This window comes from Zea mays, chromosome 5 (assembly GCF_902167145.1).
Source record: "Zea mays cultivar B73 chromosome 5, Zm-B73-REFERENCE-NAM-5.0, whole genome shotgun sequence".
NCBI classification, from domain to species: domain Eukaryota; kingdom Viridiplantae; phylum Streptophyta; class Magnoliopsida; order Poales; family Poaceae; genus Zea; species Zea mays.
This window is the reverse complement of record NC_050100.1, coordinates 86473498-86545586: the sequence shown is the minus strand read 5'-3', so window position 1 is coordinate 86545586 and position 72089 is coordinate 86473498. Positions and strand designations below refer to the sequence as shown.

Here is a 72089-nt window from a genome sequence, read left to right as displayed (position 1 = left end):
GCGTTGGACGTCCCGGGCCCGATGATGCGCTTCTCCGGTGAGTGCTCGGCCTGCCCACTCCTGCTCGATGTTTTGCCGGAGCTGCACAAGTTGCCCTGCTTCCTCGTCGAGCTTGGCTTGCATCTCGTAGATTTGTTCGAGCTGTGTGTCCTGACCCCCCACAGGGACTGGGACCACAGCTAGCTCCCGCGGGATGTCAACGCGAGACACAGGCCCAGGGGGATCGTCATCCTCCGGCATACCGAGGTGGTTGCCTTCGTCGCGACCCCCTAGATCGACGTGGAAACATTCGTGACTTGGGCCACAACCCTTGTCGTCAAGGCTGTGGCCATCGTCAGAGCAACCGGAGAGGCAGTAGTCACATGCAGTCATGAAGTCTCGCATGGCACTAGGATCACGGAGCCTGGAGAAATCCCAACCGGAGTCGGGGTCGTCTTCTTCCTCGGAACTCGGGGGCCCATAGGTTGAGACGGTCGTCAGTCAATCCCAAGATGACCACATATGGTACCCCGGAAGGTTAGGATATGCCTTTACGAAAGCGCTCACCGAAGCGGGGTCGCTTGGTGGATCGAAGCTGAATCTAAAAGGCACAGGGTGGAAAACGGACGGTACCTCTTGGTCGATGGACGGTGGTGAAGTCGCGTCGGGGATGGAATGCACCGTCATCTTAGGTACGAGGTTAACGCCCAGCAAATCCTTCGCGAGAGTGCTGGCATCATCAGTCCGCTTGGGGTTGGCACGTTGCGGGGAAACGACATCTGTCGTTGTCTCAGGTGCGAGGACAACGCCCAACATGTCCCCCACTGGGGTGCCGGCGTCGTCGACTCGCTCTAGACCGATAGCCGACGAGGTGCCGCCTCCTGCCTGGCCACGGTTGCCCCGTCTCCTCCTCCTGCGGCGAGGAGGGTGGCGGGACAAACCTGGATGCTGCTCTTCCGCCATGGGGGGAAGACGTCGTCGAGTTCACCGCCGCTGGGCGAGCTGACAACCGTCGTTGTTGCTGTCGCGCTGCGGGGGGAGGAGTACCATGTCGTAGCTGCCGTCGAGGGACATGAACTCGAGACTCCTAAAGCGGAGCAGCGTCCCCGGCTGAAGAGGTTGCTGAAGACTACCCATCTGGAACTCAACGGGAAGGTGTTCGTTAACACGCAGCAGGCCCCTACATGGCGCGCCAACTATCGGCGTTTCGGACCCGGGGGACCCTCAACCGAGCCGACCAGTGAATTTATCGCTGCGTGTCCCTGCCCAGATGGGTTGGCGCAAGATGGAACACAAGGGGGGAATGCGGCTTGTATTATCTCGCACCGGGGGTGCTCGTAGTAGGGGTTACAAGCGTCGAGAGAGAGAGAGAGTGAGCCTGTTCGTTTGCTCGTTCCCCCGCGCGACCCCCCTCGCAGGAAGGCCCTGGACCTCCCTTTTATAGATGCAAGGAGAGGGTCCAGATGTACAATGGGGGGTGTAGCTATGTGCTAACGTGTCTGGCAGAGGAGTGCCTGAGCCCTGTGTACATGCCAACGTGGCTGTCAGAGAAGTGCTTGAGCCCTGTGTACGCGATAACGTGGCCGTCGGAGAAGTGCCTGGGCCCTGTAGAAGCACAGCTGTCGATGCTGCTGGGATCCTGCTGACGTCTCCTTGCTTCCGTAGGGGGCTGAGAACCACCGACGTCATGGACGCACGCGGGGAACCATCATTACCTGTTACCGGGGCGAGCCAGATGGGACGCCGGTCTTGTTCCCTCGTAGCCTGAGCTAGCTAGGGTAGGGTAATGATGTATCCCCTGTGGCGCGGTCGGTCCGAGCCCAAGGTCGGGCGAGGCGGAGACTTCTCCTGAGGCCGAGACCGGGGTTGGGTGAGGACGCGATTCCTCCCGAGGCCGAGGCTGAGGCCGAGCCCTCGGGTCGGGCGAGGCGGAGACCTCCTTCCGAGGCTGAGGCCTAAGGTCGGGCGAGGCGGAGCTTCCTGTTGCGCCCGAGGCTGAACTCGGCTGTTGTCAGTCTCACCCCGGTGGGTGGCACAGCAGTCGGAGCGGGGCGAGCGGCGCTATTTTCCTGTCAGGTCGGTCAGTGAAAGGGCGAAGTGACTGCGGTCACTTCGACCTTGCCGACTGAGGCACGCGTGTCAGGATAAGGTGTCAGGCGATCCCCGCATTAAATGTGCATGCGATACGGTCGGTTGGTGAGGCGATTTGGCCAAGGTTGCTTCACAACGAAGCCTGCCCGAGCTGGGCTTCGGGCGAGTCGAGGGTGTGCCCACCGCCTGAGGAGGCCCTCGGGCGAGGCGTGAATTCGTCCGGGACTACTGTTCCCGCCCGAGGCCGGGCTCGGGCGAGGCGAGATTGCGTCCCTTGGTAGACGAGGCCTTGACCTGAACCGTGCCCATCAGTCTTTGCGGTTTGTGCTGAGGGTGGTTACCAGCCGTGTTTGGGAGTGTTGGGGGTACCCCTAATTACGGTACCCGATAGATATTGTTACACTATCTCCAACAGCTTACTTATCTCCATCCCAATATTTAAACTACACTCTATAAACAGTGTAATTAACAGTACAAAACAATATTCGAGTGCTGGTTAGCACGGTCTGTTTGAAGTGTGTTTAGGTTTGCCACCGGAATCAATCAATCACAAAATGTGGACCATCTGTTTGGAGATTGGCTCCACGGTTTCAACAGTGGGATAAAAACTGTGTTTCTACTAGGAGCGAATGTGATGTGCCGGGCGCTCTGACTGTGGAGGAAGCGCCCGGATTATTCCAACTTAAGTGCCTAAGTCCCGCCTTAGAGGCTAGACCACACTTAAATGGGAATAACACGCCAGTCCCTCGGATCTAGTCCGACGAGGCCACTAACAGGATCAAGTACCACATACTCACTCGATGGTGAGGCACAGAGCAAATACAATAAAGCATAAAACCATACATTAAGGAGTATTAAATTTATTACATCATCATCGGAGTTTTGGCAAAAGTAGTCATCATTGTTCGGAATGCAGCGGAATAAAACTAACGATAAATAAACAGAGAGATGGGGAAGCCTGTCCCATCACTCCTCATGCTCCTCCTTAGCCGAGGTAGGGTCCCACTCGACTGTCCAACCCGGTGGCAAGATGGACGGCCAAGTCACTCCAGCAACCATGTCCTCCAGAGAACCTGTAAAATTATGCCACAAGCAAGGCTGAGTATACTAATACTCAGCTAGACTTACCCGGTGTGAGGAGTCTACTCCTCTACCTCTAGACATGCAACTGTTTGGCTCGGGGGTTTGGTTGCCAAAAGCACTAGCTGAGTCTATAAATCAAGTTTTAGCATTTTCAAGTTTTAGTGTGACTCTCTTAAGACTAAATGTATACCTATCTAACCATACATGGTATCAAACATTTAGCAATCAACAACTTTTGCCAAGTCATCACATTTTCACTTGTTACTCAATGTAGCAGCATGGATCAAGCAGTCTCATTAGCTGCGAGAAGCAGACGATTCGAATCGAGTTTTTAAACCTTGCAAGGTAAACCTAAACACATGACATGGCGAGGCACTCCGTCTCCACACACATCAACCGTCCCCATTGATTCCCCGTCAGCAGAGAGGGGCTCACCGCCTTGGCGTACAATGTCTCACTGACCCCGACTGCCGTCGTGCAGTGACCGCACTTGTACCCACCATAACCAGAATGGGAGACCACGTCTCAGGTCGCGTGAGGAGGGCAATCTGCTGCCAGGTTCACTCAGGTACTAGGCTTACCAATTTACCATATTTCTCGGCATGTGCTTAGTACGTTCAAACGCTTGACACACGGTACCACACCTTAATCCTTATTCCAATTTCCGTCTCGGAGACAACGCATCCCCATGGACCGTCGTCAACAGACCATCATCATTCCGATATAAAATGGATACAATCAATTCCTGACCTCGCGCGAGTGCTAGAAAAATCACTCGACTTCTACCGAGATCCCTAATTAGTAAAGCAACTACTCGACCTAGCATACTAGTATCCATCTCAAAAGGAATCCTGAGTTAATGCAACTAAGGTTTCAGTCAACTCCTACACTTAAGTGCACGGTACAAGCCTACAATCATTAAGTGTAGTAAAATAGCATATATAAACGGTTATGCATAAAACCGTGGCTTGCCTTCCAAAGCTGGGGCAGGCTCTGGTGCTGGATCCGGGGCTACCTCCTGAGCAGCTCCTTGCCCCGGCACGAGGATGTACTCTCCGTCCGCGAGGTTACAATCTATCGAATGCAATGAATAATATATATGTATGCTATGACTTAGGGTTTAGTAACAATTATGCTTAGTGAAGAAAACTAAGTTAGTTAATAACTTAGGGTTTCCTTGTTATAAGAGGCTCTTAGGGGTTTATGCTTATCAATTTAGGTTTGAGGTTTTGCCTAGAGATAAGCATAATGGATTAAGACTTGGATTGCCCCTTAAATGTTTTAGTAGGCACTCAAGGGGTTTTGCTGGTTTGGTTAGGCTAACATTAGTCTCCACTATTAATTTCCCTTTTCATTTTCTATTTATGATTTTAGGGTGGGTTTGAACTACAACAGTGATTTAAATTTTTTCAAAAATTCTGTAAAAATTACAGTGGGTTACTATTGGTCATTGCAGTCTGTCCTATAAATTTGAGCCCAGAATAATTAGAACATGCCTTGGACAAAAATAACAACAGTAGGGGCAAAAGGGTCACTTTGTACTACAAATCTTATCTAGGGGTGGGTTCTGTACTAAGAGTCTTTTTTGTTGGTATCTATAGGTAATAACATGCTTCTGTGCAAAAAATCACAGAGGGCTACTTAGTGGTTATTTAGTTATGATTTTCTAAAGTTTAATGCTAAAAAGACACTTACAACTAACTTGTTATTTGAAAAATGTCAAACAGCAGAACTCATAACTTTTCTATGTTTATAATAACAAAACATTAGTTATCCCAAGGTTTGGGGTGTTTTCTCCTCATGGTTATTTTTCTAGGGTTTTTCTAAGTTTTCCTTGTTTTCCTAAAATAAAAGGTATCCATTTCTTTTGTACTAAACAAAGGTCTAACAAAATTTTCTAGTGAACTATACTGAATAAGGGAGCTAACAAAAATGTGGGTGCTCCCTAGTTTTTATTCTAAACTACATATTATATTTTCTTTAACTTTAAGCTGAAAATGATTTAAATGGTAAACTCTACCTTAATTTGGTGTACAGAGGGGTTTATTATTTTTAAACATGTTAGGAAGTGATTAAGTACTTCTCTGAATTTTCTTAATCCCAGTCTAATAGTGTAGCTATTTTTCCCTATTTCATTTAGCTTTTGACCAGTTAATCATTTAAATCAAAACTTTGAAGTTTTTTTTGCAACACTTAGGGGTTTTATATTTTTTCCTAAGTAGTTTACAATATTTAGGATCTGGCAAAATTGGTTTGACTCGATTTGGGTGAACAAAACTGAAGTTATGAATTTTTCAAGTTCTGTTTGCATTTAAATCAGAAATATTAAAAAGGTTTTCTGGAAAACTCATTTGCATCGAAGACCCTGGGTTCTTTCTAAAACAATCCCTTCAGTTATACCCCTGCGCCACTATTCCTTTGAGTCGCTGACAATATAAAAATCCCCCTGCCTTTCCCTCTTATCCCCCGAGGTCCCTCCCCTTATTTAAAAAGTACCCGCGGGAGTAAACAGGGCTGCGCGGCTTACCGGCGGCGAGGGAGGTCCGGTGAAGGGCGGGGTTGGCTCCGGGAGGTTCTTGCGGTCACAGCGAGGTACGGCTCGACGGCAGTGGTGACCGGAATCAGTCGGTCCACATGCGCAGGTGGGTGAACTCGTCGGCGGCGAGTGCTCCGGCCTAACCACGGCGATACCGGTCAACCCAAGGGCACGGGGAGCTTCACGGGATGTCAAGCAATCGACTCGTGTAAGGAATCGGAGAATGACTTACCGTGGCGCTCGGTCTACGCTTGCCGGCGGTCGAGCGAAGTCCGGCGACCGTGAACTGGCTTCTTCGGCGAGGCAAAGTTCGATTCCTCGCTCGGGGAGCTTCACCGAGGCACGCAGGGCCTACTCCGTGGGTCGGACGGGGTTGGGAGAGGCTCTGCTGGCCGGTCTACGGTGGCGGGGGATCGGGTGGCCGCGGGCACGCCGTGCGCGGGGCAACGCCGGTGATATAGTGCTCCGGTGGGTCGAGCGCGTGCGGGGGAGTACGGTTGAAGTCTCGAGTGGCTTTATAGGAGCGGACGCGGCAACGGCGCCGGCTCAGCTTGGCGCGACACGGGGCACACGAGGGCAGGCGTCGGGCGTCCTCTGGCGAGCCCAGGGCGCGTCGAACACGTGGCTCTTTGTTTCTGCTCTTGTTCTATCCCTTGCTGAGCAGCCAAACATGCGAATCTTGCCCTAAGACCTTTGAGAGATCTCTTCTCTGCACCTAGGGCTACCTAGTTCATGTGAGTTCCAAGGGGAGATGTGGTCGGGTTAGAGAGATATGGGGGTGGGAAGTCGGCTCTGTCAGAGCTATCCACACCGAGATAAAACTTGTGCCAAGTTGTGTCAAACGACTTAGGGTTGGGTTCAAATTTTTCCAGGGTGTTCTAGAGGTCTTTAGGCGCCACTTTGTCAATTGGGTCAAATGGTTTTGAAGTTTGAAAAAGGGTGAACATGCTTGATCTTTGGAAGAGGGTTGGTTTTTGTGGGGGACAGATATCCCCCGGGTCCACTGGAAGAGTAAAAGACCTCACGAAAGGCCCAAGGGCCCAATAAATCGTAAGGTCATTCCTTCGTGGGCCTGGGGAGGGGCAATCAGTAAAGCAGGTTGACGTAAGGCCGGATTGGTGCAAGCCCGGATGGCCCACAACGTTGAGCGAGCGACCACAACAGAGATCCGACTTTCCCGCGCTGGAGCTCCCATGCAACAGGAGCCATGCGAGGATAGGTCGGCAGAACTATAGGGAGATAAACTCAAACAGTTCACTATCTTTTAGTTACACATTGTTATCGTATCCACGTGTATTGCCCCACGGTCGAGTATATAAGGCCTAGGGGGCACCCCTTCAGAACGATCGACCATATACTCAGCCACCCACCTTAACTCTCTGCGTTCTCAATTCAGAGAGCTACCTTGTAACCTCATTCACCAAGCATACTTACCAGGACGTAGGGTGTTACGCAACTCCAAGCGGCCCGAACCTGTAAACATTGTTCATTGTCCCTCGTGCATCTGGCACGAACCATTTTGCTACAGTCGGCGACACCGTCCTACTCCTAAAAACACCTTGAGGGGCAACCCCGGGTGTGCGGTCGGACCCAAAACACCGACAGCTGGCGCGCCAGGTAGGGGGTGTGTTGATGATCCAAGCTAGCTCAATGGCCGTCACCTTCCACAGCAAGATCATCCTCCGTCCCGGATCCGTATTCTGCTTCGGAACAATCTCATCCGTAGCAGATGAAGAGGGAACTCTACACCGCATTGCAGATCCACCGAAAAAGAAGTCTCCTCCAACAAACTCCGAAAATATCGGAGAGGCGCAACCTCCAGCTCTCCGGGAAAAGATCGCTTTCAGAAAGTCAGGGGCCGAGAGCCCATTGACCCGGAGAACTCCACTATCTACTTCCCCGACAAAAGAATGGACACAGATCGCGAGGAAGAAGGAGACCAAGGGGAAGCAAGTTGTTCTTTCCGTTCCTCCACCCTCAAAGGAGAACGGAAAGAAGGTCGCCACGACAGCAGCATCATTCTATCCCAACGTCCTCTTCATCGGGAGAGTGGAGTCGCCTCCCGTCTCCAACGACGAGCCGACCGCACCCGGAGAAGAACCACCTCAATGAGAATCCCGCCGACGGAGAAACCGGCGTCGGAATGTTCGGCGACATCACGAGGCCGGAGAACAGAATCCGGAGCAACCTGTCTCACGGGACGAGGTCTCGGAGATAGGAGAAACTCTGGAGGAACGCGTCTTCAGAGAACGAAGGAACTCCCGACGACGTGATCGCCGCCGAGCTCAAGAACAGGCTGAGCAAGACGCAAGGCAACGCCGGGAGAATCCACTCTTCGGGCGCAACCTGAATCCCGACTTCGCCCGAGCCATGAACACGCCGAGCGAAGTTGGGGGAGTACTAGCTCGGATAGCTGATGGACTCCCTCGGACTCCCGACACCGAGGGCTACCGACGACTGTTCACCTAGGCAGCCAACCATCTTCTACCGCTTGCTCACCCGCCGAACGATCTACGACACGCCATCAACAGTTGCCGAGACGTGCGAAGCTCCATCAATGCTTCGCGTGAACGATGGCACGAGAACGAGATCCGCCGCCGGGAGGAGTACGACAGGGATCATGGCATCCTAGCTCGGAGCCAGGCCACCAGAACTAAGTCGGCAACGGCCTCAACTAGCGGTACTACCCGGGGACGGTCGAGGAACCACAACAACTACTCCCCTCCCCGGGACAGACATCATCCCCGACGACAGGAGGACACGTGTGGAGTGTCTGCTCTTACTCCACGCCTCAGGGCCATCCAATGGCCTCCTAACTTCAAGGTATCCAATGTCGATAAATATGAACCTAAGCAGGATCCAGGGGGCTGGCTAGCCGTCTACACCACCGCTGCTCGAGCTGCCGGGGCGTCCGAAGACGTGATGACCGCGTACTTACCCATTGTCCTCGGGCAAGATGCGCTGCAATGGCTGCGACATCTACCCTGACACTGCATCGACGACTGGGGCGACTTCAGTCGACGCTTCACCGCTAATTTCCAGTCCCTCTCCGACAAACTGGGGCAACCATGGGACCTCAAATCCATCAAGCGCCGGGGAGATGAAACTCTCCGGTCATACCTCAAAAGGTTCTAGACCATGAGAAATCGTATCCCAGAGGTCACGGAGGCGGCCTTGATCGAGGACTTCTACAGAGGATCCAACGACTCGGCTTTCGTCCGAGCCATATTACAGAAGGCGCCGACCACCTTCGAGGAGCTATTCCGGGAAGCCGACCTCTACATCACCGCCGACGAGCGAGCCCAGGACCTCATCGGGGGAGCAAAGCCCGCGCCGGCAACACCACGACGTGACGCAAACCAGCAACCCGACAAACGCTGGGAGAAGAGACCCGCGAAGAAGTACACGCCGCCGGGCCACCAGCCTCTCGCGCCCGAGGAGGACCTCACGGAGGCGAGCGCACGCTGGACGACATCCTTGACGCCCAGTGCCTGTACCACAAGGACATGCGCCACACTCTTCGGAACTGCCGGGACTTCAAGCACTCCGTCGGACACGGCCGACCCTTCCAACCTCTACCTCCTCCTCCACCGAGGGGAGGGCCAGAAGAACCACGACAACCCCAGCAGCAGGAGGAGGGAGGAGGAGGAGCTTTCCCGCGCGTTGACAGGGAGGTCAACGTCATCTTCGGCGGACACGGGTCGCAGGAGAACAAAAGACAACAAAAGCTCAACGATCGCCAGATACTGGTGGCGACCACCGATCCTCCCGCCCCATACCGGTGGTCGGAGCACCCGATCACTTTCACTCGGGCAGATCAATGGCTCAACTTCGACCACCCAGGCAAATACCCGCTCCTCGTCGATCCGGTGATCCGAGAGAGCCGGGTGAAGAAGGTGCTAGTGGACGGGGGGAGCAGCATCAACGTCACCTTCCCCCGGACACTCCAAGGCTTGGGAGTTCACCTCAAAGAGCTCCACGAGTCGGACACTCCCTTCTTCGGCATCGTGCCGACTGAAGGGGAATACCCGCTGGGCCACATCTACATGTCTGTCACCTTCGGAACTCCGGAGAACTACAGAACCGAGTTCCTGAGGTTCGAAGTGGCGAACTTCGACTACGGGTACAACGCCATCATCGGGAGGCTGGGATTGGCCAAATTCATGGTCATTCCTCATTACACGTACATGATACTGAAGATGCCAGGACCACAAGGAATCATAACTATGCGCGCCGACTTCCAAGGCGCCGCAGAATGTTTCTGAGTGGCCATCCAAGCGGCCCTCACCACCAAGCCGTCGACGATTTCTTCAACACAGGCGAACTCTAAGCCTGAGGAGGACCTTGCGGTACCGGCAAACGAAGCTCAGGCTGCGACCTCTATGCGGCCGACTGAAGAAACTAAAAGGATCAACCTGGGGTTCGCTGATGAACGCAAGACTGCCATCATCAGCTCCAGCCTGGACGACAAATAGGAAAGCGCGCTCATCCAGTTTCTACAAGATAACCGAGATGTATTCGCATGGCAACCTGCGGATATGCCGGGAGTCCCAAGAGAACTGGCCGAGCACAAACTGAAGGTCTATCCCCAGGCAAGGCCGATTCGGCAAAAACTACGTCGTTTCACGCCCGACAAGAGAGAGGCCATTCGTGCCGAGCTAGCTCGCTTGGTCGCGGCTGGATTCATTAGAGAGGTGTTACACCCCGAGTGGTTAGCCAACCCTGTTCTTGTACTCAAAAAGAATAAAGTGGATTGGCGCATGTGCGTCGACTATACTGATCTCAACAAACATTCTCCAAAGGATCCCTTCGGGCTCCCGAGGATAGACCAGGTAGTGGACTCCACCGCTGGATGTTCTGTGCTGTCTTTCCTGGATTGCTACTCCGGATACCATCAGATTAGTTTGGCAAAGGAAGACGAGGAAAAAACAGCGTTCATCACTCCGTTTGGTGCTTTCTGTTATACCTCTATGCCGTTTGGCCTCAAAAACGCTGGAGCGACTTATCAGAGAGCCATTCAAACATGCTTAGCCGATCACTGGGGCAAGCGTGTGGAAGCCTATGTAGATGATGTGGTAATCAAAACGGAGAACTCGGAAAACTTCATCGAAGACTTACAGCTGGTTTTCAACAGTCTGAGGCGGTATCGATGGAAGCTTAATCCCAAAAAATGTGTTTTTGGGGTACCAGCAGGAAAGTTACTCGGGTTTATTGTCAGCCACTGGGGAATTGAGGCTAATCCGGATAAGATTGAAGCTATCATGAAGATGGAAGCACCTCGATCACAAAAGAAGGTTCAACGACTTACTGGATGTATGGCAGCTCCGAGCAGATTTATATCCAGGCTGGGAGAAAAAGGTTTACCATTTTACAAGCTACTCAAGAAAGTGGATAAGTTTCAGTGGACTTCAGAGGCACAGGAAGCTCTAGATGCACTAAAAAGGTTCTTGACAACACCGCCAGTACTGAAGCCGCCACGGCGAGCCACATCAACTCAACCGGCTGAAGATCTGCTGCTGTACATCTCTTGCACGACTCACGTGGTAAGCACCGCGTTGGTAGTTGAGCGAGCAGAAGAAGGACATACCTACCTAGTGCAACATCCTGTTTACTTCATCAGTGAAGTTCTGGGTCCCTCGAAGAAAAAGTATCCTCAAGTTCAGAAGCTATTGTATGCAGTACTTCTAACTGCCCGCAAGCTACGTCACTACTTTGATGACCACAAAGTCATAGTAGTCACTGGTTTTCCGATAGGGGATATTCTTCACAACAAGGAAGCCATTGGCCGAATAGCTAAGTGGGCTTGCGAGCTGGGATCTCATGACATCGAATTTCGACCTCGCACTGCCATAAAAACTCAAGCATTGGTTGATTTCGTATCAGAGTGGACTGAACAGCAAGTACCAGATAACCCAGAGACTGCAGAAGTATGGCAAATGTATTTTGATGGCTCGCTGAATCTGCAGGGAGCAGGAGCGGGAAATCTCTTCGCCGCACCTGGAGGCGAGCACCTCAAATATGCCCTCCAGTTGCTGTTTCTGGCCTCCAACAATGCAGCCGAGTATGAAGCTCTGATCCATGGATTGAACATCGCCATATCATTGGGCATCAAGAGACTGATGGTGTACGGAGACTCTCTGGTAGTCATTAGCCAGATAAACAAAGAGTGGGATTGTTCAAGCGATTCAATGAGAAAGTACTGCACTGCCGTCCGAAAGCTGGAAGATAAATTTGAGGGTCTGGAATTTCATCATGTAGAAAGAGATCGGAACATGGCAGCCGATGTATTGTCCAAGCTAGGATCCAGTCGAACTCAGGTCCCACCTGGAGTCTTTGTACAAGAAATACTACAGCCGAGCATCTCAATGGATCAAGCAGAAGAGTGTAATATTATAAATCAACCCGAGTCAGACTCTGATGACTGGAGAAGGCCAATCATCAGGTATATAAAGAATGAAGAGGAACCAGATAACAAAAATTCAGCCGAGCGCATCGCCAGACAGTCGGCTCACTACACACTCATTGGGGAGACATTATACAGAAGGGGTGCATCAGGCGTCCTCATGAAGTGCATTCTCTCATCTACTGGGAGGCGACTTCTGGAGGAGGTCCATGCCGGGCAATGTGGAATACATGCGACGTCCAAGACACTAGTCGGGAAGGTTTTCAGGTCAGGATTCTATTGGCCAACAGCGAAGAGTGATGCAGCCGAGTTAGTTTAGAGGTGCGAAGCTTGCCAGTACTTGTCAAAACAACATCTACCAGCACAGCAACTGCAGACCATACCAGTGACTTGGCCCTTTGCATGCTGGGGACTGGATATTGTTGGGGACTTGTTCTCAAATGCTAAGAATTAAGAACAAGGCAACACAAAAAATGTTAAGTGTTAAGGCCCTTCGTCCTCCATAACGATATATCCCTTCGGGATATAAAGCATCTCGGACGAAGGTTACGAAGGACATACCTTCGTAAGCATAACAACGAAGAATGAAGCATTCACATAAATCATAGAATATGAAATAAACATTTAAATATTGTCATAGAATTATCTCTATTTGTACCATTGAATATAAATGACTTTGAATTACAAATGTACCTTCGGTCCTGCGGAAGGCAAAAGTACAAGCGTGATGCGAAAGCAAATGACAAGTTAGCGTGAACAGTACGGGGGTACTGTTCACCTATTTATAGGCACGGGGTACAACCCATACAAAATTACATACATGCCCTTTACATTTGGTGATAATTCTATAGCATTCTATCGAGGTCTAAATGGCCTTTTCATCTTTAAGTCGGTTCCCCTTTCTGCGAACATGCCGAAGCTTTCCTGCTTCACAGCTTCGGCACTGTGTCAACCTTCGTATCTTTTGAGCTTCTCCCTTTCTGATTCAAGTCCGAAGATACCTGTTCACACATTATACTCCAGAAACATTGTTAAATCATGTTTTTGAGGACCTTCGGAAGCCGAAGGCCCCCAACAGTAGCCCCTCGCAATATTAATTTGTTTGAAATAATAAATTCAGATTGCGATATGGACGAAGGCCTTGAGCCGAAGGTCCGAAAAAACACCTTCCCTTTGCTAGAATAGCAACATTCACTGACAAGCGGGGCCTTTTAACTTTCAACGCCCTAGGCGTATAAATAGGAACACATCGTGAATTCATTTGGTACACATGCTTGCCTTTTGCTTCGGCCCACTAAAAATTTTTAGCTCTTGCTCATTGAGACTTGCTGGTCTTTTTGATTTCGAAGCTTCGGCCTTGGGAACAAATTTTTAGTGTTTCCGAAGATGTCTGAAGACAAGAAGATCCCTGCTGAGACGAAGCTGAGTCTCGAGGAGGAGAAGAATCTGGGGTTCCTGATAGCGATGGCAGAGACTAATACAGAGAAAATCACGAAGGAGATTCTTGAAGGTTTGTCCGAAGATACTGATGACAGCGACAGCTATGATGTGGAAAGTGATGGGGAAGAGGCCGAAGATCGACCGTGGCGACCAAGTCACTCAGTTTTTGGGAAAACAACCATCAAGCAGAGTCACATTGATAATATGAGGGGGCGATACTTCCGAGACATATCTATTGTGAGAGCTGACGCCGGGGAAAAGACTTCTCCCACCCCTGAAGAGGATGAAGTTGTGATTTTCCGAAGCCTCCTCAAGGCTGGGCTTCGATTCCCCCTGAGCAATTTTGTTATTGAGGTACTGAAAACATTCCAAATCTACCTTCATCAACTCACTCCCGAAGCTATTATAAGAATGGGGATTTTTGTCTGGGCTGCGAGAAGCCAAGGTTTGGAACCAAACGCTAAAAGCTTCTGCAACATACACGAGTTATTGTACGAGACGAAGCCCTGGGGAAAGGAGCAATACCACAACAACTTTGGGTGCTACAGCTTCGGCGCCCGCTCCGGGTCAAGCTACCCTGTGCCAACCTTTCGGAAGAGGTGGCCCGGAGCCTGGATGTCTGAATGGTTTTATGTGAAAAATGATCTAACAGCGCAAAATAATGTCAAAAGTATCATTATGTACCCAATTTGGCAACGCTTCGGGCTTCGAAGGCCGAAGGTTGAAATGGATGAAGCAGCCGAAGAATGCCAAAGAGCCTTCGGCGCAGTCTGCTCCTTCATTGGGACAAGGGACTTGGTCCAGGAACACATTGCCTTCAGGGTATGGCCACTTGCAGAAAAGTGGGAAATGCCGAAAGAAACCATCAAAGAGTCCGACGAAGGCGGACTAGTCAGATTAAAATACACATTCAAATATGCAGATAAATTTATTGAACCTGATGATGACTGGCTGAAAAGCATTGAAACATTAAGTGATGAATTACTTGGGGCATTCTCGAAGGCTGAAAATACTGCACTATCAGCAGCCTTCGGAGGCCGAAAAAAGAAGAGACTGAACCGAGTGTTTGATGCAATCGGGTTCTTCTACCCTGATTATTGTTATCCCATCCGAAGGCAAAAAAGGAAAAACATAACCTCTGAAAAAGAAGAAGCTGGAACCGCTCCTAGCGAGCCAGAACCAAAAGGAAAAAGGCTGAAGATCTTCACACACCGACCACGCCATATTGAACCGGCTTCGGTGCCTGAGTATACTGGAAGAACTCCTTCGGCCGCTGAAGGTGAACGGCCACTCTTATTGCCAGAAATTGCAGAGATGGCCGAAGCACCATCGACAGAAGAAATGGAAGAAGCGAAAAATGTGACTAAGGAAAAAACCTCAGAAATTTTAAGTCCTGCAATAAACATTGAAGCAACAAAAATCCAAAAGGCTCCAATGGTGACCCCAAAAAGGAAAAGAATGGTAAATGTACTAGATGTCTTGGAGACAATTAAGTCTTCAAGCACAACTCCAAAAAAGAGTGTTGAAATTGCTGAAGCTTCCTTTGAAGCTCCGACACAACAAACTGAAGCTGAAGCTGGGCCTTCAGAGCCCTTCAAGGAAGAAACTTTGGAAGCCGAAGCGATAAAAATACCAGAACCAATTTTAGTTGAAGAGACGGACACTGCCATCCCCGAAGCGCCTGCCAGCATGTGTGATTACATCATACGACATGCTTCGGGAAAAAAGCTATCTGAGGAAGAAACTCATGAAGCCATCCATTATGCAAAGGAGCTGAAATATCCGAAGGGGGCAGTAATATTCAATGGAACAAATGAAGATGACTTCTTATACTGCCTGCCTGATAACAAAGAGCTATCCGTCTGCCGAGAGATGGCGAGAAGCATAGGCTTTCCGAAGCTTGAAGCTGGGTTAAGTGCCATGACGAAAGAGGATCTCGCAGACAGCCTCGCGTACAATAGCCTGAAGGTACGGGAATTAAACACTTGAATTCTTTTTACGCAACCCCCTATTTTTTTACGCAACGCATTCCTTTTTTCTTATATGAATTCTTTTTGCATATAGGGCCTGGTCCTAAGCAACGCGTTAAGAGCGCAAAAGAACGCCGAAGATGAAAGTTATGAAATTGCGTTTAATAATTTACGCTCCGAAGTTATCAAACTGAGAAACGAAGCTTTGGAAAAAGATAAAATTCTACTTACACTGGTAGATAAAGTGAAAAAAGACGAAGCTGCTTCAAAGGCCCAGGCCGAAGCTCAAAAGCGCGAGATTAAAGATCTTCAGAAACAGCTGGCTAGAGCTAAAGAGGAGCGCGTGCTTGAGGAAACGAAACGAGAACTTAGTGATTTTATGGTCAACAAATTGGAATCAAAAGTTAAGGAGCTTCGCACATCTCAGGGGAAATGCTATGTCAAATCTGTAGAATGTGTGAATAAAATCAAATCCAGCTTCGCCAGCGTAGGCGCCTTTTCCAGCGAAGAGAATTTCTCTCGAGGCAATCCCGAAGGTCCGCTGGAATGGATTAGCCACGAAGCAGAGGCCTTCGAAGAGATTCTGAACAGTCGTGGCGACATATGTGCTTTTTCGGGCGCCAGAGGAATTGCTTCCGTCCTGGAGAAGAAAGGTTGCGAACATGTAAAATTTTTAGCTCAATCCGAAGCTACCTTATCTACCGAAGACATCAAGGACCCCTCGGCCGAAGCGAGCGTGGTTGGCGGCAAATTTTTTACTGATATCTGGAACGACGGCGGCCGAGGAATGGCGCGAGAGATCATTGAAAGAAGCGAAAAAGGCATTCGCGATGCTAGAAGAGTAGCAGACGCTGCCGAAAGGAGTAGGGAGCCCGAAGGACAGTTAGGTACCAAGTAGTCGTTCTTGTTGCGTTGTAATTTTCATTTTAAACTTTGCTCACGATTTGTAAAAGTACTGAAGAAGTGTTTTCTTCGCTCAGAAACTGTTGGACGATCTGCCGACCCCCACACAAAAGGGGATGAAGAAATTAATCAAATGGCCGAAACTATCATGGACAAGGTTGTTGACCAACTTCTGAATGAAGCCGCCGAAGCAGTATTGAGGGAAGATTAGGTGCTATTTGGAAAAAACATTTAAAGTGTAATCTATGCAACACTTTGTACATTTGAATGTAATATACAAGTCTCTTTTCATTATTGAATTCTTTACGATGCATGAAACTTTAAATACATACCACTTTTGAGCCTTCGGCGAAAAAACACCTTCCCTTCTTTTCATGCGTCGTGAAGAAGATAGCCTTCGTCAAAATTATTCTGATGAATGACATCGATGCCTCGTGAAAACATTTTCCGAAGCTATTTTCCGAAGCTATGCAACTTTGATATTGATCTGATAAAGTTCGCCCATGTTTCATGAAAATATTCCCCGAAACTGTATTCCGAAGCTATACAATTTCAATGTCACTTTTTCGAAGCATCGCTTCGAAGGTTGAGAGTGTCCCCTTCTCTTGCCAAATGCGATATGATGTATGATGCTTATGCTATGCAAAATGATGTGATGATGTTATGTTATGCATGTGACATTTGTTCCGAAGACACACATAAAATATATTCGTAAGCTCTGCATTCCCTTAGGAACGTCTTTGGAGCTTCTTCGTCTTTTACTTAGACGGCATCAGCGTTGACTTTTCGCTGTAAGTCTCCCTTAGGAGCTTCTTCGTCTTTTACTTAGACGGTATCAGCGTTGATTTTTCGCTGTAGGCTCTGCATTCCTTTAGGAACGACTTCTGAGCAGAAAACTTACGCTGCGCTCCCCTTGGAACGACTTTTTGTGACTTTATAAACTTACTCTGCGTTCCTTAGAACGACTTTTTGTTACTCCGAAGGATTTTTAGTCCGAAGGTCCTTCTTGGTAACGGAAGAAATTTTAGGCTTCGGTAACTTAGGCCTGTGAATCAAATAAATTTTTCTCGTGGAAACAACGAAATTATTACATGGAAACTATCAATGTTTTTTGCTTCACAGAAAATAAAACTGAATAGAAAAGACTGCTATCAAAGGTAGGATATGTCAATAGATGTGCTTCGACTCAGGCACAGTGCTGTTGACTGTGCGAGCTTCGGACTGTTCTCTGAAGTCCCTCTGCTGTGGAGCGTATTGACTCCCTTCTGGCTGTTGACCTTGCTGCAATGGAGGTGGAGGCGGAAGCTGCTGCCAGGAAGCTTGAGGTTGACTTGCCGAAGCTACAGAAGCCGCAGGGTGGTTGTCTATGTATTGTGGGACATAAGGCGGATGAAACGAAGCGGTATGCATAACCTGCTTCGACTGAGCTTGTTGAGATGCAGCTTCGGCTAGTTCCTTTTGCTTCTGGATTGTAACATGGCACGTCCTAGTGGTGTGGCCCTTGCCCTCTCCACAGAATAGGCAAAACAGTCTCCTTGGCTGATCTCCGAATCTTCCGCCGAAGCCCCTGGCGCCTCTGCCTCTTGGAGCTGGTGGCCGAAAGGAAGTTTGTTGTTGCCCCAAAGCCTGTGAGGAGCACTGCGGCCTGTTTTGCTGACTCCCCTTATCATCATTCTGAGTGCTGTGAATGGAACGGACATGCCTCGGGTAGTATCTTCCTCCGAAGCCCCTGGTCATCTCAGAAAATCTGAAGGCCTCCTCCCTTCTCTGGCGAAAGTCATTGTCGGCACGAATGTACTCATCCATCTTTTGGAGCAATTTCTCCAAGGTCTGAGGAGGCTTCCGAGCAAAGTATTGAGCTGCAGGTCCAGGACGAAGCCCCTTGATCATGGCTTCGGTAACGATTTCATTGGGCACCGTTGGTGCCTGCGCCCTCAATCGTAAGAACCTTCGGACATACGCCTGAAGGTATTCTTCGTGATCCTGAATACACTGGAAGAGGGCTTGAGCTGTAACCGGCTTCGTTTGAAATCCTTGAAAGCTGGTCAGTAACATATCCTTCAGCTTCTGCCATGAAGTGATTGTTCCTGGCCGAAGGGAGGAATACCAGGTCTGAGCAACATTCCTGACGGCCATGACGAAAGACTTCGCCATGACTGCAGCGTTGCCCCCGTACGAAGACACTGTTGCTTCGTAGCTCATCAAGAATTGCTTCGGGTCGGAGTGGCCGTCAAACATGGGGAGCTGGGGTGGCTTATAGGATGGAGGCCAAGGAGTAGCCTGCAGCTCAGCAGACAGAGGAGAAGCATCATCAAAAACAAAATTTCCCTGATGGAAATTATCATACCAGTCGTCTTCGTTGACGAAGCCCTCCTGATGAAGGTCTTTCTGATGAGGCCTTCTGTTCTGCTCATCGTGAGTGAGATGACGAACTTCCTCAGAAGCTTCGTCAATTTGCCTTTGCAACTCAGCTAGGCGGGCCATCTTCTCCTTCTTCCTCTGCACTTGTTGATGTAGCATCTCCATCTCTCTGATTTCTTGGTCTAGCTCTTCTTCCTCAAGCGTCGGGCTAGCAGCTTTTCTCTTCTGGCTTCTGGCCTCCCGAAGGGAGACGGTCTCCTGGTTGTGGTCCAGCGGTTGTAGTGCTGCAGCCCCAGCCGCTGAAGCTTTCTTCGGTGCCATAGCGAAGGTCTATAGCTTCCGAAGGTGTTCACGAAGACTCGAAGTGGAAGTGAGTTCACCGGAGGTGGGCGCCAATGTTGGGGACTTGTTCTCAAATGCTAAGAATTAAGAACAAGGCAACACAAAAAATGTTAAGTGTTAAGGCCCTTCGTCCTCCATAACGATATATCCCTTCGGGATATAAAGCATCTCGGACGAAGGTTACGAAGGACATACCTTCGTAAGCATAACAACGAAGAATGAAGCATTCACATAAATCATAGAATATGAAATAAACATTTAAATATTGTCATAGAATTATCTCTATTTGTACCATTGAATATAAATGACTTTGAATTACAAATGTACCTTCGGTCCTGCGGAAGGCAAAAGTACAAGCGTGATGCGAAAGCAAATGACAAGTTAGCGTGAACAGTACGGGGGTACTGTTCACCTATTTATAGGCACGGGGTACAACCCATACAAAATTACATACATGCCCTTTACATTTGGTGATAATTCTATAGCATTCTATCGAGGTCTAAATGGCCTTTTCATCTTTAAGTCGGTTCCCCTTTCTGCGAACATGCCGAAGCTTTCCTGCTTCACAGCTTCGGCACTGTGTCAACCTTCGTATCTTTTGAGCTTCTCCCTTTCTGATTCAAGTCCGAAGATACCTGTTCACACATTATACTCCAGAAACATTGTTAAATCATGTTTTTGAGGACCTTCGGAAGCCGAAGGCCCCCAACAGATATGATTGGACCTTTCAAGAAAGCTCAAGGAGGATACACTCATGTACTGGTAGCAATCGACAAATTCACTAAATGGATAGAATTCAAACCCATTGCCTCTTTGACCTCAGCTAAGGCCGTGGAATTCATACAAGACATAATATTCAGATTCGGTATACCAAACAGCATCATAACTGACCTAGGATCCAACTTCACAAGTTCAGAGTTCTTCGACTTTTGCGAGCAAAAAAGCATTCAGATCAAGTATGCTTCTGTAGCACATCCAAGAGCCAACGGGCAGGTTGAGCGAGCCAACGGGATGATACTGGAGGCACTCAGGAAAAAGGTCTTCGATAAGAATGAAAAGTTCGCAGGAAAATGGATAAGAGAATTGCCCTATGTCGTCTGGAGCCTAAGAACCCAGCCTAGCCGAGCTCTGCATGGAAACACTCCTTTCTTCATGGTCTATGGGTCAGAGGCAGTATTACCAGCCGACCTCAAGTTCGGAGCGCCAAGGTTGATCTTCGAAAGCATAGCAGAAGTCGAAGCCACCAGGCTGGAGGACATTGATGTACTCGAGGAAGAACGGCTGAATGTAGTAATCCAATCAGCACGATACCAGCAGACTCTAAGGCGCTATCACGACAAGGCCGTGCGGCAGCGATCCTTCTCAGTAGGAGATCTCGTCCTCCGCCGAATTCTAACGGGGGAGGGACGGCACAAGTTATCACCCTTATGGGAAGGACCCTTCATAGTAGCAGAAGTCACTCGACCAGGATCATATCGTCTCACTCAGATGGATGGCACAGAAGTCGGGAACTCCTGGAATATAGAACACCTCAGGAAGTTTTATCCCTAGCTGTATTTCAAAAGCTATCGGGACGACGATGTACTTTGTAAAATGGAAATATGTCATCAATAAAAAAAGGGGGGCTTCAAAGATACTCAGTTTGTTCATGATTAACTTGCATTCTTACTTAACTTGGGGTGACCACTATGCCCTGCTAACGGAGCAATCGGCTTAAGTCGGCAACGACTTAAACCGGTGCAACATGCTCACGCTTACTTAACTCGGGGTGACCACTATGCCCTGCTAACGGAGCAATCGGCTTAAGTCGGCCATGACTTAAACCGGTGCAACATGCTCACGCTTACTTAACTCGGGGTGACCACTATGCCCTGCTAACGGAGCAATCGGCTTAAGTCGGCAACGACTTAAACCGGTGCAACATGCTCACGCTTACTTAACTCGGGGTGACCACTATGCCCTGCTAACGGAGCAATCGGCTTAAGTCGGCCACGACTTAAACCGGTGCAACATGCTCACGCTTACTTAACTCGGGGTGACTACTATGCCCTGCTAACGGAGCAATCGGCTTAAGTCGGCAACGACTTAAACCGGTGCAACATGCTCACGCTTACTTAACTCGGGGTGACCACTATGCCCTGCTGAACGGAGCAATCGGCTTAAGTCGGCATCGCCTTAAGCCGGTGCAACATGCTCGCGCTTATATAACTCAGGGTGACCACTAAGCCCTATTAACAAAAGCAACCGACTTAAGCCAGTAGCAACTCAAGGTGATCTGACGCGCTTACAATTACTCATATAGGGATGACCTCTATATCCCGCAAACAAGTTTCAAAACCATCGCACATCATTTTACCACTGCAAATTTACGAACTGATGAATTCTAAAACAATAGGAGAATAACAATGTCATTTAAGTACTGAAATGACGTCCTCTAACAAATGTCTAACCATGCTAACCGCGCGCTCAAAGCACGCAAAATGTTTCTCTAATTTGTGATATCTTTCTCAGGAGCAATCGATGAGGAAGGGCGACTCGAGGAATCAGGAGCAGCATTCACGTCAGCCCTTATATCTTCGGGAACAACCACGCCGGGTCTCCTCATCAAGATTCGCCCCGCCCGAATGGCCTTATCCATGGCTCTGTCGCGCTGGGCTCTGAGAGTAACGGAAGTTTCTTCAGCAACCTTGGCAGCCAACCGAGCAGCTTCTAACTCCTGGGCGATGGATTTCTTGGAAGCTCGGAGTTCTTTGATAGTAGCATCCTTCGCTGATATCAATTACTTGAGCCGGGTCACCTCATCCGTGGATTCCTGCAGCTTACAGTGTTGGTTGTCTAACTCTTCCATGGTGAAGCGATGACTCCTCTCCAGGATGGTCAGCGAGTTGCTAGAATTGCGATACAATCTGTCAAGACTGTCGCGAGAAGCAGCAAGGATACGTTTTCTTCCTACAAACAAAAGTCAACCCCCTCAAACATCAAGCAAGCAATAAGAGCACAATAAGGCAAGGCACAGTTTCATAAGTCACCTTTTCAGAATTAAGCTGAGCGTGAAGGGAAGAGCTCAGTGCATTGGCGTCATCTAAGGCAGCAGAGACCTGAGCTAGTTCAGTCTGACTTTGAGAAGACTTTTCTTCAAAGTCAGAGCACCGCTGGATCAATTCAGCCTGATCTCGAGAATGTTTTTCTTCAAGAGTGGAAATCTGCCGAGTCATACCTAGCAGGAGACAATCAAACAAAAGGGGTTAGAATGTAAAGCAGTTTAATAGTGAAGACAAAGAGAAGCAAAAAAGCACTAACGAGCATTGGTCGCCTCCAAGTCAGAGACACGATGTTGAAGTAACACTGGATTCCAACGTGCAAGAGACGAAGCTACTTCTGGAACAGAAGCACCCTGTAACCTCAGCTGGCTAGCCATCCCGTCCACCAAAGCCTGATAAGGAGAACAGATGAGTGTAATGACAGCAGTTCATGCGGCGTAAAAATCAAGCTAAAGTACATCACAGTACCTGGAGGTTGGAAAAGAACGAAGGGATCCCCAAATCATGAGAGATCAATTGATGACCGGGCGTAAGGCCGCCACCCGAAGCAGCTTGCAACGAACCAGCAGGAACCAACTCGGTGCCATCAACAGAGCCCAAAACTCGGTCAGCGGGGACGCTGCCCTCTAAAGCGACTCCCTGGTCCAAAGCTTGGGCCACCACCATGCAGCCGGAGTGCGGAGGCGATCCCGCGTGAACGTCCATGGAAGTACAAGAGGGAGACCCCGCTCGGACACCCTCGGGGGCTGGGTCATAGTTTGCACTGCCCACTTGAGCCGGATCATCCCCGGCAGCACCCTCGGGGGCTGGGCAGTGGCTTGCGTTTCCCACCCTAACCAAGTCATCCCCGGCAACATCCTCGGGGGCTGGGTAAGTGTCAACACCATTCTTGGGGTCCAAGTTCTCTGCGGTAGCCACCTCTAAGGCTGATGGGCCCTCAGTTACTTCCATGGGACCGGGACGATTCAAGTCAGTCTCCTGACCTTTGAGATCGCGCTCTAAGGTCGACGAGGCATGGGATGACCTCAACCCAGCATCAAGCACATCAGCACAAACCTCCATCACACCATCATCTGCTGGCTCTGATAACAAATCCTCTGGAACCATATCCTCGAGAGTCTGATCAAAATTCGCCAGGGACAATTCTTGCAGACCAATGAGAGCAGACAAAACAGGAGAAGGAACTCCACTACTTTCACCACTAGCGATGAACTGCCGACTGTTTTTCCGAGTCAAAGGAACTTCATCCTCTTCCTCCCCGTCGTCTTCATTAGCAACACAGGTAGCACACCCATTGGGATCAGCAACAGATGGAGCATCCACATTGGGATCAGCAACAGATGGAACATCCACATTGGGATCAGCAGCAGATTGGGCACACCCATTGGGGTCAGCGTCAATAAATTCAGTCATAGGCGTTTCTTCAGCAGCAGGAACCGAAGTACCAATGTCCCGATCCAAACTGGATACTCGCCGGAGGCGTCCCTTTTTCTTTTTCTGCTCATCAGCAGAAGGATCAGGTTGATTGGCTCGGCAAGGGCACCTCGGGCGAGTACTGGCAGGCTTCTGAATATCCAAAGTCGTACCAGCCTCTGAGAGGGGCGCCACCACCAGTGTCCCAGCAGGAGCAGCATCAGAAGAGTCCTTAGCCAGCAAATCAAGCATAACACTTATCTCCGCATCACTAGGATTCAGAGGCACCTCAAAATGGACCTGCCGTTCATCATCAGGAATCTCCCCGAGCGAGGCAACCAAGGCGCTAACTTCTTCAGCAGAGGGTCGCACTCTAAGGCCCAAACTGCCATCAGTGACAGGTGGATTCGACACAAAAAGAGTGAAGACTTTGGGAGGAGGCAAGTTCCAGGCTGAGTATGCCACTGGGGCACCAACATTTGACACCTTGCCTCTAAGGATCATCTCAAGTCGGTTCACCAAGTCTACAGAAGGAATTCTTTTGTTGGTAACCTGAGTTGAGTCGGCTAGGCCTCGATACAGATAAGTCGGGTATGCCCTGTCTTTCAGCGGCTGAATATTCTTGAAGACAAAATCAGCAACCACAACTTCAGCAGTCAGACTCCTCTCCTTCAGCAATCCAACTTCAACTAGCAAAGCACCTGCCTCAGCCACCTCCTGATCCGTGGGGGACTCGGTCCAACTCGGGGTGCGAACATCCGGCTGTCTTCCCGACCGAGGGGGGAGAGAGTTTCCATAATTCTCAACAATAAACCACTCCAAGCGCCATCCCTTGATGCTGTCTTTGAGAGGGATTTCAAGATACTCAGTCTTCCTCCCGCGGCGCATCTCCAAGCTAGCACCCCCAACCAACTGATGTTGTCCTCCGGCCATCCCAGGGCGACAGTGATACAAGTACTTCCACAACCCAAAATGTGGCAGCACGCCAAGAAAAGCTTCGCATAAATGAACGAAAATGGAAATTTGCAGGATAGAATTGGGATTCAGATGGGTCAAGTTAAGATGGTAGAAATCAAGGAGGCCACGGAAAAAGGGAGAAATGGGAAGACCGAGGCCGCGGAGAAGGAAAGGAGCGTAAATCACGGACTCATGGGTATCCTCTGTCGGGACAGTGACCCCATGGCAAATCCGCCAAGAACAGAGCTCCCTTGGGGGAAGGACCCCGATGGACACAAGGGGGAGAAGTTCGGGCTTGGAGATGACAGACATGTGGTTACCTGCGAAAGGCAACTGGCTGTTGGGGTCAATTGGAGGAATCACCGCGGCAGACGAACTCGAGGCCTTCCTCTTGGGCGCCATCTCGATTCTACCGGCGAGCAGAGTGGGAGGCGAATTGCAGAGAGGGTTCGGAAGCAAGAAAGCAAGAACTAGGGCACGGAAAGCAAAGGCGGCTAAAAGCGCAGCACTTATAGGATATTCCCGAGCCAGATACCGTTTCAAAAAGCGCCCAGTCAGCACCCGGCGGTTATTTCCAAAACACCGGCGTGCCACGTCATCACCCGGCAGTTATTTCCAAAACACCGGTGCGCCACGTCATCACTCGGCTATTATCCTCAAAGTGGCCCACGCAGCCCGCTATCGCTCGGCGTTACCTCCAAAACGCTGACGTCGCCCTCAAGTCGCTCGGCAGTTGACTCTAAAAACTCCGACATCGTGTTCAGTCACTCGGCGTCACCTCTAAAATGCTGACGTCGTCTTCAAGTCGCTCGGCGTTACCTCTAAAACGCTGACGTCGCCCTTAAGTCGCTCGGCAGTTGACTCTAAAACTCCGACATCGTGTTCAGTCACTCGGCGTCACTTCTAAAACGCTGACTTCATCTTCAAGTCGCTCGGCGTTACCTCTAAAACGCCGACGTCGCCCTCAAGTCGCTCGGCAGTTGACTCTAAAACTCCGACATAGTGTTAAGTCGCTCGGCGTTACCTCTAAAATGCTGACGTCGCCCTCAAGTCGCTCGGCAGTTGACTCTAAAACTCCGACATCGTGTTCAGTCACTCGGCGTTGCCTCTAAAACGCTGACGTTGTCTTCAAGTCATTCGGCGCTACCTCTAAAACGCTGATGTTGTCTTCAGTCGCTCGGTAGTTACCTCTAAAAACTCCGACGTCGTCTACAAGTTACTCGGCAGCTACCTCTAAAAACGTCAAAATGATGCCAGAGTTATTTACTTACAAACTCCAAGGAAATCAACTTCACAAATAAGCAGGATAATTGGCACAGAGAAGGCAACATAATTTCTTCATTAAAGGGAAGATATCATACTTACAAATCAACTCATTATGAGTTGATACTTCCCTACTACTACTACTACTACATTACACTATACTACTCTACACTACTAAATACTACTACATTATTCTAACTATACTATACTAACATCTAAGGACCAGTGGCATCTAGCCACTGGCCCTGTTGCTGCCTCTGCCGCTGCCGCCCCTGTTGCTCCCCTTGCTGCTGCCGCCGCCACCGCTGCCGCCCCTGCTGCTGCCGCCGTCACCATCCTTGCTGTCGCTGCTGCCGCCCCTGCCGCTGCCGTCACCGTCACCGCCGCCACCGTCCTCCTCGGACGAGTCCTCCTCATCCGAGGAGTACTCCGACTCATCCGAGCCCTCGAGCCCGGAGCGCTCGACGGCCCGGATGTAAGTCCAGACCTCCGCCGCGAGCCCCTGGGAGTCGTCTGAGTCGTCAGACGACTCACGCAGGGGGATGGGAGCCGGAGACCCCTCAGACTCAGAGGAGAACTCCTCCTCTGAGTACTCCGAGTCACCAAAATCCTCCGATGGAGGAGTCGGCTCACGCTTGCGCTTGTTGTTCTTGCCCATGGCGGAAGCAAAAGGGAGAGAAGAAAAGCAAGCAGCAGAGAACAGCAAGAGATGAGAAAAAACCGGAGAGGCAAAGACACTATTTATAGAAGAAGAAGGCAACCGCTCACCTCCAACCACGGTCACTGAACAGTCATGAGGCATTCAATACACACTTCAACTCGTCTGAAGACACGTCAGGCGGCTGACGCCGTTTCACGCAACGCAACACCCATTGGGACTCCAGTCAACAGCATGGACGATATGATTACACCCGCCGTCGCATCACATTACTACTCAGAAGCAGCCGGTTAAAACACTCAGCGTACCAAGTCGTCCCTTGTCCACACCCATTGGGGGGGGACGCCTAGGAATTATCAGTATATTTTTCAAAACTGTCACATCTGTGCAGGGCATGCAATGAATACCTCAAGACAAAAATGAGATATCAGTAAGGATCAGAGGAAAGCCAAATATAGCCGATGAAGTACAAAATATGACCGACAGAAGCGACGTGAAGACTAGACAGAGAGCGTCCATCAAATGTCCAATCAGTCGTAGAGCGAATAAATTGCACCACCTAGCGAGATATGGGCAGATCACAAACTCGGCTGAAAAAGACAAAATACATGCTGACCTCTAAAGCATAATATGGATGACATAATGCTAACCTCTAAGGCATTCAGAAAAAAGAAAGGGTTATTCTCAGCAAAAGGACACAAAATGAAGACCTTTGAGAGGATTGTTTTCAAAAATCCACTCAAAGCTCGGGGGCTACACCCATTGGGTGCACCTTCGGTGCACCCCATGAATCACCATTTCAAGCCAAGATGGTGCCGACCTCTAAAGGCATAAGACAAGATTAAAGACAAGGCTAGCCCTCAACCAAAGCACAGGAGTAAAGATGAAAATAATTTCTGATGAAGACCTTCGAGTAGATTATTTTCTAAAATCTACTCGAAGCTCGGGGGCTACACCCATTGGGTGCACCTCCAGTGCACCCAATGAAGTTCAGGGTCCTACAAAATGAAATGCCGACCTCTAAGGCACAAGCACGAAACAAAGCTTTAGTTTACGAGTGATCAAAGCAGGAGGAGACAGTAAGAAATCGTTTCCCCCAAATTACCTGCAAGCTGGACCTGGGATCTTTGGGCTGATTACCTCAAAATCAACCCAAAGATCGGGGGCTTGTGGGGGACAGATATCCCCCGGGTCCACTGGAAGAGTAAAAGACCTCACGAAAGGCCCAAGGGCCCAATAAATCGTAAGGTCATTCCTTCGTGGGCCTGGGGAGGGGCAATCAGTAAAGCAGGTTGACGTAAGGCCGGATTGGTGCAAGCCCGGACGGCCCACAATGTTGAGCGAGCGACCACAACAGAGATTCGACTTTCCCGCGCTGGAGCTCCCATGCAACAGGAGCCATGCGAGGATAGGTCGGCAGAACTATAGGGAGATAAACTCAAACAGTTCACTATCTTTTAGTTACACATTGTTATCGTATCCACGTGTATTGCCCCACGGTCGAGTATATAAGGCCTAGGGGGCACCCCTTCAGAACGATCGACCATATACTCAGCCACCCACCTTAACTCTCTGCGTTCTCAATTCAGAGAGCTACCTTGTAACCTCATTCACCAAGCATACTTACCAGGACGTAGGGTGTTACGCATCTCCAAGCGGCCCAAACCTGTAAACATTGTCCACTGTCCCTCGTGCATCTGGCACGAACCATTTTGCTACAGTCGGCGACACCGTCCTACTCCTAAAAACACCTTGAGGGGCAACCCCGGGTGTGCGATCAGACCCAAAACACCGACAGTTTTGGACTTAGAAAAATTCTGATTTTCCTTTTATGCTCACCTCTTTGGTGAACCTTTTGGGGTTTTTTCTGAAACCTTTTTGGGGTCACTTTCTTACTATTTTTTGTAGGGTATTAAGTGTACTACAACTTTTATAATTGGCCCAAGTCATGATCATGTGGTTTTCATTGGTCATGCTCACTTCTAGGGCTCCAATTGTCCAAAGGGGTTTGAATCAGGGTTTGGACAATTCCTCACTATATGTGCATGATAAAGCCAAGGCATGACTTCTAAGATGGGTTGCACTTATTTAGGATCTTGATTCCCAAGTTTGGTGTATTTTGCTCAAATTAAACCACATGTGATGATGGGTTTATTAGTGTAGTCTTGGGTGAACACCCTAAGTAACACCTGAGGTGTTACACTGGATTTGTAGAAATGATTTAGTTTTTGAGAAAAAACATTTTGCTCTCCTTTGCAGGTTATCCATTTGGCGCCTCAGAGGCTAACAAGTTGGGCTATTCTTTAGCGCGAGGAGGTGCGGCCGTTGGTTGCGGCGGGATCGTGACTCTTGGTGCAAACGACCATGGTTGTTTTCTCCCGGGCGCATGGATGGCGTTCTAGTCTTCGGATTGATTGCCGCTAGATTAGGGAAGTCGTTGTGTTTTTGATCATTCTTTATCCTTTTCTTTAGTTTGGCCATGTGCGTTAGACAGAGTCCAGAAGCTTGTACCAAGACTTTGTATCTGCTTGATGTAACGTTCTTGATAACCTTATCTATAAAGCTTCCTTTATAAAAAAATATGAGTGAGCAGCTGGACACGGACATATGAGTGAACTAGAAACAATACAATAGAATATGATTCCATGTGCTAAACTTTAGAAGAGTTTTAAATTCAGCACACTTTTAGAAGCTAAACTGCTATTTGTTACTAAAGTCTAGCACTTCAACTTTAGGACCTTTTTGCACTCTTATTTGGATCTTTAAGTGCTAATGTTTAGCTAAAGATGTAGTGCTAAGGTGTCGTTTGGTTCGTGAAATGTAACGTAAATGGTAATGGTAACGATTCACCCTCGAATACCGGTGGTAACAAATTTGAATAGGGCTGTATCTATTTGTAGTATGATATCGATTACGATTGGATTTAAAAAAACATGATTTAACATTATCGGTTATCCATTACGTTACCAATATATAAACCAAACGTCACCTAAACTTTAGCATTATGGATCCAAATGGGCCTTTAGCCTTAGCTCTCACAAGTCACAATTAACGCTAGCCATTAACAGGTTAGCCATTAATCACAGCCGATCCAATCCAAACAGGGCTTTAAGTTGTGGGCTGACTGGGCTAGAAACAGCAGGTCGATGGCCTGTCTCTCATAATTTCCTTTCCGTTTTTCTTCCTGTGGTCGCTCGTTGAGTGCGGAAATTCCACGAACGTGAGCCCAACATGGAGCCGGCGACCCCTCCGGCACCCGCCGCCGGCGTCACTGCTACCATCGACCTCTCCCTAGTCGCAGCCGACCTCGGTGGGGCGCACCTCCTGCCCTGCGGCATCAGGCAGAACGGCGGCGCCCCCGTATCCGACTACTTCAAGCCTAGGGCCACAGGTCCGGATGGCTACCGAGGTGACATCACTTTCTTCCTTCTGCCTTCTTCAAGCCTACAAGATTTCTGAATTTATCATCAGTTTGGGACCTTTGGAGTTGGAAGCGTGTTTTTTCTCCTTTTTCTTCAGCGATTCGTAGCAATGTACGTTGATTGGCCTGAATGATAGTGAAGCTGTATAGAATCAGTGTAACCGCAACTAGATGCGCCAAAATCCGACATTCTCTCCAAATTGCATGCACGCCTTTAAGGTGACCGGATGAATTGTGTGTGGCGCTGATAAAAACCGAAACTCTATGTGGAAACATTCGTCGTGATTGGATGCCCACCTGATCGCGTCCAAAACCACCACGTGCATTGACCATGTGCGTGTATGTGATTGGTGGGCCGAGCACAGCCTGCATGCACGGGCGCAGCCTAGTTATTTTCTTACATCTCGGTCTGCACGCGCAGAGATTTGGGGGAGAGGCTTCGCTGGTCACCCAGGCTCGTACCGGCATGGCTCCCACGGACACAACATCCAATCATGCTGATTGATATTGTAGCCGTCCTAAAAAAAGGTACCTTAAAATTATAGTAAGAATTAATTGATGATTCATATGCATGCTGAAAAAGTATAAACACTATGAAGTAAGGAAGTCGTGCACAAATCCTGAAGTTTCAGTTTTGAGTTTGGCTGCAGAAGTGATCATTGAATGACGGTGTATTCCTTCTTTTACCTGAAATATGGCCATCGGCCTACTTAGTACAAATGTTAAATTGTCTTGGGATGCTAAGTTTGCATGTACATCTAGATGTGTGGAGATGATAGGTGGTGACCAGAGGTAACAGTCTGTTTTTTTAATAAAAGGAGCTCTGCCATTCAATTAAGAAAAGAGAGATTTTTATATACAGAATGCACCCTTGGTGCCAAACACATCGGTCATTAGGGCCGAAGGCTAACAAACCCCCTCCAACCGAAGACAGGTTTCGACCATAAATAATGTCGCTCTACGCCTCTGAACTATCCTCTTTGAGTGATACAACAACAACAACAACAACAGCAGTACCAGTCTTTTAGTCCCAAGTAAGTTAGGGTAGGCTAGAGTTAAAACACAATAGAAACCACAAGTCAAGGTTCAAACACATTTTGTGTTTAATCTTTATTAAAATAGCTAGCTTTAACATTGGCTCGACAAACCTATCAGGCTATCACAACCCTCCTCATGTTCCTCCCTTTCCACAAGTTCTGAGTGGTAACAACTAACAATCTGTCATTTTATATCTTCAGTAGAAACTGTGAATTCGACAGAAGTACTGCAGTTTGACCATGTTTATGATGCTTTTAACATTCTCTGTAGGTTTTGTATTGGAGAAGAGGCACGGACATAATTCAAATGCTGAAGTCAACAATTTTACATCCCAAGCTGAATTCCAGAGCATAACCTACTGGAATCACGATACAACGTCATCAACAGAGGATTCCCTCCCGAGGTGCTTCCATTGGCTAACCGTTGCTAATGCGGTGAGCATTATTTCTTCACCTAATGTTATAGACTCCTTTGTGGGCCGGCAATATGTCAGGCGCCAGGGTCATTAGGCCAGCCATTTGTTAGATGGCAGCTGGTTGTTAGAGAAGTTTAAGGAGGCTTATCCTCCATGGGGCTTATCCCCTTAATAATCTCCTGAGTTGTTAGGCCCCAGAGCTATAAGGGTGCCTTAGATTGTAATAGGGTTTGATCAAAAGAAGTTGCACCTGCGTGGGCGGCTACTTGATCATGGTGGCGAACCTCACGCCCCCTGGTGATCGTATTCTTCAGCCGCCACGTTGTGTGCCCTATTCCCTGCGCTCGTCCACTCAATCCACCCTGCTAGCCCCCCCCTTCGTGGTGTACGCCTCCCCGTCCTGCACACCGCAACATGATCCATAACAATTTGGTATCAGATTCAATCGCCGCATCGACATCAATGTCTGGCGGCGACGGCGAGACTGGGAAGATGACGGACTCTAAGAAGCTTGATCGCATTCTGGGGCAACTCGCCACCATGAATCATCGATTGGACACTCATGTGCAGTGCATCACTCTCCTAGAGCAGGACCCCTCCACCCAGACGGGCTCGCTGCGGGTACAACCTTCGCCCTCGACGACCCTGCCTACGGGTCCTGTACTCGAGAGCCATGTTGGCGCGGGGCACACTGCCTCTGGTGGCAGTGACGACGGACATGGAAGTGGTCGCCGGGGCATTCTCGGCGGACACCATGATCGCCACGACGACAGAGGACCACGCCGGCCCAATTTCTCTTTTCCTCATTATGATGGTGATTCTGATCTCTTGCCATGGCTGAACAAATGTGATACATATTTCCGTGGCATGGGAGTTCATCAGGACGAGAGGGTCTGGCAAGCATCACTTCAATTGGAAGATGTGGCTGCAGAGTGGTTCTATGCCCTAGAGCGCGATCTAGGCGGCGTGCTTGTGGGAAACCCTGGATTAGGGTTGAGTGTTGTATTAATAGGCTTGAGTTAACTGGGCCAGGCCCATTACAAAGGCTTGAGTTAACTGGGCCAGGCCCATTACAGAGGGGTGAGACTGGATTGAAAGTCTAAAAATACACTCGACGGTAACTCCTTCGTGAAGATGTCGACGAACTGCAGCGCGGTGGGGACACTGAGAACTCGGACGTCACCTGCAGCGACACGCTCGCGGACAAAGTGCAGGCCGATCTCCACATGCTTCATGCGTTGATGCTACACGGGATTGGTGGAGAGGTAGACGGTGTTGACGTTGTCGCAGTTGACGAGGGTGGCGCGATGAAGGGGGTTGTGGAGCTCGTGGAGTAGCTGACGCATCCAGGAGGCCTCCGCCACGCCGTTGGCCACAACGCGTTACTCAGCCTCTGCGTTGGAGCGGGAGACAACAGACTATGGCTTGGCGGCCCAGGAGACGAGGTTGGCACCCAGGAACACGACATAACCAGAAGTGGACCAGCGCATGTCTGGGTAGCCAGCCCAGTCAGTGTCGGTGTAGACCACGAGCTCCGATGTCGGGGATGGTTGGATTAGGAGGCCGTAGTCGAGGGAGCCAGAGAGGTAGCGCAGGATCCGCTTGAGAGCGATGAGATGGGGCTCCCACGGGGTGTGCATATGCAGGCACACCTGCTGGACGGCGTAGGTGATGTCGGGTGGGGAGAAGGTGAGGTACTGGAGCACGCCGGTCAGGCTCCGGTAAGACGTCGCGTCGGCGATCAGGGGCCCTTCGTCCTCAGAGAGCTTCGCCTGATTGTCTACATGCATGGAGCAGGGCTTGCAGTTGGACATGCCAGCCCGTTCCAGGATGTCAATGGCGTACTTGTGCTGGTGAAGGAAAAGACCCTAGGGCCGGCGTTCGGCGGTAAGGCCGAGGAAGTGGTGGAGGGGCCCCAGGTCCTTCATCGCAAACTCCCGCTGGAGGGCGATGATCGTGCGCTGTAGGAGATCGGTGGTGGATGCCGTGAGCACAATATCGTCGACGTAGAGTAGGAGGTAGACGGTGTCCTCGCCTCGTCGGTAGATGAAGAGTGACGTATCCGACTTGGCCTCGATGAAGCCAATGGAGGCTAAGTAGGAGGCGAAGCGGCTGTACCAGGCCCGCGGCGCCTGCTTGAGGTCGTAGAGGGAGCAAGTGTTGTCCCAGCCAGGTCTGCGGCGCCTGCTTGAGGCCTTAGTGAGGCTGCAGTGACGCGTCTTGGATTGCAAGTGTTGTCCCAGCCAGGTCTCTCGGTAAAAGTTGCCAATGGAAAACGCATCTCAAGTAAGGGTCAAGTCACAACAACACTCACCTGCTCACCATCGGTAAGGAAAAATTCACCACGACATGCTATTCCTTACCTCTTGATGGGTTCGATCCCGTACTAGGGGTTCAGTGGCTGCGATCTCTAGGACCGGTGGTCTGCAACTTTGACACACACAATGACATTTGGAGGAAGGGAAGGTTGGTCCGCTTGACAGGAGTTGGGGACTCAGTGTTGGGATTTGCATCTATGGACAAGAACAAGAAATGTCTGGAAGAACTGTTGTCCTCTTTCTCTGATTTATTTCGGGATCCTCAGGGACTGCCACCATCGTGTCACCAAGACCTTCACATACAGCTGCTGGCTGGTACAGAACCAGTAGCTGTACGACCCTATCGATACCCTCAGCTGCTTAAAGACGAGATCAAGCGTCAGTGCGATCAGATGTTGGCACAAGGCATCATTCGAGAGTGCACATCAGCATTCTCGTACCCGTACTATTGGTCAAGAAGGCAGATAACACATGGAGGTTTTGCATTGATTACCGTGAACTGAATGCAAAAACAATCAAGGACAAATTTCCAATTCCAGTGGTGGACGAGCTACTTGATGAACTTCGAGGTGCGAGTTTCTTCACAAAGCTGGATCTCCGTAGTGGTTATCATCAAGTTAGGATGCACCCGGATAACATCCACAAGACAACTTTCCGTACACATTGTGGTCACTTTGAATTCCTAGTAATGCCATTTGGCCCGACTAATGCACCATCCACATTCCAAGCTCTGATGAATGATATACTGAAGCCGTTCATCCGGAAGTTCACCCTGGTATTCTTTGATGACATTCTGATATATAGCTCGTCATGGACAGAGCACTTACAACATGTGAAGCAAGTGTTCTAATTACTGCGGGATAATGACCTTGTTCTTAAGAAGTCCAAGTGCTCATTTGGTAAATCTGCAGTCACTTACCTTGGACACATTGTCTTTGTGCAGGGGGTCGCCATGGACCGTTCCAAGGTGGATGCAGTTGAATCATGGCCCATACCTAGGACCATTCGAGCACTCCGCAGTTTCCTGGGACTCACAGGGTATTACCGCAAGTTTATAGCAGGTTATGGGTCAGTGGCAGCTCCTCTTACAACCCTTCTGAAAAGAGATGCATTCCACTGGACAGAGTAAACAACTGATGCTTTTTGTCAACTCAAACAAGCCTTGCTGACGTCTCTAGTTACCGGATTTCAACAAAAGGTTTTTCATTGACTGTGATGCCTCCGCCTCCGGATTTGGAGCAGTCATGCACCAAGGCGATGGTGCCATAGCCTTCTTCATCAGGCCGGTGTCCCTTCATCACCAAAAATTGCCAGCATATGAGCGGGAGTTGATTGGATTGGTAAAGGCAGTTCGACACCGGCGGTCATATGTTTGGGGATGACCCTTTACAGTCTGCACTGACCACTATAGCTTAAAATTCTTGCTCAATCAGCGGCTGTCCACAATCCCTCATCATACTTGGGTCAGCAAACTGTTTGGGTATGATATAACAGTGGAATACATGCTCGACAAGTTGAATGGCGCAACAGATGCCTTGTCTCGCCGAGTGGAAGATACAGGAACTGTGTATACCCTTTCTTCCCCTTCCTTTGATCTATTCTCTACTTTGCAAACGGAGGCTGACTCGGACCCTCAAGTGGCTGCAATCCGCGCTCAGTTAGCAGATGGAAAAGCAAGTCCTGACTAGACAATGGCGGATGGCTTACTACGGTTCAAAGGCAAGGTGTTCATCCCAGATGCATCCACTTTGTGGCATGTACTTCTTGCCCAAGCACATGAGTCTGGTCATGAAGGCGTGCAGAAGACAGCTCACATGTGGCGCACATCATTTTACAATTCTAAAGCTCTCCAACGTGTCAGGGAGTTTGTGTGCAGCTGTGCAGTTTGCTAACAACACAAGACTCAGCATCTTCACCCAGTCGGCCTACTTCAACCCTTGTCAATTCCCTCTATGGTGTGGGCTGATATATCAATGGACTTTATTGAAGGGTTTCCAAAGGTTGGTGGCAAGTCAATAGTTCTAACAATGGTTGATCGGTTCTCTAAGTATGGGCATTTTATTGCTTTGGGGCATCCATATTCAGCTGCATCAGTTGCAAAGGCCTTCTTTGATGAAATTGTCAAACTTCATGGTTTGCCATGCTCGATAGTCAGTGACCGGGACACGGTTTTCACTTGCCATTTCTGAACTGAACTGTTTACCATGGCTGGAGTTAAGTTACAGATGAGCTTGACATTCCACCCACAATCTGATGGTCAGTCAGAAGTTGTTAACAAAATAATCACCATGTATCTTCATTGTCTAGCTGGGACCGTCCTAAATCATGGCTGAAATAGTTACCATGGGCAGAATTTTTCTATAATTCATCATATCAATCGACACTGAAATGTTCTCCATTCAAGGTTGTCTATGGACAGGACCCTCCTCCGATGGTCTCCTATCAAGCAGGGGACTCAAAGGTGGCTGCGATTGACGCCCAGTTGCAGGACAGGGGTGATTTCTTGCTGAAATCAAGGATCGACTAGTGCAAGCTCAAGTAACTATGAAGAGTTATCAGGATAAACGATGCCGAGAGGTGGAATTCAACATTGGTGATTGGGTATGGCTAAGATTGCAAAAAAGGACTGTTGTGGGCGTCACCTCAGCTGCGCCATCCAAATTGGGGCCCAAATTCTTTGTCCATATCAAGTCATTCAGAGGATAGGGGTTGTTTCAAACAAGCTTCAGTTACCACCAAATGCAAGAACTCATGATGTGCTATTTCTCCTGAAGAAATTTGAAGGACCTGCTCCATCCCAGTTGGTTCCACTGCCACCTCTTCTACATGGGCGTGTTGTTCCAGCTCCAGATAAGGTTCTGAGGGCCAAACTCAACAGACGAGTCTGGGAAGTGTTGGTCAAATGGATCGGGCGTTTAGAAGCAGATACTTCATGGGAACAGGTGGAAGAATTCAAACAGCAACATCCAACTTTCGCGCTCGCGGACAAGTTTTTTGTCGAGGAGGGGGGAAGTGTTATAGACTCCTTTGTGGGCTGACAATATGCTAGGCGCCAGGGTCATTAGGCCAGCCATTTGCTAGATGGCAGCTGGTTGTTAGAGAAGCTTAAGGAGGCTTATCCTCCCTGGGGCTTATCCCCTTAATAATCTTCTGAGTTGTTAGGCCCCAGAGCTATAAGGGTGCCTTAGATTGTGATAGGGTTTGATCAAAAGAAGTTGCACCTGCGTGGGCGGCTCCTTGATCACGGTGGCGAACCTCATGCCCCCTGGTGATCGTGTTCTTCAGCCGCCACGCTGTGTGCCCTATTCCCTGCACTCCACTCAATCCACCCTGCTAGCCCACCCTTCGTGGTGTACGCCTCCCCATCCTGCGCACCGCAGCAGGATCCATAACACCTAACGATCTGTTTGTTTTCCAATTACGCAAATTTGTTTCCGCCGCATCAATTTGTTGTGGTTAGCTATATGCATTAGGCCACAAAAATCAATAATCGCTCAAATATTCTTGAAACAACAACTATCTGCAGAGTCACATCCAACTTCGACACAACATAGCTGTCCAGATATTGGCTCTCTCTAACCCAGATTGCTAAAAGAACATGAGATACAACAAAAGCTGAATGGGGCTGCTCAACATGAGTGGTAGTACAAGACTCTAGCAGGAACTAGTAGTAGGAGAAAAAAAGAAGAAACAAAAACAAACCCAACAACACACTACTTTGGCCCTTCGGTTTCAACCGAAAGGGTGCCAACTGAAATCTGACAATGGGCCTCTTATTTTTTTCCTGGTTTTTTATTATTTTTTATTTTCCTGACTCTTTGCATGATGTAAGGTTTTGTCGAGCTGTCAGAAGAAATCCAAACAGCCATGACATTTGCACATCCAGCCGTACTCTGTGATCTACAGGTCAGGTGTCCACCAGATCTGTAAGCAACAAACAGGAGTTACTATGCATTGTATGAGTTGATTACTACCAATCACCTGCAGGAAGCCATATAATTAATTAACTAACAAGATAAGATGGGTATAAGTTGCCTTAAAGGAGACATGAAACAGTAAGCTAGGTTTACCCTATGTCAGGACTCGGGAGCTTTAGGTTGTTCAGGAAAAATAAGAGACCCATTGTCAGATTTTTATATATAACCACCCAACTAAGACGCTAAAAGATACTAATTTTATTTTATGATGTTACTACATGCAATCCGACTTAAAACAGATACAAGGATTGATATACGCCTTTCATTTACATGCCAAAACGTCTTCAAACAAGCAAATAATCTTCACACAAAAGAGTGTCATTCAGGCATCAGTCCTGGCCATTCGATAATCCTTTCAGGACTTCTCTGTTCTAAAATATTAAGTATGTGTAAGGCCAAATTAAAACAATCCCTAAACACTAATGACATTACCGTTTCACTAGTTGCACGATCATTAACCATCAATGGCATATATTTCAACTGAGTTATAGATGACATGGTTGAAACCTAGATTGCCACTCAAATATACAGATACACAAAACAATAAACAGTAGCAGCATTATGAGAAGTTCAGGAACAAACCAAGACGATAGATATTATGAAAATTGGCAAAAGAACTTAATTTGGTGAGCAATTCGCTATCTAAAATGCCCTAATCAAAGAGCATATTTTTTATCGTATAGGACTAGTTGTCAGTTTAGTGGTTGGTAGGAAATAACTGCAGGTGACTAAATTTTAGTCCAGAGCTGTTTGGATAAACAGGCTAGTAGTTATTACTTATTAGTCCATTTTTAGCTCTATTTTGCCATTAGTGAACTAGCTATTAATTGGGGTGTGGGCTAAGAATTAGTTTACTCGTTACCCTACCTGTTTCGATGGCCTAGGAGTGAATTTCAGTCCTGGGATCAAACAACCCCTAGACATGAAGTAGCAACGGCACCTTTTTTTTGTTTGAGGAAAAAGAGTGTGCCAACTTGACCCAACCAGTAGGTTAATTGATCATTGCTCTAGCTAGTAGCAATAATAGGTCACGAGACTAAGGAAAAAAACTAAGTGTTGATAAGCATATAAATAGATGAAATTGGATAACGCGGAAGAGATTTAGGAGACCAGGTACACTCTTTACAAGAGGATAGAGGGGGTGCTGTGCACTTAATTGATGTTTCCAAGAAGGCTTCAAAGTCCTTGGTAACTAAAAACTTATTATCTAGAGAAAGGCAATTAAACACTATGGCACTCCCTGTACTCACCATCACAAGGCACATTTAGAAGTCAGGAAGTATTTCATCATTGAAAAAGACAAGAAAATCTTTTTAAAAAATAGGAAATTAGCAATTTGTATAGGTGGTGGGGAGGGAAAGTTTGATGACTGATCACACCGGACTTGCAATACTGTGAAGTATCTATGAACACATCAGTAATTCTGGTAGCACTAAAATCACAAGTATAGGTGGTGGTGAGGGAAAGTGTGATGACTGGTGAGCAAAACCATCATACTTACTTTCAGTGATGGATATCTGTAGAGAATCTGAGATTGTCTCCGCAAGGAAGCACTTCCAACACCACTGCCAGCAGGAAGCTCCGCTAGCGAATTTGCAGTCAAGCATCTGAATGCATCTCTTACATCTTCTCGTGGGTGGTTACATGTCAATATTGTGCCTTCAGGTTTCCTGGGTTTTTCCCTGTTTTTTTGTTTTCCTGGTTTTTTTATTTTTTTTGTTTTCCTGACTCTTTGCATGATGTGCAGTTTTGTCAAACTGTCAGAAGAAATCCAAACAGCCATGACATTTGCACATCCAGCCGTACTCTGTGATCTACACATCCAGCTCTTCTTCGGTCAGGTATCCACCAGATCTGTAATCAACAAACAGGAGTTACTATGCATTGCATGAGCTGATTACTACTAATCACCTGCAGGAAGCCATATAATTAATTAACTAACAAGATAAGATGGGTATAAGTTGCCTTAAATGAGACATGAAACAGTAAGCTAGGTTTACCCTATGTCAGGACTAGGGAGATCAGGGTTGTTCAGGAAAAATAAGAGGCCCATTGTCAGATTTCTATATATAACCACCCAACTAAGACAATTCAAAGTGCTTGGTAACTAAACACTTCATTATCTAAAGAAAGGCAATTAAACACTAATGGCACTCCCTGTATTCACCATCACATGGCACATTTAGAAGTCAGGAAGTATTTCATCATTGAAAAAGAGAAGAAAATCTTTTAGAAAAATAGGCAATTAGCAATTTGTATAGGTGGTGAGGATGGAAAGTGTGAAAATTGGCAGAAGAACTTAATTTCGTGAGCAATTTGCTACCCAAAGTGCCCTAATTAAAGAGCATATTTTGGATCGTATGGGACTAGTTGTCAGTTTAGTGGTTGGTAGGAAATAACTGCAGGTGACTAAATTTTAGTCCAGCGCTGTTTGTATAAACGGGCTAGTAGTTATTAGTCCATTTTTAGCTCTATTTTGCTATTAGTGAACTAGCTATTAATTGGGGTGTGGGCTAAAATTAGTTTACTCGTTTGTCTACCTGTTTCGATGGCCTAGGAGTGGATTTCAGTCCTGGGATCAAACAACCCCTAAACATGAAGTAGCAACCGCACCTAGTTTTTTTTTTGAGAAAAAAAATTGTGCAAACTTGACCCAACCAGTAGGTTAATCGATCATTGCTCTAGCTAGTAGCAATAATAGGTCACAAGACTAAATAAAAAAACTAAGTGTTGATAAGCATATAAATAGATGAAATTGGATAATGCGGAAGAGATTTAGGAGACCAGGTACACTCTTCACAAGAAGATAGAGGGGGTGCTGTGCTCTTAGGTAGTGTTTGGTTGAAGAGCCAAGTAGAACGGAACCGTTTCGTCACAGTTTTGTTGTTGTTTGGTTACAAAGTAATTAGAACAGGATGGCTCCAATTAGGGAATATTCTCCTCAGATCCGGAACCATTCCGCTCCAAAAAATGAATCGAACGGAGCCGCTCCGTTCCGTTCACTCTGCAACCAAAAAAAAAACAGAGCCGCTCCGTTCCAGATTACCAAACACAGAACAGAGCGGCTCCGTTCCTAGAATCAGGGATGGAACGGCTCCATTCTACTTGGCTCCTCAACCAAACACTACTTTAATTGATGTTTCCAAGAAGGCTTCAAAGTGCTTGGTAACTAAACACTTCATTATCTAAAGAAAGGAAATTAAACACTAATGGCACTCCCTGTATTCACCATTACATGGCACATTTAGAAGTCAGGAAGTATTTTTATCATTGAAAAAGAGAAGAAACTTTTTTTAAAAAAATAGGCAATTAGCAATTTGTATAGGTGGTGAGGATGGAAAGTGTGATGACTGATCACACTGGACTCGCAATACTGTGAAGTATCTATGAACACATCAGTAATTCTGGTAGCACTAAAATCACAAGTATATGTGGTGGGGAGGGAAAGTGTGATGACTGATGAGCAAAACCATTATACTTACTTTCAGTGATGGATATCTGTAGAGAATCTGAGATTGTCTCCATAAGGAAGCACTTCCAACAACACTGCCAGCAGGAAACTGCGCAAGCGAATTTGCAGTCAAGCATATGAATGCATCTCTTACATCTTCGCGTGGGTGGTTACAGGGCAATATTGTTCCTTCAGGTTTGGGGTTTTTACCTTTTTTTTTGTTTTCCTGGTTTTTTACTTTTTTGCATTCCTAGTTTTTTTGTTTTCCTGAGTTTTTATTTTTTTTGTTTTCCTGGGTTTTTATTTTTTTTGTTTTCCTGTTTTTTAATTTTTTGTTGTTTTCTTGTTTTTTTGTTTTCCTGGTTTTTTTATTTTTTTGTATTTCCTGTTTTTTTATTTTTTTGTTTTCCTGTTTTTTTATTTTTTTGTTTTCCTGGGTTTTGAATTTTTTTTGTTTTCCTGTTTTTTTATTTTTTTGTTTTCCTGGGTTTTGAATTTTTTTGTTTTCCTGGTTTTTAATTTTTTGTTGTTTTCTTGAAATTTTCTATTTTTTTTGTTTTCCTGGCTTTTTTGTATTTCTAGTTTTTTTTGTTTCCTGTTTTTTTTTGTTTTCCTGTTTTTTTATTTTTTTTGTTTTCCTGGTTTTTATTTTTTTGTTGTTTTCTTGAATTTTTTATTTTTTTTTGTTTTCCTTGTTTTTTATTTTTTTTTGTATTTCTAGTTTTTTATTTTTTTTGTTTTCCTGGTTTTTTATTTTTTTGTTTTCCTGGGGTTTTAATTTTTTTGTTTTCCTGGTTTTTTATTTTTTTTTGTTGTTTTCCTGATTTTTTATTTTTTTGTTTTCCTGGTTTTTTTGTTTTCCTGACTCTTTGCATGATGTAAGGTTTTGTCGAGCTGTCAGAAGAAATCCAAACAGCCATGGCATTTGCACATCCAGCCGTACTCTGTGATCTACACATCCAGCTCTTCTTCGGTCAGGTGCCCCCCAGATCTGTAAGCAACAAACAGGAGTTACTATGCATTGCATGAGCTGATTACTACCAATCACCTGCAGAAGCCTTGTAATTAATTAACTAACAAGATAAGATGGGTATAAGTTGCCTTAAAGGAGACATGAAACAGTAAGCTAGGTTTACCCTATGTCAGGACTCAGGAGCTCAGGGTTGTTCAGGAAAAATAAGAGGCCCATTGTCATATTCCTATATATAACCACCCAACTAAGACGCTAAAAGATATTAATTTTATTTTATGATGTTACTACATGCAATCCGACTTAAAACAGATAAAAGGATTGTTGATACGCCTTTCATTTACATGCCAAAACGTCTTGAAACAAGCAAATAATCTTCACACAAAAGAGTGTCATTCAGGCATCGGTCCTGGCCATTCGATAATCCTTTCAGGACTTCTCTGTTTTAAAAAACTAAGTATGTGTAAGGCCAAATTGAAACAATCCCTAAACACTAATGACATTACCGTTTCACTAGTTGCACGAACATTAACCATCAATGGTATATATTTCAACTGAGTTATAGATGACGTGGTGGAAACCTAGATTGCTACTTAAATATACAGATAAACAAAACAACAAACAATAGCAGCATTATGAGAAGTTCAGGAACAAACCAAGACGATAGAAATTATGAAAATTGGCAAAAGAACTTAATTTCGTGAGCAATTTGCTACCCAAAGTGCCCTAATTAAAGAGCATATTTTGAATCGTATGGGACTATTTGTCAGTTTAGTGGTTGGTAGGAAATAACTGCAGGTGACTAAATTTTAGTCCAGCACTGTTTGTACTTTGTATAAACGGGCTAGTAGTTATTAGTCCATTTTAGCTCTGTTTTGCTAATAGTGAACTAGCTAGTAGCAATAATAGGTCACAAGACTAAGTTAAAAAACTAAGTGTTGATAAGCATATAAATAGATGAAATTGGATAATGCGGAAGAGATTTAGGAGACCAGGTACACTCTTCACAAGAAGATAGAGGGGGAGCTGTGCTCTTAATCTCTGTTCTTAAGGCGTCGCCTAGGCGTCCAGGCGGTGGTCTAACGCCTAGGCGCCTTGCCCGCCTACCTCGCCTAGGCGTCCAGGCGGTGGTCCAACGCCTTGGACCGCCTTACCGCTTTAAAAACCATGCTCTTAATTGATGTTTCCAAGAAGGCTTCAAAGTCCTTGGTAACTAAACACTTCATTATCTAAAGAAAGGCAATTAAACACTAATGACACTCCCTGTATTCACCATCACAAGGCACATTTAGAAGTCAGGAAGTGTTTCATCATTGAAAAAGAGAAGAAAATCTTTCTACAAAATAGGTAATTAGCAATTTGTATAGGTGTGGGGAGGGAAAGTGTGATGACTGATCACACCGGACTTGCAATACTGTGAAGTATCTATGAACACATCAGTAATTCTGGTAGCACTAAAATCACAAGTATAGGTGGTGGGGAGGGAAAGTGTGATGACTGATGAGAAAAACCGTCATACTTACTTTCAGTGATGGATATCTGTAGAGAATCTGAGATTGTCTCCGCAAGGAAGCACTTCCAGCAACACTGCCAGCAGGAATCTCCGCAAGCGAATTTGCAGTCAAGCATATGAATACATCTCTTACATCTTCTCGTGGGTGGTTACAGGGCAATATTGTGCCTTCAGGTTTCCTGGGTTTTTTCCTGTGGTTTTTTTGTTTCCTGGTTTTTTAATTTTTTTTGTTTTCCTGTTTTTTTATTTTTTTTGTTTTCCTGACTCTTTGCATGATGTGCGGTTTTGTCGAGCTGTCAGAAGAAATCCAAACAGCCATGACATTTGCACATCCAGCCGTACTCTGCGATTTACACATCCAGCTCTTCTTGGGTCAGGTGTCCCCCAGATCTGTAAGCAACAAACAGGAGTTACTATGCATTGCATGAGCTGATTACTACTAATCACCTTCAGGAAGCCATATAATTAATTAACTATCCAGATAAGATGGGTATAAGTTGCCTTAAAGGAGACATGAAACAGTAAGCTAGGTTTACCCTATGTCAGGACTCAGGAGCTCAGGGTTGTTCAGGAAAAATAAGAGGCTCATTGTCAGATTTTTATATATAACCACCCAACTAAGGCGCTAAAAGATATTAATTTTATTTTATGATGTTACTACATGCAATCCGACTTAAAACAGATAAAAGGATTGAAGATACGCCTTTCATTTACATGCCAAAACGTCTTCAAACAAGCAAATAATCTTCACACAAAAGAGTGTCATTCACGCATCGGTCCTGGCCATTCGATAATCCTTTCAGGACTTCTCTGTTTTAAAAAATTAAGTATGTGTAAGGCCAAATTAAAACAATCCCTAAACACTAATGACATTACCGTTTCACTAGTTGCACGAACATTAACTATCAATGGCATATATTTCAACTGAGTTATGGATTGCATGGTGGAAACCTAGATTGCCACTCAAATATACAGATACACAAAACAACAAACAATAGCAGCATTATGAGAAGTTCAGGAACAAACCAAGACGATAGAAATTATGAAAATTTGCTACCCAAAATGCCCTAATCAAAGAGCATATTCTGGATCGTATAGGACTAGTTGTCAGTTTAGTGGTTGGTAGGAAATAACTGCTGGTGACTAAATTTTAGTCCAGCGCTGTTTGGATAAACGGGCTAGTAGTTATTAGTCCATTTTAGCTCTATTTTGCTATTAGTGAACTACCTATTAATTGGGGTGTGGGCTAAGAATTAGTTTACTCGTTAGTCTACCTGTATCGATGGCCTAGGAGTGAATTTCAGTCCTGGGATCAAACAACCCCTAAACGTGAAGTAGCAACCGCGCCTAGTTTTTATTTGAGGAAAATCATTGTGCGAACTTGACCCAACCAGTCGGTTAATCGATCATTGTTGTGGCTAGTAGCAATAATAGGTCACAAGACTAAGGAAAAAAACCAAGTGTCGATAAGCATATAAATAGATGAAATTGGATAACGCGGAAGAGATTTAGGAGACCAGGTACACTCTTCAGAAGAAGATAGAGGGGGTGCTGTGCTCTTAATTGATGTTTCCAAGATGGCTTTAAAGTCCTTGGTAACTTTTTTTTTCTCGAATACGCTTGAGGGCTGCGTATCATTATATTAAAGGAGAGGAAGTCCTTGGTAACTAAACACTTCATTATCTAAAGAAAGGCAATTAAACACTAATGGCACTCCTTGTATTCTCCATCACATGGCACATTTAGAATTCATTCATGAAGTATTTCATCATTGAAAAAGAGAAGAAAATCTTTTTAAAAATAGGCAATTAGCAATTTGTATACTGCTACAGCCTATATTATAAGCCTTTGATTAAACTAAAAGCCCGAATGCCTGATTCAATGCTGCAGTTAGCAATTTACTCCTATTGTGGTCTGTAGGGTCTAGCTTTTTTGAATAAACTAAGCTTTGGTATTTGCCTACTTGTGCAGCAGCCAGCAGTGCACTGGCGATGGCAAGTAGTCCAGCTTCTGTTAATGACTATTGTGATCCGAAGACTGATCCAGCAAGGAAGGCAAAGAACACACGTGATCCTGGTTGGAAATATGGGTACTGGACAGACGATCCTGGTTGGAAATATGGGTACTGGACAGACTTGATGTTGTGACCTGCACTCTTTGTAGGATCATAAGACTGAAGCAAGACCTTGCTGGTGGATATGAAGATGCAAAAATGTGTGCCAAAACAACTACTGCAATCAGGAAGGAAATGAGAGCATACTTGGAAATGCACAAGAGGAGAAGACCCTTGAGCTTTGAAGATGATGATGGTGATGTGGATGTGCTGGAGGTGGTACCACAGGAGGGGAACAACGTTGATGTGGTGGAGGAGATAACACAGGACAGGAACAAGAGCAATGCAGCTGTGGCAGAGTCCCAAGCCTAAGGCAGCTAGCAATGGGAAGTCTATTGTCCAAAATCAGGGACTGCAGCCAAAAGAAGACAATCAGCAATGCAATTCAAGCCCAAGCCTAAGGCAGCTAGCAATGGGAAGTCTATTGTCTAGTTGCTTAGAAGAACTCCTGAAGAAGTGGTTGAGCAAAGACACTCGGGGAAGGCTCAAAAATACAATTGAGGCCAGCTGCAAGACCAAGGAGGAGAAGCACTATGTAGATATGCAGTGTGCCTTATGGTTTTATGAGGCTGGCATACCTTTTAATGTAGCAACATCAAGACAGATTGAGATTGCACTTGAGGCCACTGCACAGTATGTCTAGGATACATTCCACCTACATCATATCAGCTTGGGGAGCCATTGCTAGAGGCTGTTGTAAAGATGACGAGCAATGTGAGAAAGGACCATGAGCGAGCATGGAAACATTTTGGCTATACACTCATGTCAGATGGGTGTGCCGATAGGAGGGGACACCATTTGATCAATTTCCTAGTGAACAGCCCTGAAGGGACATATTTCTTGGAGTATGTTGATGCATCCGATGAAGTGCACAATGATGAAATACTTGCAGATTTATTAGAAAAAAGAATTGAAGAGATTGGAAAGGACAACGTTGTTCAAGTTATCACCAATAACGGTGCCAACTACAAGGCAGCAATTAGGCTTCTAATGGAGAGGGTTCCAACACTATTTTGGAGTCCATGTGCAGCACATTGCTTAGACCTTATGTTGGAAGATATAGGAAACTTAAAGGACTTTAAGAAGCCTATTGCACGTGCCAAGCGTGTGACAACTGAACATTCATATATAGGCATGGCAGAATTCTTAATACAATGAGGGAGAAAACAGGTGGTAGAGATCTTGTGAGGGCTGCAGCCACTTGGTTTGCAACATCATTCCTTACTTTCAAGAGTCCGTACAAGCACAAGGATGCTTTGAAGGCTTTAATTGTTAGTGAAGTATGGGTTGGAAACAAGTTGGCAAGAACCAAAGCCAGAGCGGATGTCCATGACATTGTCCTATCAACCCAATTCTGGAATTCAATTGAAGATTGCCTATGAGCTTGAGCTCCACATCTTATCATGCTTAGGGTAGTCGATGGTGATGAGAGGCCAGCAATGCCAAAATTTCAAGCACTAATGAGTCATGCAAAGGAGACCATCAATAAGGCCTTTGATATCCAAAGCAAGAAATCTTTGCTTAAGAGGATCATGGACATTGTTGAGAGACAATGGCTGAAGCAAATGGACCATCCTTTGTATGGTGCTGTGTTGTACTTGAACTCAGGAAAATCGCACTCTCTCATTAAAGAAGATGATGATTCTGCTGTTGGACAATTAATGGGGCTGGTTCCTTAATGTGCTTGCAAAAATGGTGGAAGATGATGAAACTAGAAACAAGATTGATGCTCAAGCAAGGGACTATGAACTTTTTAGAGGCACTGCCTTATCAAATAAAATACCCATACAAAATCTTGATTCGGTCAGCCCAAGTGTCCATGGCTCATGCCATATTTCAGTTCTACAGTTAAATTTCAGATTCAATAATTCAGTTTCAGCAAGTGTATATTTTATATGGCTCCTAATAATATGCTTTTGTTGTGATACTAGTCGATCGCTGGGGTTCTTATGGTGGACGTGCTATTGAATTACAAAGGTTTGCTAGGCGTGTTGTTAGTCTTTGTGCTTCATCATCTAGTTATGAAAGAAAATGGAACACATTCGGATTTGTGAGTTCCCTTTCCTATCAAGTCTCAATCTGTTTTTCTTAATTTCAGCAAGGTATGACCTATGTTCATGTTGTCTATCTTGTAGATTCATAAGAAAAGAAATAGGCTGCTCCACAAGAGACTGAATTATATTGTGTCTGTGTCATATAATCAGAAGATGAAGAGCAGATTTCATTTAGACGTGAGAAAAGGGGGGAAACATTGACCCTTTGGTCATTTCAGAGTTTGATTGGGACAATGAGTGGGCAGACTCATTGCATGTGCCCTCTCAAGGTGTTCATGGGTCAGATCTAACATGGGAGCTTGTTGATGAAGCTATGGGTGCAGCTAAAGCACTACTAGGCCGCAATTTTCCAAGGAGAGCTCATATGAATAGCAAGCATGCAAGGAGTTCTACACAAACAGTGGACGAGGATGACTTCGGTTCTACAAATGAAGAAGATCAAGACCCATTGACCGTGACGACAGCCCAGATGAAGCCAACAATTGGGGGGGGGGGGGGGGGGGGGGGAGGGGAGGAAGCCGCTAACATTCTCGACACATTTGGTGACTTTGAGTGATCATTTTATCATCTTGCAGAGCTTGTGAGCTCATGCTTTTGTGTGTTGTCCGATGTGCGCTTATGATGTGCTTGACTACATATACCTAGTATTAATATGCACTATGTGACTATTATGCACTCCGTTTGTGCCGTGTGTTGTGTGTCTGAGACTAGCATATTGTTGTGCACTAGTATTAATATGTTGTGGTTGTGGACTTGCACTAGACTGCTAGTATTTACTTTGATGTGTTTGGCTGGTTGATACTCTTTAATTTTCACCAATGTGTTGTCTTTTCTATGTTGTATATTGTGCTATACTGCTGTCATTCAATTTTTCATGTTCATGTAGCTTGCTGGTTGAAAGAAGGGAAGAGATATTGCTTTTTCGACAAGGTATGGCCAGCGATTTAAGTATTTCATATTGATAACATGCTATAACTTGTAACTTCATGTTTCCAAGAGAGATGGATTCTACATAGGCAACAACAACTGCAATGGGGGAGCGGAGAGTACTTCTCAAGAACGGTCAACAAAAAATGTCCATATTTTTTGTATCCTTCTAATTTTTTGTGCCACTATAATGTTAGGATTTGTGTGTATCGTCTAGCCTATGTTCAAGAGAGATGGATTCTACATAGCCTATGTTCATTATTAGGAAGGAGAGGCCGAGCAAGTTTATATATGTGGAAACAACGAACGAGATGTCCCCAGCGTCTCCCCACGACAGGTACATCGCCATGCCGCTGTTGACAGTCAGGAATAAAAACACGGTGACTTGGAGCCACATGGGCCCACAAGGACGGTCCTCATCACGTGGCCCACCCACGGCATGCCTTGGACGCCGCCGCTGCATTGGATCTGGACGACGGATGCCGGAGTCATTGGGGAAAACCTGATATGGGCTCCCTTCATGCTGGTCGCCCAGAAAGTATCTGGGAAGCTGATCTGCACGACGGCCCCTGGAGTCGGGGTCTTGCTGAACCGAGCTCCCCTCAAAAGGGCCGACGGCGGAGTTGCCATCCGGCGGCGGAGAGACGCCGACGTTGCGCGCGACAGGGCTGACCGACGGTGACATCATGTTGGCGCTGGGTAGCTAGCGGCTCAGAGAAGTCGAGCTCGAGAGTGGAGAGGAGCGGAGGAGACGATTCGAGATCCAGAAATTGAGCTCCAGATTGCAGAGGGTGGGGGAGAGAGGAGATGGCTCGCCCCCGTCCAGATTATTTAACGTCAAAATATTGTCGGCGGTGAAGAATCCCGCCAATTGGACTCCGCGTTAGGCCTTTGACCTTTGTCCAAGAATGTTCTTGATATCCTCGAAACCGAAGGGGCCCTTAGGACTGGTTTACATACTCTAGTATTCACTTTAACTCTATAGTGAAAACAAACAACTCCAAAAAAAAACTCTAATAGACTAATAGATAAAAGAAATTTTATGGAATAATAGAGGTATTTTGGCAACCGAGGTTTTTATTTGATACATCTAATAACCAGGATTTAGAATTTATTGCTCTTCTTGAAACTCACATAAAAGGGGTACTCGGAAGCTAATTTAAGTACCTTTTTGTGGGAGTAGAGAGTTTTATTGATAATAGTGCGCATCTAGAGGTCGAGGTATACTTCTAGTGGTCAATTTATAAACCTTTGAGGTAAGTTTTATCTTAAAATGCACTTAAAAATAGGAGTGACAACTTTCAATGGGTTTTAATGAATGTATATGGGCTATGGGGGCAGCGCAACTCGATCATAAAGTATGTTTTCTTATAGAATTAGTTAATGTTATCAGTACGGAGACAATACCATAGCAGTAGATTTTAAGATAAAACTTACCATTACAAAATTCAGATTTGAGCTTTTAAGATGAAAATGCCTCCTTTAGAGGAAATAACCAAAGGTTCCGATTTGAGCTTTCGTGGTTATACAAAGAAGATTTCCATGAAATGGTAGCGAAGGTGTGAAATAAGGAAAATAGGGGGAGCACTTCCCTAGTGAGATGGCAGAATAAACTTAGAGCTCTACGACGTTTCCTGACAGGTTAGGAGCTCAGGAAAACTAGAAAAAATAAAGCGGTTCTTGTCGGCGTTAGGTACCGACGACGCACTATGAGACGTACCACACAATGCTTTTAGAGAGGGCGACCATGTCGATAGTAACTTGATGGTTCGTGCACAGCACGACAGAACACAGCTAGTTATACAGGTTTGGGCCGCTGAAGCGTGTAACACCCTACGTCCTGTGCGGCGGTGGATGTGTATTGCTCTGGGTTTTCGATTACAATGTATCTAGAGGTTGAAAATGGTGTAGATTGCCTATCCTAGAGATGTGTTACAAAAGAATTTATAGGGGTGTGTCTTCCAGCCTATATTCTACTAACGACGAGTCATTCGTGATCTCCATCTTGATACCCATCCGTGCTAGTCGCCGAGTCTTGCTCTGATGCACACGGGATCAGGGAGTCCACGGTGCATGTCGTGTCTTCTGCATGGGCTAAAACTAGCCCGGATTGCTTTGTGCCAACCACAATGACCTCCTATTCCTGCTCTTGATTGTGCTCGACCGACTAACTCGTGGGCCCGCTTGCCAGCAGCGCTGTGTGTTTTGGATGGCTCACGAACCGTAACCAAGCCGTGATGACCTGGGGATATCTATCACCCATAGGCCCCCGAGGCTCAAGCCAATTTTTGAAGATAATTGGTTCGAGACTCCAAGATTCAGTAATGATTTTGATGTGATGTGCTTGTCTTTCTTGAACCATGCTCTTTCTCCTCGTGTCGATCCGTTGGGTGCACCCAATGGGTTTAGCCCCCGAGCTTCAGACTAACTTGAGCATCAATCATCTTGAAGGTCTAAAGGATCTACTTATGATGAATCTTATGATTTGTCTTGTGTTTTTAGCAATCTTTCTGATGTCACGATCTATTGGGTGCATCGTAGGTGCACCCAATGGGTACAACCCCCGAGCTTCGAGCTGACTTGTGTAGCAATCAACTCGAAGGTCCAGGAGCGCTTCTCGAAATAACCTTCCTGTTTGTCTTGTGTTTGCCTAGTTATTGCCTTTAGTGTGACAAACCGAGCTGTGCAAGCTAGAGGTTAGCCGACTAAAGTTGCTCTGTCAGAGGTAGAGCAACTTCAGTCCACTAACACCCGGTCCGACTGAAGTCCGGACGAAGATCCAACAAAGTGAGGTTTGTTCGACTGGATTCCATAGAGTTCTTCTGACTAAAGTCTACCCAATTGGAACTAGTTTCCATCTATACATCCAAAGTATAATTGAAACAGGAAATATTTCCTTTATTTGAAGAAAAATTTCCCTAAAAAATCTGATCCTCTTCTGCACCCAATGGGTACACTTACCATGTTTTCCAGGAAATAGGACTTTGAGTTGACATGGTGTCATGATGCGAATAACTGATCTCTGATGTCATGTGCGGCGAATTGGAAAATGAAACAATGCCTTGATGTCTTTGTTTGAAAATGTCAACATTTCATACGGTCAGGACGCGAAGAGGCACCCTTCTGTTTCTTTAAATAAACCAACCCCTATTGTGTGTTTCTTCACTTGCCTTCGCCTTCACTTTTTCCCTAGCACTTCTCTACCAGAAAAACCCAATGTCAAGAGGCAAAAACAGCAAAAGTGGAAAGAGCGGCAAGAGAAAGTGCCCTTCGACCCTGCCGTTAGAAGACTTCGGTGACTGTGAGTACTCACAGAAGTTCTCCTCTGAGGATGAGAGATCCCCGCCGCCGACTCCTCATTTGTCGCTGTCCGTGTGCACGGATGACTCCATGGGACTCTTCCCAGCGGAGAGGGCTTATAACTAGGCCATCGAGCGACCTAGGCTCGATGGCCTAGATGACTCGAAGGAGGACCCCGAGGAAGGCTCCAAGGAGGAGGAGGACGAGTGCGGCAACGATGGTAAGGGTAGCAAGGATGGTAGCGGCAACCGCAGTGGTCGCAAGGGCAAGGGTGGAAGCGGTAGTGTTGGAGGCAACTATGCGGGCGGCAGTGGCGGTAAGGGCGAGGACGACAAGGACAACAACGACAAGGGCAGTAGCGACGGTGGCCGCAACGCCAGTGGCAAAGTGCCACCAGTTTAAATAGTAGTATATGTAATATAGGGGTAGTAGTAGCAGTAGGGTTAGTGTAGTGGAAGTAGTAGTAGGGGTCTTTTGTGAGGGTCAGTTCATAATGATATGATCCTCATATGTAACGATGCCTCTGTTTATATAAATGAAGTTGTTGGCTCATCATCTTTGATCACTAAGTTCTTGATCATGTTCTGTGTTTGAGTTCTGATTACTAATACTGAATTCTTAATTTTGCTCGATTCTCTATGTGCTGATATTAAATTTTGACTCTTAATTGTACTCGACTGCCTTTGTGCTGAATAGTGTTCTCTGTCCGACTTAGTTAGCCTGACTGAACATCCCTCCTCTCAACTTATTAGTAGTTTCACCTATATCGACGTCATCACAATTATGGAACATATAACTATCCTACCTGTCTGTTTTTGCTAGAAACCCTAACTTCTCTGCTTCTTTTTACAACTGCTAATCCGCAAATACTTGGTGCCGCTCTTCAATTGCGAGGATCCCTAATGCCTCTGAAGAGGAAGATGCATGGATACTTGTTAACCATCATTCCTCCCTTCGATCCCAACATTCAACTCCCATTATGTGGATTTTATGAGTCTTCTGTGACCGGGTCCAATTTGTTGCACCTTGTCAATATGGTGTTCTCCCCCCCATAGAGTTAAGTTTATGGAGGGTTTGGGGAGGAACTGTTAGAAATATGCCCTAGAGATAATCATAGAGATGAGCATATTTCTTTGTATCCATGATATATATATTGCTTAATTGAATATCCATGGAAGGCACCTTGTATTGATTAGCAATTATGTGAATTGTTTGTGAGATTCTTTACTTATATGGTTATTCTAAACGATGTCCCTAGTCAGAGTCGATGACTAGCACATGTATTAGTTGATGACTACATTTCACAAGTCATGAACATGGAGATGTTAAACTAATAATGTGGGCGCATGTATGACATGAGGCTGGACCGACCCAACGTAAGATATTGTAATATAGTTCTCTTTTTGCAACATGAATACTATATCCTTAGACCTGAGATTATTGCATGTTCTCAAGATGTGAATTGACTTACTTAGGGACTATCAAACGCTATTCCATAACTGGGTAGTTATAAAGGTAGTTTTGGGTTTGTCAGGAAGCATGCTGTGAGGCATGGTCAGTCAAGATGGAATTTGTCCCTCTCTTTGTGAGAGAGATATCTCTGGGCCCCTCGAGTGATTGGATCAAGAAATGCATGGCCGTGCTAGGGTTAAGAGTTAACCATTGAAAGGATTCCAATTCACAGTATCGAGAAAGAGAGGTCAGCTTAGAGCCAGACCAAATATCGTGAGACAAAGGGAACAACATGTACGTAATGTTGCAATGGTTCGTCTGATATGATCTTTACGTACGCATAGGAGTTGACATGTCTTGCTAGAGGCCGCTGTCAATTATTGGGCCAAGTAAGAGTACTCGGGCTATGTCTATTTGTACGTGAACCTATAGGGTCACACACTTAAGGGGAAGGAAGCCTAACTCGGATTAGATCCGAAATTAGACTGGGCTTTAGGGTTAATGATGGGCCTCGGTGTCAGAAGCCTACCATAACGCCTATATAATGAGGGGTGGGGCGCGGTTAGGCTTAACCTAATTTGCCACCAGCAAACGAGCAGCCGCCGCTCACCTCTCGCCCTCGCCAAGCCGCCGTCGCGAACCTAGCAGTTCGGTACGCGGCGCTTCCTCACTGTACGTGTGGATACCTCGGAGGTGCTGCATCTGGAGCACTAGGATGAACCGTGCGAGGACGTGAAGGACGCCGACGACTGCACGGCACTGCTCGACGCGTTCGTCTACATCGAGACGTCTTCCGCTGCTCTGCGCATCTAGTGGTAATTCCATGACCTATAACCACAGTAGTTCTTGGTATTATGGGGTTGAAAATTTTGTTTTGCGCTAGCGTAGCCTCCCCGTAATCCTACAGGAACTTCAGTGCCTACTAAGGATACCCATGAATCTGTTATTTTTACCCTTTCTTGATCCGCAGATTAGGTTTACCTATCTACTCTTTTTTTCATGGCCTTCTTGATTCCTATTCCATCAACTTGACCCATCTAATTCCTAATTATGTGCTCCAAGTCGTGATTTTCATTCACCTATGTGAAACCTTCCTCGAGATTACTCCGCATTTTGGTTTGTGGAAATATTTGTACCACTATAAACTGGGCATGGCGCATGGACAACATCAAGTAGTTGGGGGCCAGTTTGGAACTTCGTCGAGGTAGAAAAATTGAGTGTCTGGACATCCCCTTGAAGGACAACACCAATGGTTGGCGGTTTGGGTGGTTTACTCTGGAAAACCTTAATAGCTCTCTCCCTCCTCGTTCTAGGAGACAACTTGACATGAGGGTGCCCAATTGGATACAGGGTCCAACCGACTTGGAACCTACCGAGTTTACTGCTTTGTTGGCTGAGCTCGCTGGTTTGAAGGATAGGGGCCTGACTGCTCAGGTCGTTGTGATAGACTTCGTATGCTGCAACATGTAGCCTCTCAAAGATTGAGTCTACCCTGCGTAGTTGTATCCTGGGGTTAAGGATACTGCCCGGTTGATCAACATGACACTCACTGTGGAAGATGGTTCACTTCAGGTAGGAATGATGCTAAGGGACGACGTATTCAATGAGCCCCCAAGCGTATTTTGCATGGAATCCTCCCCCAACAGTAAGTTCTAGTTTCTCAATCTTGAATTTTCTGGCTATTGACTTATGTTTTTGCTTATGTTGTGTATATTGTTCTACTATTGTAGAGTGACATATCTTCATTCTTGTTTGACCCGCCTCAACATGGAGAAAGTAGTGCCTGCAAGGGGAACACTTAGTTGAGTGATGAAGAGGTTGAGGCAGTCATTGCAGTTGGCTGATGCCTGACCGACAAGGAGAAAACGACCCATTTACTAATCAAGCGGCCACTCGGAAATTCAGAAATAGTGGTTATTCTGAATATTCTTGTTGGGATGAGGATGAAGATGTTGTGACAGGTGATGCTACTTCTGAGTAGCCGATTATTGTTGGTGAGGAAAAGGACAGTCGAGTCAATGCAAATCGTGGGCACAACAACACACAAGAAGTGGATGTCTATGTCCCAAAGGAGAAGAAGAGGAGGAGGCTTCGATGCCCACTGAGCACAAAACTTGTGTTTGCTCAGTGTGAGTCAAACACGTCCAAGATGGCGGGAAAATATATGGTTGGTAAGAGTAGGATGTTCTACACAATGGGGGTGATGGTGAAGAAGAGGAAGAAGTTCCCCTCGTTTGTCGTGAGAGATGCACGAAGGCTTGGGGTGACTATACCAACTCTGCTGACCTTGTCCTTTGTTGGAGCAAAGGTCGGACCATCATCGATTGGACTCACCTGGCTGTGATTAACCCTATTTGGGCACATGGTCTGCTATCATAGAGGACTTTTCCCTACGCCAGCGACAGAGTCTACGACCATGGTCGTTGAGAAATGCTGAGCGAAGGGCCACTGGAGAAGGCTCGACAAAAGGTGTGCGAGAATAGGGGGCTCGTGGCCGCCTTTGACACGGTGGGCGAAGGCTCGACTCCACCCCCTCGACGATGGAGTCACAACCCTAGCAAAGGCACCCTCAATGATTACCATGAAGTCGGGGGTCTGATATCTGGGCGAAGGCCTCGACAATTCTCCATGGGGCCTAGGCTTTGCCCCACTATGACTTAGGCCCACTTCTAAGCCCCCGAGAGTGGTAGACTTTTAGGTGTAGCTAGATTAACAAACCCCGCCATGCTGTAATGACCCCATTGTGGGGAATATTCTTGGATTGTAAAAGGTAATCGGGGGTATAGCGGTACTTAGGTACACCTACCCTCCCGGTTACCTATAAATACCCAGTTCTATACACGGATGGGACACACATAACAAGATGCCACAATTCCCTACTTGCTACCTTGTCGTGCACCTGAGCTATTCAAGTTCACGAGTGTATGGGGTCACCTGTACATGTGTCCAACGGTCCCAACATTCGGTGCCCACCATATGTGCTATGAAAACCAACACCCCTGGTGGTTCCCAAAAAGGCGACCACCAGAGCCAGGCCCTCCCTCGATGAAGCCACAAAAGTAGTCCTCGTCGAAAAGAAAGGCAAAGCAGCCCTCGCAGATGACACCTTACCCGCCACAGTTGAAAACGAGACGGAGGCAACCAACAACAAGCCCCCTCAGCCGAAGACCAACCCACACCACAGGAAAGTGTCCATACATGTAGCTCTGAAGACCTCCCTTATGACGACCCACCACCAGGATTTGCGCCCTCGGCACATCTCCTAGCCCTAGAAGATGGAGATATCTTGCAAGAGGGAGAAGACCTAGGAATCTTAGCCGAAGACCAGCTCAAGCTACGGGCCCTTCGCATAAAAAACAGCAACCTTCAGAAGTAGAGAGATCCTTGCATCCAAAAGACAAGGAACCAATATGCAGGCCAGAGTGAGGCAACTGATCATGGACGAGGAGGAAAAATCAAGGGCACTAGAGCAGGAAATCACCGACATGTAACGCGAAGACCCCCCTCACCAGCAAGCAATTGGAGCAGCTAATCATGTTTATCACCACAGGCTAGCCCACATGCAAATTGCTTTCCAAGGATAAAGTACCTTGACGAGCAAAGCCCCCTATCAGCACAACTCTAGGCCTCCCCATGGCCGCAAAACTATTGAGCAGGCACCTACCCAAAGTACAATAACAATACAGATCCAACCCAGTACATAATGAGCTACCAAGTTGCCATGGCATCTTCATGGGGAGAGGATTCCACCTTGGCAAAGTCATTCATCATTGGTCTCGAAGGCCCAATCCTCACGTGGTACACAAGGCTACCACCGCTATCGGTCGACTCATGGAAAACCCTCTGTGACAAATTCCTGCTCAATTTCCAAGGATACATGACCAAGAGAGATTAGCACAGTCGCCACCCCCTCCGCTACCACAACAAAACCACAAACCTTTCCAGCAACCCCCTCCGCCGCCAAAACAAGAAGAAGAGTTCTCCAACCCACCTTTTAGGGGGTAATACATATGATCACCGGAGGATCCAGCATAGAGTTTGAAAACAAACGACAGAAGAAAGATCACTACCGAAGGGTGAATCATGTCGCTCTCACTGACCCAGTGGTCCAAACAAAGTGGTCACACATTCCCCTTACCTTCGATGCAAGGGACACCGACCTTCATAGCACGCCCCATTCAGATGCACTGGTGATAAATTGTAATGTCACAGACTAGGACCTGCACAAAGTCCTCGTTGACAATAAATCACATCTTGCTCTAGCCAGCCCACAATCCCTTATATGGCTTTGGAGGGAAAGGAATGTTCTCATTGGGAAAGATAGAGCTATCGTTGTCTTTCGGCATAGCACCCAATGCAAGTGAAGAGGTGACCATCGACACAGTTGACATGGTCTACCCTTACAACACCATCATGGGGCGAGGGTCCATCAACAAGCTCGAAGTAGTTATACATGGACTTTATCCATGTGTTGGAACCGACTGGCACGTAGTCGAGTGGGCCCAGACAACGGTAAGTAGGAGTGATCGGGTGATCAACAAAACAATGGGCAGGGAGCAATAATGTCTTGTTAAGCGTGTCCTGTCAATGTACAATGCGGGGGTATTTATAAGTAACCAGGTGGGTGGACATGCCCTTCCAAGTATGAGGGGGGCGAACGACCTTCGCTCCAACACTAGACTCCCGAGGGGCCGGTTCAACTTGGTGAGCTGGTCCTGAAGTCTTTCCTGGGAGATGGCCGAAACGCTACCCTCGCTAGGTTGAAGTGGTCCCCGTAGGGTTTTTTGAAATGCGACCGTTGACAAGTGTCATTTTACTGTGGGACTGTTGGTTTCCTGAGGCGCCTTTTCGGGTCTATGAAAGCCGTTGCGGCTGCGACGGAGAATTTTGTACCCGCTGGTTTACAGAAAACCCTAGATTCTTTTGCCTTAGCACTTGCTGCACATCTCCCGCTTTTTCTCGCCGCCGGTGAACTGGCCCGCGTGAAGTAGACCGACCGCCGCCACAGACGGTATGTTATGTCGTCTTCTTCTTCTTCGTCACCATTTGCCGCGGCCGTGTTGTCAAACACGCCGTCATCAGAGAAGACAACTAGCGATCCGGTGGCGGCAGTGGAGTTGCTACCGGATCACATTGTCGAGTTTGGAACATTGAGGATTTACTTAGGCCGTGTGCAAGAAATGCAACGTTTAGGTTATTTTGGGAATGGTGTGGGGCGCGCTCCAGTGGCCAAAGAGGTCCCAGAGCTGGATGGTGAATTGGTTGTTTTTGAAGCATTTTTCATTGCTGGACTTCGGTTGCCCGTGCACTAGTTCATAGTTGAAGTGCTGCGAAGGTTCGAGGTGCAGATTCATCAGCTAACGTCAAATGCCATGGTGGCCCTGGCAAAGTTTGTGTGGGTGGCGACTTCGTACGGTGGAGAGCCTTTGGTCGAAGTCTTTGCCAAGAACTACTGTCTCGATTGGCAGAAAAAAGTGATTGGTGGCAAGGTTGCGTAGTTTGGAACTTGCACCTTCACGCCAAGGACTGGAAAGACTTCGGGTGAAGTAGTATAAATTGTGCCATGTGCCAAGAATAAGTGGGGTAATTGGTGTGATTTTTGGTTCTACGTGGCACCGAAGGACACCAAAGGGGTTCCTACGCTGCCTCCATCTATCTTGTGCTTGCATTGTTATATTGCGCTTTCGTGGTTTAAGCTGAAGAAGGGAGATAAGGGTGAAGATGCCCTTAGACATGCAACTAGGGCGAGCAGCGACCGCGGTTTGGTCAAAGAATTTATTGCGTGCGGGGTGTGGCCGCTTTCTCATGGCTGGGATCTAGGTGCGGTCAAGCTGCGCCCGATGCCCTTCTTGAATAACTGGATGGTGCTGAGCTCGCCTTTGCCATTGAGCTACGAGGGCGGGATGCAACCGCCGTCATCAAGGAGGTGGAAGCGGACGCGGTGAAAATTATTGGCAAGTACTCAACAAAGACGGAGATGACGAGGAGTTGGTATATACGAGGTTAGAATGTCAGGCTGAACCATGTTTTTGAATTGAATGGCCTTCGGTATATATGGTCCATACCGTGAGGAGGGTTCTACCGACGCCGTGGATGAACAAGGGAAGAAGGTGACAGTCCAGGCAGACGTAGGCTGCTCGAAAGGGAAGGCTGTAGTTGCGGCGACCAAAAAGAGAAAAATTGAGGTGAAAGGTATGATGAAGGCATTAGGGGTTCGAAGGCCTCAAGGTGTTTTGTTGAGGAGTTGGCGGAGACATGCGCTAGGCCTAGGGAGGTCATGAATTTGCCCAACCTCTGAAAATCATCTTCGCGAATGCCAAAGGTGACCGAGGGTGCGTGGCATAAAAAGGACCTATCCCCCGAGCCTCCAGCGAAGATTACTTTACATCCCGTTTGGCTCGCCACTTTAAAATCTTTCCTTACAGAAGAAACATTGGTGCTGTTGTGTCAGCACTGTTGGAAAAGGATCGTCAAGTGTCCTTGTGTAAGAAGCGGAAGGCCCCGCTTCTAGTGGATCCCCATGGCGCCGCGAAGGCTCCGCGTCCCAGCCCGAAGGGGCCTACCATAGCTGCTGCCATTGTCACACCTGGATTTAAGGGCAAACTCGGGCACAAATCAAATGTGTGCTAGGATCAAGTCTCACACATATGATGACTCATGGTATAGAAACGAATGTCACATCTTTACTATATAATAGGAGTTTTGTACAAAATAGCTAAAGAATTACATCATAAGAAGACAACGGTCCCTGCAACCATAGTTCACTAGGAGACGACGGCCTAGACCTCCCACGAACTCATTGCGACATCCTTTATGCTCCTTTTCTTGCGGTACCTGTTCTTGACCTAGGGGTGTGAGTACAGCAAGGGTGTGCTCACATACGTTCATCGCTCAACAAGTTGTGGGGGAAAATGTGCATGATCTCACTTATGGTGGGGGCTCTTGTGAAGTGTAAGGCTTACCAAAGAGAATGTTTAAGGCTAAGCATTGCTTTTAACAAGTTGGTCAAAATTTTATTTAGCAGTTACTAAGTATAAGTAGATACCATCCCAATTAAAAGAGATCACAATTAATAATAAATCCCACAATGCAATGCAAATGACAGATTAAGTTTAATTCCATAAGTTAATCATGTGAGAGTCCTGAGTCGCTCTTGACCGTGTGCATGACTGATATACCAGTTTTACACTCAGAGGTTGCACCCTTTACCCACAAGTCGTGTATCCATCTAGCCAGGGTTTGCAAGGCCCTTAGACACTTTCGAGGTGAATGGCTAGGGATCCACTACGAGGCCTTTACAAAGTTCCACTAGCTTCAGAAAACCCGCTATGATTTTGTGAGAATAGCTATATAGGAATCCCTCACCCGAAAAGCCATCGCAACATGATCGATCCAAGAACCTCCCTACACCGCAACTCCTCTATCGCCCTTGCCCCTTTCGCGTAAGGTAGTCCTCCTCTAACTTTTCTAATTAGTCAGCCAAGGGTGTCCCATTCTACCCTTGTGGTAGCACTGTTATCTCAAGTTAAGCTCCATGTTCTAATTAACACAGTGATCTTATCATGAACAATAATTAAACCACAATAATAATGGAGCATGATCATAATTTAGATATAATTCATATCCGAAACCAGGTAGAGCAATAGCAAGTCTACCCAATAGTTCATTTGTTTGCAAGGTGTGGGGTAAACAAAACTAGGGTAACCTATTAGGTTCCATCAAATTAACATTAGCATGTCACAATTGCCTTATACTTGCGATAACCTGTTGTCCAGATGTTGACCCAAAAGTTGGGCTTCTGATTCCTCGTCACCTCGTCTCTACTCGTAGCAATACATACAATCAAGCAAATAATGTATATGGTAACATTACACCAAAGCATATCAACAAACAACGTAAGAATATCCTACATGTCGCTACGAGATCGTAGGTTCAAGAACCATTAAAATCAGAGTAAAACCGAAGAATTTATGGATAAAACAGTATTTTAGGCGCAATAAATCTTATAGATGCGATCTAACAGATATTGCATTTAAACTAAGCAGGTGTTAAATTAAAATATTTGAGTTGATATTAATCATTAACAATTATTTATAAAATGCGTAGTTTAGAACTTTAAATTAGATTAACTAGATTATCTAGCTAATTAATATTAATTAAACAAGTAATTAATTAATTAAACCATGTGGCATAATTAAAAAATGTTATTACTACGTACGTATAAATTAATATGAACCTAACACAACTTGAACAAATTAAAGCAAATTATTTGACTTAGAAGATATTACATTTTTATTAAATTAGTAGGGCTGCACGGAAATATGTGACATGACGTAGTATGATTGGTTAGTTAAGTTCGTTAAAGGTGGGAAATGTTTGTTTACAAATGCATAATCTAGTTGTTGCCATCTTATCAAGATTATACCTATCGTTAAATTTGTGTTGTATAGCAATCTTGCATGTAAAAGGGTATATGGTGGTAGTTATCTATCAAGTGGGAAGCGTCAAACTTAACACGCGGGAAAGAACCCTAACCTACCACTAACTTACCTTTCAATCAAGCCCTTCAATCTCACGTTGTTGCTGGTCATCTCTGTTTTTTACGACGGACTGGAAGCGCGTTGTCGAAGCTCTCACCGAGCTAGTCACGACGATATTCTGGGTTACCTTAGAAGATGAATGGACAGAGAGAAATTCCTCGCCATAGTTGTCGCTAGAGTTTTGGCGGGAGTCAAACTTCGACGAGCTGGTCATGGAGGTAGCTGTCGTGGCTTGGATGACGTCGGTGGTGTTGAGAGGCTATAGAGGAGATGAGTCTATGATTGATGGCTTGAGGTGTTATGGTGGCATTTATTTATATAGGCTGGGAGGTGGGTGGTTAGATGACAGATCTAATCTGGTACTTATCTATTACAATCCTATTCAATCGGTTAGGAACTCTAACAAACTCGAAACCAAATCCGTTACATGATAGATCTAATCGGTACTTATCTATTACAATCCTATCCTAGGTGGGTGGTTACATGACCGATCTAATCTATTACTTATGTGTTACAATCCTATCCTATCTGTTAGGAACACTAACTTATCTCTTTTATTCCAATAATATTGTTGTTAAATTGTACTAATCATATTAGACCTTCAATTTAAATAAATCTTAGAATATATTTTTATTTAAATTTTTAAATTATTATTTTGGGTGTTATACATGAGCTAAAAGAAGTATTTTCTTAAATACCTTATTGTGATATTCTAATTTGTATCGACTTTAACTAAATGACGTTGTATACAAACAAACTAACCAAACATACATCGATCCATTATATTAGCTTATATTTCTAATTTCTGCTTTCTATTTTAAATTTAAAATTCAAGTCTAATTTAGAGCTAAGTTAAATTTTATATTTCAAGCATAAATTGTAACTAACAAAACTCAACATGAATGCAAAACATTTTTATCAATTAATTTATCCATTTAAGCAAATGAAAATTAGTAGGAATAATTCATGTAAGATGTTTTACAATAATAATTATTAAAGAAAATAATCCAAACACATAGCCACATTTTAGAAGTACAATAAAATAAATTTATAATCTTCACTTATTTATTTAAAAGGATATAACTTCTTATGTAAACTCTATGTTAAGAGATAGTTTAACTTATTTTTTTGGAGAATAGATCTTTAACATAAAGGATAGTTCACATAAGAATCTTTTAGGTAATCTATTATTTAAAAACACGTTTATTTAAATCACGAAATGAGTTTTCTAATTTATTCAGAATGGAATTTTGGAGTGTTACAACCCCCTCTGGCAGTGCCTGCGGCGGCAGCTAGGAGGGTGCCTTCGCCGTCGCGTGCCATTGAGGTGGTGTGGCGAAGGAGACTGGAGAGGCCCGCCGGGAGTTGTCTGTGGATGACTACCTGGTAGAAGATGTTGGCATGTTCGGTGCTCAGACGGAGCAACCGCCTAGTAGTGAGTGCAGTTATTGCTGTGTGGATTTTGTATGATGATATATGTTCTTGTATTATTCTGTTTCTCGACTGTAGGGACTGTGTCTGGTTAAGCGTCCCAATCCTCATGGACTCAAATGTGATTTAAATACTAGTCAAAGGAGGCTAGTATACACATTTATATATCATATGGTTCTAGATCTGCTTAAACGAGACAAACCTATAAAGGTGGCGATCAACTTTAAGAGTTGGTCCACAACTCGGGACATATCATCAAAGTGGGGCTGAAGCAGCCCGATATACGCAGCGAAGCAAAATCAATGGTCCAACTGCCAGATATATGGTTGGGAACAAGCATAACTCTTACCCGATCAGCGATCTCCTTCTCTGAAAAACAACAAATAAGCAATAGTGAGTACTTATGTACCCAGTAGCCCAACTTCACCCACGGAATGAGAAAATCAGATATAATGCATGGAGTATGTGGACCTCAGGATATTTTTGTAGAAAAAGCAATTTTTTATGACGACTATTTTGTAAAACATTTTATCTTTTTCAAAACGCATCCTCTCCCAAAGGAGCAGGGAGTTTTTCAATATAGAAAAAAATCTTCTAGACTAAACCATCCAGGAATCTCGGTAGTTTCCCACCGGTTTTCATTTTCAAAAATAGCTACTGGACTTCCCGTCCACTATAGCTCACGGTTCAACCACCGGACCTTTTAAAACCACTTTTCAAAAACATTTTGGAAAACAAAAACACTAATTGTCAAATCCATGCCACAACTCATCCATATCCATGGACACAGACTATTCGAATAGGTTTTTGACTCTACATAGAGGTGTACACTTTACCCACTAGTCCGGCTCTGCGATCTAATGGCCAATGAGACCCGAAACTGAAACTCTCTTCCCTTGCACGACTTTACCTTGCCTGTTATACCGAAAGGAACAAGGCCACCTCCATGTCCAAACCAGGACAAAACTTTCACCCTCCTTGTCCTCCCGGTGCTCCCTAGCCACCATAACCTTGGGGTGCAGACCATGCAAGTTCAGATCAAGCGACTGCCCATACAGCCTCAAGTGGTTGTACTTGATAAGAGTATAGGTAAGGTGTAACACCCTGGATTTGGGGGTGTAAAATTTTATCTCTAACATCTACTAAATTTAGGTGTTACCTCTTTTCTCCTCTCTATAGTTCTCTTTTTCTCTTCCTTTTAGTAGAAGGTTTGTTATTTTATTTGGATATGTATTAATACTTTAATAGATCAAACCCTAGGGGGACATGAAATGTTACATCATGCTGAGCTTAAACTTTGTTTTTATTTGATGCACATGTTTGAAATATTCAAATTTGGATTTGTGGTTTGGTTGGATTTGAATTCAAAAGAGAAAAAAGAAAAAGAAAAGGGAATAGAAATTCAGAATAAAAGAAAAGGCAAAAGAAGCCCAGAAATCCCCCTCCCCTCAGCCTTTCGGCCCACTCGAGCCGCGCGCCTGCTTCTACCCTCTCTCTGACCTGTGGGACCGGCTTGTTGGTGCCAACCCACGCGCCCCTCGCGCGCTCGCTCTCACTCTCTGCCCCTGGGCCCCACCTGTCGGCGCTCCCTCGCCTGCACGTTGCGCATGCCAACACCGACCCACTGACCCCCTGGCCCCACCTGGTAGTCCCCTCCCCTCCTTCAACAGCTTGTCCGCGCGAGCCGCGCACACGCACGTCAAGGTTTTCGTGCTCACATCGCGCCTCTGCGTGAAACCGCCGCCCGACCCCTTTTGAAGCCGATGCACGCACCCACTGAACTCCCCGCCTCACTCTCTTCGTTCCAGCGGCCCCACTCGAGCTGCGCTTGCCAACATTCAAGCTCGCTGAAGCTCACCTGCTGTCAAGCCATCTGCGCCCCAAATCCTCCACGGCAGGGCCCCTCCGCGTGTTCATGACTCTGGTCCACTATCGCCACTCGAAGCTTCACCGCCAACTGTGCCTCGCCTGAGGTAAATTTCCCCGCCGGAGTTCTCTTTCCCTCTCCACGTCCTCCCTTCTCCTTTGAGCAGCCGTCGGTGGACACCGGCAATGGCACTGCGCCGTCGTGCCGGGGCACTCCGGCCAACCGCCACCACCTCGTGTCCTTTTCTGCCCCGCATGAAGCCACCGGTCCCAGCCATGGCGCTCACGTCGTGCGCACGACCGAGGTTGATGGTGATCTCGACCGGTGGACCCCGCCCGACCACCTCCCCGCGCCTATCCTATCTTCCCCTCTCTAGGCCGCCGATTCGTGGGCCCTGCCCGTTACAGCGCAGCCGCGCTCGCGTCATGCTCACGGTCTGCCCTGGGCTGCTGACCCATGGGCCCCACCGATCAGTCCCCGCACCCACTCCTGCGCCCCCTGCTTCTATTCCCCGTCGTCGGCTTCTGATCGGGCGACCAAGAAGCCTCGATACCCCTTCGTTCGCGGGCAGTTTGCTTAAAACCCCCTCTGTTTCCTGAGATTAGAACTCATTGTCCTGGTTTCTTTGGCCTGAGCCCTTGCTTTTTTGCAGAGAGACCCCTTGTTGGGGGCCTTCGTCCTCCGAAGGTCCTCAAAAACATAATTTAACAATGTCTTCCAAGTATGGTTTATGGACAGGTATCTTCGGATTCATGATAAAAGCGTATGTGATGAGGAGCATGGTCGTGACGAAGGTTACCGTCGCTCCGAAGCTGTGAGCAAGGGAGCTTCGGCTAAATCGCAGAAAAGGGAACCGACTTAAAAGGGAAAAGGCTATTCAGTCCTCATAGATTTTTCTATAAGCCAATAGTAAATGTAATGTGCATGATTGTAATTTCTCATAGGCTGTGTCCTGTGCCTATAAATAGATGAACAGTACCCTCGTACTGTTCACGCTGACTTGTACTCACTTTTGCGTCATACTTGTATTCACTTGCCTTTTATCAAGTCAAAGGTACTTTTGTAATTCAGTATTGTTTTTACCTTTCCATGATTATATAATTAAGAATAAATGATATTGTTGGGGACTTGCTCTCAAATGCTATAAATTGAGAACAAGGCAACACCAAAATAAGTTATTTGTTAATGCCCTTCGTCCTTCGAAGCATTATTTCCCCAAGGACATAATGATCTTCGGACGAAGGTTATGAAGGACATACCTTCATCATCTCAACATACATATATGTATAAATATTAACAACGAATGGAGCATGTAAAGCATAAGAAACAATGTGAACAACAACATTACCATATATATTTCTTAGTATATAATTGTAAGTTAATATAAAGACAATATTGAATAATATTTGGTACCTTCGGCTTGACAGAAAACAAAGGTACGAGCGTGACGCAAAAGCAAATGCCAAGTCAGCGTGAACAGTACGGGAGTACTGTTCATCTATTTATAGGCACGGGACACAGCCCATGTGAAATTACATCCATGCCCTTTACATTTGCTAATGACTCTAAGGTAATTCATTGAGGTCTAAATAGCCTTTTCCCCTTTAAGTCGGTTCCCTTTCCTGCTGTCATGCCTAAGCTCCCTTGCGCGTAGCTTCGGTGCTGCATCAACCTTCGTAATGTTCGTGCTTCTCACACTGTGGTTCTGATCCGAGTCCGAAGGTACCTGTTCATGTATTACACTCCGGAAACATTGTTAAATCATGTTTTTGAGGACCTTCGAAAGACGAAGGCCCCCAACAGTAGCCCCTCGCAATATTATTTTGTTAGAATAACGAATTCAGATTGCGATATGGACGAAGGCCCTAAGCCGAAGGTCCGAAAAAAGACCTTCCCTTTGCTAGAATAGCAACAGTCAATGACAAACGGGACCCTCTAACTTGGAGTGCGTCGTTCATATAAATAGGAACTCACCCTGAGCACATTTGGTACGCTACTTGCCGTTTGTTTTGTTTACTCAGTTTTTAGCTCTTGCTTGCCACCGCCTGCTTAGTTTCTTAGACTCCCTAAGCTTCGGTTTTAAGGAGACGTTTTCGTCATACCCGAAGAAAAGATGTCTCAAGACAAAAAAGTTGTTGCTGAGACGAAGCTGAGCGAAGAGGAGAAGCTCCTTGAGGAGAAGACTGCTGGATTTATTGAGTCAATTGCAAAAACAAATACAGAGAAGATAACTAAAGAGATACTAGAAGGCTTGTCTGAAGACACTGATGATAGCGACAGCTATGATATGGAAAGTGGAGGCGAAGACTCTGAAGATCGGCCCTGGCGACCAAGTCATGCAGTCTTCAGGAAATCAACTATCAAACAGAGTCATCTTGATAATATGAGAGGAAGGTATTTTCAAGATATGTCTATTGTGAGGGCTGACGCAGACAGAGCCGTTCCTGCTCCCGAAGAAAACGAAGTTGTGATCTTCCGAAGCTTCTTCAAAGCTGGACTTCGGTTCCTGTTGAGCAGATTTGTGGTTGAAGTTTTAAAGACATACCAGATTTTCCTTCACCAGATCACTCCCGAAGCAATTATCAGATTGGGGATCTTTGTTTGGGCTGTGAGAAGTCAAGGTCTAGAGCCAAGTGCAAGATGCTTTTGCAGTATGCATGAACTTTCGTATGAGACGAAACCCTGTGGTAAAAAACAGTATCATAACAATTTTGGTTGCTATAGCTTCATTGCTCGGTCTGGCTCAAGCTACCCAGTGCCTGGATGGAAGAGTGGTTCTATGTGAAAAATGATTTGAAGGCGAGAGAAGACATTAAAGAGATCATCATGCGCCCCATCTAGTCCCGCTTCAGCCTCCGCAAGCCGAAAGTAGAAATTAATGAGGCAGCCAAAGCATGCCGAAGTGCCTTCAGCATAGTTTGCTCTTTTATTGGGACAAGAGACTTAGTTCAAGAACATGTAGCCTACAGGATATGGCCACTGATAGACAGCTAGGAAATGCCAAAAGAAACCATCACTAACCCTAGCGAAGGTGGTTTGGTTCGATTGAAATACACCTTCATGTTTGGAGACCAGTTTGTTGAACCAGATGATGACTGGCTGAAGTGTGTTGAAAATACTAGCGATGAGCTACTTGGAGCGTATTCCAAGTCCAAAGATAATGCACTATCTGCGGCCTTCGGAAGCCGAAAAAAGAAAATATCAAATAGAGTTTTTGATGCTATTGGATTTATGTACCCTGACTATCGCTACCCGCCACGGGGTCACAAAAGAAAGGGTGCAACTTCTGGAAAGGTTGCTGCTTCGGCTGTTCCAAGCGAGCCCGCGCCGAAGAGGAAAAAGTTGAAGGTCCTTACCCACCGACCGCGCTACATTGAACCGGCCATAGTGCCTAAGTTTGGTGGGGAAACGTCTGCAGTTGCTGAAGCAAAAGAACCTGCTCCTCCTACGCAGAAAATTGAAGAACCGGCTGCAATGCCGAAGGCACCCTCAGCCAAATTAGCTGAGCCGAAGACTGATAATATTGAGAAGACGAGAGTCGAAAGAACAAAAACATTAGAAGTTTTAAGCCCTTCGGCAGAAGTGACAATGCCGAAGGCACAAAAAGGTCTTGCGGCGACCCCCAAGAGAAAAAGGATGGCCAGTGTGCTAGATGTGCTGGAGACGGTAAAGCTTCAAGTTCTATTCCTTCAGGGAAAATTGCCGAGGCTTCGAAAATACAAATCGAAGCTGAAATAAGATCGGCCGAAGTTGAAGGTGCAGTGAGCCAAGCTAGTGCCGAAGCTGGGCCTTCAGAGCCTATTGATAAACAACCTTCAAAAATTGAGAAAAAGGCAGCAGAGGAAGAGGCTACAGAGCAGAGTTTGCCTGAGAAAACTGTCACTTCTACTCCCAAAGTTTTAAAGGAAAATATTGAATATATCATCCGTCATGCTTCGGGGAAGAAACTCTCTAAAGAAGAAGAACGAGAGGCTCAACACTATGCCCAGAGACTGAAATATCCAAAAGGGGCATTAGTGTTCAATGGCAGCGGAGAAGAGGATTTCTTGTACTGTCTCCCCGACAGCAAGGAGATATCTGTCTGCCGGGAGATGAGCAGAAGCTTCGGATTCCCAACATTAGAAGATGGGCTTTCATTACTGTCGAAGGATGAATTGGCCGACAGTTTAGCATATAACAGCATAAAGGTGTGTAAATCAATTTTTGTACTTAAAAACGAATTTGTTCATTTGTTTATCCTTAATACTATGCTCCTTGTGCAGGGCTTGATCCTTAGCAATGCCCTCAGGGCACAAAAAAATATTGAAGACGAAGGATGCACTATAGCCCTGAACAACCTTCGTTCGGAAGTAATTGAACTTAAGAACGAAGGCCTTGAAAAAGATAAAATATTAATTTCATTGGTGAGCAAAATAAAAGAAGATGAGGCTAGTTCGAAAGCCCAAGCTGAGGCCCAGAAAAGTGAAATTGAAGACCTTCGGAAACAGTTAGCCGAGGCTAAATAAAAATGCGCAGTTGCCGAAGCTGATCGAGATGCCAGTGAGTACTGGAAAAATTATTTTGAAAAAACAGTTGCAGAACTTCGCGCATCAAAAGAAAGATGCTTTGAAAAATCTGTGGAATGCGTAAAAAAGATAAAGACTAGCTTCGCCAACGTGGGCGCGTCAACTTCATAAGGGGCGATCCTGAGGGCGTAATTGAGTGGATCAGCGGTGAAGCCGAAGCTTTTGAAGAAATTTTGAGTGACCGCGGGGACGTCTGTGCGTTCTCTGGTGCGAGGGGAGTCGCAGCTAGTTTGGAGAAGGCAGGGTGTGAACATGTTAAAACTTTAGCCCAGGCCGAAGCTGCCTTCTCTATTGACGATACGAAGGACCCCTCGGCCGAAGCAAGCTCAATAGGCGGAAAATTTTTCACTGATATCTGAGAAAATGGCGGCTGAGGGATGGCCCATGAAATAATGAAAAAGAGCGAAAAAGATATTCTTGACACTCGAGAAGCAGCGAAAGCAGCTGAAAAAGCTGCGGAACTTGAAAGACGGATAGGTATTACTTAATGTCTTTTAACTTTATTGTTGTTTATTTTTGTGACTTCGAACTAATTCATGTCTTCTACCGCAGCTGAACTATCTCCTCCCCCAGAGCCATTCGACCCACTGGCCGACCCAGAGACAAAGAAAACAATAGAAATTATTAATATGGCCGAAGCTATTGTAGACGAAGTCGTTACCAAATTGCTGACCGAAGCTGCAGCTAAAGTTTTGAAGGAAGAAGAGTAGCTATTGTAAAAACATTTCTAGAATATTATTGTAACATTTGCTGAACTATGCTTGTAATATTTGGTACTTAAATGTAATATATGAATTGTTTGTAATTCAGTTCTTTGCGATGCATGAAATTTTATGTACATACCGTTTTTTAGCCTTCGGCGAAAAAAACACCTTCCCTTCTTTTCATGCTTCGTAAAGAAGAGCCTTTATGCTTCGTAAAAATCATCCGTACTTTGTAAAACATCAATGCTTCGTAAAGAAAAGCTTTTTCCGCATCAGAACTGATGAAGCTGTGATTTTCAGCTTACTTTGTGCCTTGGCCTCTTTTCATTTTTTTCTAAAGTATTGCCCGAAGATCGGCCTTGTTTTCAATTGATATCATTGTTGTGATATGATGTATGATGTGATGCTATGCGATATGATGCAATGAATGATGCTAATGTATCGTGCAAATGAATGCCCAAACACACACATCCGAAGCTTCTTCCACAACCTTCATTCCCTAAGGAATGACTGAAATCTCTTTGCCGTTTACTTTTCGGCTACACCCTTTATTTTTTGGTGTAAGTTCTGCATTCCCTAAGGAACGTATTTTGAACTTCTTCGCCTTCTATTTCGGCGGTATTCGCGTTGACTTTTCGCGCTTCGCCTTATATTTCGGCGGTATTTGGCTCTGCATTCCCTAAGGAACGACTTTTGAGCAGAAAACTTACGCTGCGCTCCCTTAGGAACGGCTTTTTGAAGCATCGGCAAACTTACGCTGCGTTCTTTAAGAACGACTTTTTGTAGCTTCGGTGAAACTTTTACTGCGATTTTTAGCACTGCATTCCCGAAGGAATATCTCTTTGTAGCTTCGGCATCTTCTTGAGTCTGTGACGAAGGTATAGTTCATTTTGACATAAACGAAGCTAATACAGAGAATTAAAAAATAGCAAGAAAACTAGGTTTACATTGATTGTTCCTTATTAAAAAGAAAATGACAGTGAATGTAAAACTGTGCCAAAGGCAGGATATCTCTCAATATATGTGTTTTGATTCTGGCAAAGTGTTGTTGACTGTGCGAGCTTCAGACCCCTCCCTGAAATCTCGTTGCTGATGGATCTGTTGGCTCCCTTCTAGCTACTGACCTCGTGAGTAGACATGCTGTAGTGGCAGCGGAGGTGGAAGCTGTGGCCAAAAAACTTGCGGCTGACTAGCCGAAGCAACAGAAGCTGCGGGATGATTACCCACATATTCTGGTATGTAGGGTGAATGACACGAAGCAGTGTGCAGGACCTGCTTCGGCTAATTTTTCTGGGCTTCAGCTTCTGCAATTTCTTTTTTGCTTTTGGATGGTGATTTGACACGTTCTTGTATTGTGGCCCTTGTCCTCACCACAAAATAGACAGTAGATCTTCCTGGGCTGGTCCCCATATCTTCCTCCGAAGCCCCTGGCACCTCTGCCTCTTAGAGTTGGCGGCCGGAAAGAGCTTTGTTGCTGTCCCGAAGCTTGCAAAGAATACTGCGGTCTCTACTGTTGACTTCCTCTGTCATCACTCTGGATGGAGTTGTGAATTGACCTAACATGCCTCGGGTGGATTCTTCCTCCGAAGCCCC

General features: G+C 46.2%; 1 protein-coding gene and 2 long non-coding RNA genes across 8 annotated transcripts; 1 reads left to right on the top strand and 2 right to left on the bottom strand.

The window, feature by feature from the left end:
- The first annotated feature begins 29580 nt into the window (after nt 1–29580).
- On the top strand, nt 29581–48545 carry LOC103626668 (uncharacterized). Of its 5 annotated transcripts, none has more exons than XR_004849490.1 (4): nt 29581–29849; nt 31170–31333; nt 45515–47706; nt 47792–48545. XR_004849490.1 is itself a non-coding variant. In XM_023300179.1 (4 exons), exons 1-4 carry the CDS (start codon nt 29672–29674, stop codon nt 47829–47831), a joined length of 501 nt encoding a protein of 166 aa, XP_023155947.1. In that variant the 5' UTR covers nt 29581–29671; the 3' UTR covers nt 47832–48191. The 5 variants fall into 5 exon arrangements, 2 of the variants coding, with proteins under 2 accessions (XP_023155947.1, XP_020394024.1); XM_023300179.1 differs by having other exon boundaries at nt 47588–47706; nt 47792–48191; XR_004849491.1 differs by lacking the exons at nt 29581–29849; nt 31170–31333 and adding exons at nt 41144–41255; nt 41944–42038.
- LOC103626669 (uncharacterized) lies at nt 37102–41543 on the bottom strand. Its single transcript, XR_002262319.2, has 3 exons — nt 41092–41543; nt 39111–39463; nt 37102–37556 (listed from the first exon to the last, which is right to left on the bottom strand). It is a non-coding gene; the product is annotated as an uncharacterized lncRNA (long non-coding RNA).
- LOC109939936 (uncharacterized) lies at nt 41909–49508 on the bottom strand. Of its 2 annotated transcripts, XR_004849493.1 has the most exons (3): nt 49140–49508; nt 43554–43933; nt 41909–42051 (listed from the first exon to the last, which is right to left on the bottom strand). It is a non-coding gene; the product is annotated as an uncharacterized lncRNA (long non-coding RNA). The 2 variants fall into 2 exon arrangements; XR_002262318.3 differs by lacking the exon at nt 49140–49508 and having other exon boundaries at nt 43554–45513.
- Between the last annotated feature and the right edge of the window lie 22581 nt (nt 49509–72089).

Bases quoted from the DNA above. Each gene is read 5' to 3' on its own strand.
- LOC103626668 (XM_023300179.1), top strand. From the start codon at position 29,672: ATGGAGCCGGCGACCCCTCCGGCACCCGCCGCCGGCGTCACTGCTACC. The intron at 29,850-31,169 runs GTGACATCACTT...CATTCTCTGTAG, and splicing joins AGGTCCGGATGGCTACCGAG to GTTTTGTATTGGAGAAGAGG. The intron at 31,334-47,587 runs GTGAGCATTATT...TTGTGATACTAG, and splicing joins GGCTAACCGTTGCTAATGCG to TCGATCGCTGGGGTTCTTAT.